Source organism: Armigeres subalbatus, unplaced genomic scaffold (assembly GCF_024139115.2).
Source record: "Armigeres subalbatus isolate Guangzhou_Male unplaced genomic scaffold, GZ_Asu_2 Contig1249, whole genome shotgun sequence".
NCBI lineage: Eukaryota > Metazoa > Arthropoda > Insecta > Diptera > Culicidae > Armigeres > Armigeres subalbatus.
Window position 1 is genome coordinate 64,999 of NW_026942011.1, and position 72,089 is coordinate 137,087.

Below are 72,089 nucleotides of genomic sequence, written 5' to 3' on the forward strand. Positions count from 1 at the left end.
ACGAGGCAAAACGCCCTATTGGGACTAACCTACAATGTACTACGCGTCTCCACGCACTTTCCATATCAGAATGCTGATTCGCCGACGCGTGGTACGTTGTTCCCTAATAGCTGCCAGCTAGAGGGCGTTTTGCCTCATGAGTTTTCCGGCAGCGAAATATCACCATTGTTTTTGAAATGTGAATATTATCAATATGATTGAGATTTTCTACAATTTTCAGATGGCATCAGTTAGCTATAGTGTTTAACTATTGCATGAGGTAAAAATACCGATGAAAATCGTTACAGCTAAGACAGTAGAAGCATAAGTACTAGAACGCTAGTGGCTCTGTACCGTGCGGGACCGAAATCCGTCCACCTCATGAGATATCAATAAATTAAAGGGGGTTAAAGGTAATTAACGTATAAATAGTTTATCTTATCTTGTTCAGATTCTTCATGGTAAGCTTGTCGGACAGAAATGGAAAGCAGGCTTTGAAATTAAAACAACAAAAATCAAAAACGAATCGCCACCCACCGAACGCGGAGTTTTTGCCGCCATTTTGTTTTCGTGTAGAGCATAATTGCACCAAAAGTAACTGTGTTTTAATTACATAAGATAAGCGGAATACAAATCGAATGGATCGTTTCTCAAGGTGCGTATCGAAATATTTACAGTGGTAGTTTAGTCAATCAGACTGTTTCAATTTAAATATTTAGGTAACAAATAGCTGTACGGATTTTGATACTTTGATTCGAAATTCGTCCACAGTGAACGGATTTTGAGTCAGGAGTAGTTGATTTTATTCATTATTTTATCATGTTTTTCGTAGTTTTCAATGAGTAAATGTTAACACTTCAAAAGTAGAAACCTTCATGCTTCTGTGTCAATGACAAACTTTTTATTTACATTCGATTCCTATTTTCTAATGACTTTTTCATATACTAAGGTGCTTAAGTGTACGGATTTCGATGCCCCACGGTAGTCATTTAAATTATTTTGCCAAATTATGCTTCAACAAGCTTCAATTGGCCATAATTTATGCATCATGTTGTAGTGCATGTTTTGTTTCATCACCAACTTCGGTTTGACACTTGTAGTACCGGTACTTTGGCTGTCAGGTCGAAGTAACCTAAATCAGAGTCTATTATATAGAGTTACGCAAAGAGGATCTTCTTACACTTATTCTGAATGATGCTCTTCTTATTCTGTTGCCAACTTGCACTTTTGTTCAACCCATCAAGTGACTTCACGGGAGCGTTCACTTCTAAAGCTTTTTAATTCGATAACCTAGTCACCCACAGAGTGCGAATAGGTGAGTTTCTTGTTGCTACTTTATTGGGGAATGAATTGCTGTATTTTGAAGCTGTTTCTAGATCAAATCTAATACATTTCAATTAATGCGTTTTAATTCGCCATAATAATCATTAGGCGATAACAATACTTCCGCCTCACCGACAAGCATTTGTTTACTTTGCTCGATAGGTAGACGGTTTGACAGTTCAATAGGTAGATTTGGCTTCACTCTTTGCGCAACTCTATATATAATAGACTCTGACCTAAATGTTAGTCACGCGAACAGGAACGACATTAGCAATCTTATACTTTTGAATCAACTGCTAAAACATTAAAGCAGCCTTTGCTCAGCTAGTGCATATTGCTCCTCCTTTCCCTACTACTAGTGGTGAGACGGATCGACGGATCCGCGCGCGAGTACGACAGCTTCATATTTTTTCTGTTTCGTTTTTTCTTGGTTCCGTGTGATTATTCGGACGGTGGAATCCATTTTTTTGGCTGGTTCAATCTTTGTTTAAAATGGTTCATTTTAACAGCTTATATTACAATTAACATGCCTCAGATGATTTGCGCATCACAAATTAAAAAAAAGAATAATAGTGGCCGAAGTGAACTTAGTGTAGCTGGGCCGATAAGTTTTCTCGTGCTATTCTGGATGCTATGGAGCAGTGATTGCGAACATTTCAAGAAGCATTTAGATATTGTACCACTCATAATGAAATCTAATCCTCCGCTCATTTTTAGTCGCAGCGAAAAATAAGCCCCAGATAGTCGCCTAAGGAAAACATACATCCAGAAAAAAGCTACTTTGATATTTTTGAAAATTTGGCTGCCATGTGGTGGATTATGACGGCGAATGCTTTGATAGCACGTGCTATTTGTGCTGCTGATAAATTTTACACGTCTATGAGAGCCTTGAGTAATGATCACGAAAGTTGTCATGCAAGGCACAACATCAAGTCTCATCAATGATTTTTTTTCACACCCAGAACAAGTCAGATAAAATAGGTTGCAGCAACTTCATTGTGATTTGCCACTAAATCTGGTCACATATTCTACTTCTTCTTCTTCTTCTTCTTCTATTGCTCTACATTCCAACTAGAACTAGGTCAGATCAGTATTCTATTAGCATTTCCTCAGTTACTAATTGAAAGCTTTTCTATGCCCGCCATTGCATGAGCATGTATCTTGTGTGGCAGTACAATTCGAAAACATCCTAGACCGGACCGAGACTCGCCATATCCGGCAATCCTACGCTTTTGCTCACAAGGCTACTGGAGACCCCCAAAAATCTGGTCACATATGAGTTGCAATAAGTCGTATAGAACAAGTATGCTGCTAGGGACAATGCTCCATTTCCGATTCCCAACAACACACTTGTCATAAACGAATTACTGTTATCTATGTACGACCAATACCAGTTAAATATGAGTTGCTGCAACCAAATCGGCCTGAACTGTGCTACTTGTTGAACTCGAGAATTTCTAAAGATTCCTGCTGGTTTGAGAAATTTATAAAAGTATGTATTCATTTCTTGCATGTAACCCAAGACTGATGATAGAACTGATGACTAATAGCTTTTTTTATCTTAAAAAAAATAGATTTACATTTTCTATTAAGAGCATAAATAGTAATTCATGGAGTTCATTTTGGAATGAGAAACTCTACGTTCATAATTTTGATTGTAGTCAATTTTTTTTTCCTCACAAGCTTTGCAAGCACTGTTATAGTGAACGTTTTTCAGATGCTCCAACACTATCTCGGCTCGGGATGCAGTTCAACTCCGAAAAACACAAATAAAAAATCGAAGCAAAAATGATAATTATTTAAAATCGTGATCTACTGAAAAAGAATCCTAAGAAATTTCTCGTTCCAATCGAACAAGTCATTGCCCCCTCTTTTCGGAGAGCCGTTTTACTGTCAACGGATGGATGGAGCCGGGTACGCACAATTCATGTGGACGAATGGAGGTCCCAAATATTTTCCTCTTTCGTATTTCCCACAGACTCATCCGAAGAAAAAAAAATCAAAATCTTCCGAACTTTATGGGTGCATGCCATCCCGTCTGATCCCCGATCAGCGGCGCATTCGCCGGCCGTTCTTCGACAGAGCAAGAAATATGCATCCACGAAGAAACGTGATAATACCGAGAAGCAATCGACAGGCAAAGTACGCATACCAACTTCGGCAACTGCTGCACCGCAAAAGGATGAAAAACCGCCCGGGCATAAATTATAAAATTGGCCCGAGAAGAAATAAATTCTTATTAATTTACTCTCTCGCACAGTCGAGCTGCAACCGTAATCCTTGGCGTTCAATAATTTCTGCCTTCTTCATATTTCTAAGGAAGCATGGGTCATTGGTCGTGCCAGTTTTCACCTCACCCGAAAAAAAAAGAAGCGAAAAAATGGTTAAAAAAAATTCTCATTCCCCGGGGGAAGAAAAGTGCGAAGATTGGACTCCTCCTTTTGACCGCATGAAAAATGCCATAAATTCATGCACGAGGAATTACTTTCCTCCTGGACGATAGAGCGCGCAGCTGGCCCGGTGCCATATAATGCCATTCGGCCCCGGTATGGGAATCGTAGTGGGTTGGTTGCAGTTGGAATTTTGGCTTTTTGGAGGTAATTATCCTGTTTTCGGGGGGATTTGTTCCCACAGTAGAGAGATATTGTTGCGAGAATTATTCATCGTTGCAAGATGTGCTCAGTTAACGATTCTAGTGTTTATTCTCATGGGTGCTAGCTCCTTCAATTGTCCAGCAAAGTAAATTGATCCGACAGGTGATACTTGTCTCACCTCCCTTTAAGCCAATTAAAACTAGCAAAAATGTGAGGAAAGGCAATTAGATGATAAATCTACTGTAAAAAGCCATGCGCATTCCAAATGTGCCACATGACTTCCAAACCACTGATACCGTTGACAGCCTTATGAAGCTGTAGGGGGAATTACGATCTGGCACCAACGATAACCTCAATTTTCCTCATCCAGTCAGATGACAGCTCCTTGGAGATATGGTTTAATAGATTTTTCTCCCATGTCAGGGTCCGGAGATCGCGTTGCGCAGTCCCCTGGCTCGCTTATCAATAAGCTTCCCTGGCGACAGGTTCCATACGGCGATAATCTTCCCTCGACTCGGTTCTTGGCTGGCTGGCGTTGTTCGATCGCTGTTGCTGCCTTACCCCCAGTTGGTCGGGAAAAGGGAATAAACCAAACAATGGCAAACGGCTTTCACCCAAGGGAACCCTTTGTGGACGGGGAGAGATGCATGTTCGATGAAGACGATGACGGTGTGACGGCGAATCGATTGGATTCAGCAAATAAAAATTCATTAGTAGCAATAAATTACGGCAAGTTGTTGGCGGCTTTGTCCGGCGACCTCGTTTGCAATAGGCCCCTGTGCTTCCCAAGATGACAACAAACGACGTCATCGGATCCTTTGCGGTGGCGAAGAGATGCGAGATGCGTTGTAGCCGGGCCAGGAGAGCCATTTATGACAACTTACTGCCGCATTTAGCAAATAGCTGTCGGTTTTGGTTGGACGTTTCAGTCAGCAGCAGAGACCATGCTTTGGACGCCAATGAGGTGGAAAATTTTAATGGGTTTACTTTGAATTGTGGCAACGAATTGATGCCATCCTTAGCGTATATTATGTATTAATTTGAAATCTCTAAAAAAAATACTTCAGTTTAATTTTCTTTCGCAAACACAAGGATTTTCCAATCACATTTCATTTCTTTGTAACGAATTTGAGGATTAATTGGAGCTATGAGATGAAGAGCTCCTGGTTTTCTTTACTTCATTCATTTATTTAGTTTACATCTAAACAGATAACATTGAATCAACAATTTGACGCCACAATACACGGTTCGAGGCCGCATCTCTCCATCCTCGAATGCGCCCCACGATTGCCAAGTCGTAATAAACCTGACGGAGCGGAAAGGAACACCATCTTTGCAGTTCAGGATTCTGGAAACATGCCCTGCCCATCGTACCCTTCCGGCTTTAACTACCTCCTGGATACTGGGCTCGCCGTATAGCTGAGCGAGCTCGTGGTTCATCCTTCGCCGCCGCACCCGTCTCTAGAATACTCCGAGTGCTTGCAAGTCCTCCTCGAACATTGTCCATGTCTTATTAGCATCTTATTAGCATCTTGTACATGACACATTTGGTGCGGTGGTGAATCTGTTTTGATCGCAGTTTCTTCTGGAGCCCGTAGTAGGTAGATCAATTAGTAATTCGCGTTCAACCATTTAGTAGTTTGTCAATAACGCATTCCAGAAGCTGAATTTCAAAATGTGTAGTATAGTGGTCTTCTAGTTTTTCTGTTGTTTGAATTGCACTAGTAACTATAGTTTCAGTAACTTAGATTAAATGATATTAAAATTTCAATCATTTAGTTCAAGTCTCTGCAACTAGCGCTATTACTCCGTTATCCATTGAATTCTAACAACGAACCATTAGGCAGAATTTTAGACAAACCTTGGCACTAGAAGTCCACCATACTACACATTTTGAAATTCAGCTTCTGGAATGAGTTATTGACAAACTACTAAATGGTCGAACGCGAATTACTAAATGATCGATAACATCCTTGCCTCTTCCTCCTGAACCTAGAAAACTATCCAGTGCAACACCGAAAACAGTGCCTCGGCACCGTGTTTAAATAGCTCTCCTTGTAGTTGGTCAACCCCGTTAATTAACAATGCATTGTTAATTTTCCAGTCGGCCAATGTCCTCCTGGATTTCCTGGAGATCCGCAGACGGAAAACGTATGGCCTTGCGCGTGCTTCCAGGTTCGCCACCATGTCGCCATCGTTCCCGTTTATGTCCTTACACATATCAGGCTGTGGCATGAGGCCCTTACGTGAACGGTTCAGCTTCTCATAGAACTTTCGTGCGGGCTTTTACCCTCAGCTTGCACATCCTTGCGTTAATTTGCTGCCACCCAATCATGCGTTGGCGCAGCTTGCCCAGCACTATGAAGTCGGTTCCCAGCTCGTTGGTGGTGCCACAGCTTTGGTGGAGGGTAACCGCTCGATGCTTGCTTTTCCACACTTCCTTTCTTGTGCAGCAGATTTCCTGCAGTGCCACGACGTCTAAGTTGCGGGGATGTAGTTCATCGTAGATTATCCTGTCTCAACCTGCAAAACCTACAGACTTGCAGTTCCAAGTTTCCAATCGTGATCCGTGATCCGACGTATAAAGCCTAGAACGTTGCCGATTGTATCGAGTCATATTATCTCTTATGTCGTTCGTAATGATTGGTTTCACAGGCGGCTTATTGGGCCTCCGCCAACCTTCTGTCTGCCAGGTCTGTTTAGTGTCCCATCCGACACTAGGACATATGCTTGGGCGCATTGAGCGGCACACGGTCGCTCTTGCAGAGCCTGATTGCGGATACATTCAGCTTTTTGTAGAATTTCGACAGAGCCCACGAGGTCTACAGGCACCACAACTCGCAGTTGGCCTGGAGAGGGATCGTCAAACCCTTTAATATAGTACTTGCAGTCCTCAAGGGGGCACCAGTACATTTTTTATATTGTGGACTAAAACGTGTCTACGTGGCGGTTAATTTTTCGTAGTTTTTCTATGTTCGTTTTAAAGCCTCCGTATTGTTCATGGTTTCTTACGAATAATTTTCTGATGATTCTATAAAAGACAATTGTCCTTATTGGCCACTTCCGAAACTTTATGGAGTGCCCCGAGGGAACCTGCACAAAGCCCTGAGCAAAGGCGTAGGATTGCCAATCCGGAGAAGGCGAATTCGATTCACGGTCCGGCCTAACATGTTTTCGGGTGGAAAACACTACCGGCTCCCGGGCATGTTGTATAATTGTACTTGCTACACAAAATACATACTCATGGAATTTGCGGGAACAGTAAACTTGGGCGAGAGATTGCATCATCATTCCTTTCTCCTCTACTACATTGACTTGCATGCTGTTTTGAAAGGCGTTAGTGTGACCTAAAAAATAAGCTGGTGCATGACCCGTTTTGGTCTAAAATCGGGAATGTCCATACCTCAAGGTTCCGCCGGCACACTATGTAATGCTCCGGAAGTGGCGAATGATTTCCCTCACACATTATCAGAAGTTTATTTATAAAAAAACATGAACAAACGAGCCGTCGCATGAAATTTGTTGGCCTCAATTTGGACACGCCGTACCCCGGGACACTCCGTGATAATCCGGAAGTGACCAGTAAGGTGAATTGTCCTTGATAGAATCATCAGAGAATGATTCGCGAAAAACCTTGAAAATAAGGCCAGCGCATGACATGTTTTGGCGCAAAAACAAAAATGTCCATTCCTACAGGTTCTGCCGGGGCACTGCCGGGGCAATGAGTTTTTCTGCACTTTTTAGAATTACCAGAAGTTTATTTGTGACAAACCATGAAGAATGAGTTGTCGCATGACTCACTTTGGTCTTAATAGGAAATTTTCCCTCATACAGGTCCCCCAGCTACTCCGTAATATTTCGGAAGTGGTCGATGAGGTCAATTGTCCTTTATAAGATCTTCAGATGATTATTCGTGAAAAACCATGAAGATAGAGCTATCGCATGACATGTTTTAGTGCAAAAATGAAAATGTCCATATCTACAGGTTCCACCGGGGCACTCCGTGGTGTTCCGGGAGTGGCCAATGAGTTGTTTTACACTTTACAGCCTTACCAGAACTTTATTTGTGAATATTCATGAAGATAGAGCTGTCGCATGATACGTGTGGTCTAAAGTAGGAAATGTCCTCTTCTACAGGTTCCCCCGGGGCACCATGTAATATTCTGGAAGGGGCCAGTGAGGTCAATCGTCCTTTATAGAATCACCAGAAGATTATTCATGAGAAATCATGAAGATAGAGCAGTCGCATGACTGTCAACAAATGGAAATATCCATTCCTGCAGGTCCCCCCGGGGCACTCCATGAGGGTCTGGAAGTGGCCAATGATATCTTACAAACTTTTCACAGTACCACATGACATGTTTTGGGTTAAAAACTCAAATGTCCTCTTCTACGGCTTCCCCGGGGGCATTTGGGGACATCCTGGAAACGCTTATAAGCACTTCAAAAAATCTAAGAAATCCCTGATGGAGCTGTATTTAGTATAGCTTTGTTTTTGGTAAAAGTTTGAGAAGAGTTCCATATAAAAAAAATAGTTTTCATCGAAATACCTCAAATGCCATATCGGGGGTACCCCAACGGAATCTGGAATAATTCCGGAACCATACGGAATCTGGACTGAATCACTCTAAGGGAATCGAAACTAGAATAAAAACTGGACCTTGTCTCAAAATTTCAGATTGATTGGTTAAATGCGAACAGAGTTATAATTTTTTCAATTTCAAAATTTGCCTTCTGGAAGAGCTTGGCTTTTTGGGTGTTAATGCACACTAAGCCTGCTCTATCCCAGTGTGGGGATGTAATGCCAATAAGAGGAAAATGAAGGCCGATACAAATATTTATAAACAATTTTGTCTCGCCCCCCCCTCAGATTTTTTTTGCCAAAAAAATGATACTTAGTAGCAGCTATGGGAAAACTCACTCACTCACACGAACCACGCAGATTTAAAATCCCTATCCATCACCGAGCACACGATTGCAAAATGAATGCTACTCAACCCAACAGCGAACCAACAAACGATTCATACCTACTGAGTGCCTCCCCAGCAGGAATAAGTGAAACCAAAGATAGTGCGAAAAGAAATCGAGAGATGAGGATAAACCGATGTGTAGTGAGTGCAGCAGAAAACACTGAGTTGGACTCAGAAGATTGATTCAATTTAGACTCAATGATTCGTTTTGTGGGCGGAATCTTTCTGCCGAATCCTCACTCACCACTCAATTGCGATTTCATTCGTTTACGAACCGAATGTAAACAAATACTCGGCTATGCATCATTTGCTATCTGTGGGAAAGATTCGGTGATGAATTTTGTCTGTTTGTTTTTGGCACGATTCGTTACTAACTGAAGCCAAACGGTAGACAATCGAAATCGAAAATATTGGAAGGGCTCGTGTACGTTTGTTTAATTTGCGATTGTGTGTAGAGGTGAGTGAAAGATTAACGCTAAATGAACCGATTTTTCCCATACCTGCTTAGTAGATTGAGAGTTCGACTGCTAATGTTTGAGTATTTTTGTGGTTGTTGGCTTTTCAGTCTGTGGGTTTTTTAGAACAACCGTTTAAGATCTGTCCCAACGTTCCGGCAAATTGTTGTTGCCTTCATCAGGGGAAAAATCATGAATGTAGTTCTACGTCTAACGTGCTAAGGAGATTGTCTTTTTTAAAGTTGGTAGATGGTTCGTGTAATATGTTTCATAAATTGAACTTGAATTCATATTCTAGAATTAATTTTGTTTTGCACTATTATGGATGGAGTTACTTTCAGCTGATGTTAAATTATTTTTTGAAAAAAAAAACATAAATTCCTCCTATTGGATCAATGTTGCTTCAATGAATTTGTATAAAATTTAATTTCCCAACGCGCTGAAAAGAAAAAAACCCCCTTACATACTTTAAATTAAACTTTCGATTACTTTGGTTTTTACCTTAAATAAGACTTTTGATTACATTTGTCATAAGATTCTTCTTCTTCTTCTTATTGGCATTACATCCCCACACTGGGACAGAGCCGCCTCGCAGCTTAGTGTTCATTAAGCACTTCCACAGCTATTAACTGCGAGGTTTCTAAGCCAGATTACCATTTTTGCATTCGTATATCATGAGGCTAACACGATGATACTTTTATGCCCAGGGTAGTCGAGACAATTTCCAATCCGAAAATGGCCTAGACCGGCACCGGGAATCGAACCCAGCCACCCTCAGCATGGTCTTGTTTTGTAGCCGCGCGTCTTACCGCACGGCTAAGGAGATTACAGTTCCCATTAAACCATGAACAATGCTTGAGCTTGAGCTTGATTGACTGCTCGTAGTTGCTATTCCATTATGACCAGATCAGCTGTTCTTGCACAGAGAACCAACAAATGTTTGCTTGGGACTAGCACACATCTTCAATGTACAAGTACTGGTGATCTCATTTGTTAGGTCACACTGGCGCCTGCCACGTTAGAATGCAAGTCAATGTAGGGAAGGGGAAGGAAATAATGATGCAATCACTCGCCCACTGCAAGCCGAATATACCTCTGCACTTTCCACGAGTTCATGCGGAATTTGTTGGAATTTTTTGGGTTAGGTTCGAGGGGCAGATGTCCGTCTTGGTTAACGAGCTGCTAATGTGACAGATAGGAGAAAGCAACTGATAGAATTTCTTATTACATGTAGGAGGAAACGAGATTTTCCCGTTCGTTTCGCAACCATGAACAATGACGCCAATTTTTTTTTTCAATTTGGATTGAAATATCGGATGTAATAAACTTTATATTCGCGAATTTAAATATTTGAGTTTAAGAAAATCAGGAATAATAAGAAAATCGTTCCAGCAACCCGTGCCGTCCTTTTCACCATAATGTAGATGAACAAAAAAATTGAGTTGGGGTGTGTTTCATCTCCCAGCAAATAAATACTTTAACTATGAAAAAGGTAGAATGTTTGCTTATTCATTTGTTTATGCCAATACAAACAGGCAAGTGAATCTAGGTTGAAAAAAATAAGTGCAGAATAATCAAAAGTAATTTTCGTTTACCTTTATAATTATTCACCAATACCAAAATTCTTGAATTATTCAATACAATAACTTGAATATGGCTCCGTTATGGTCGAAACTATTGAGCCTTCCAAATAAAATATTGTTGTAGATATGCTCTTCATTTTCAAAATATATTTGATTTTGAATAGTGTATGCAAACAAAGAACTGAGGTCGTAGTATCATATTAACCATAAAAATAATGTTCGTTCGTTAAAAAAATAATTTGGTAAATCGTTTTGATAGAAAAATTATACACCTGAGGTTTTTGGACGCAAAGCACAATATAAGCTAAGTTTTCAATCGATGTATTAATATTCAATCAAAATCTGTGGTTGCGAACCTAGCGCCCGAGCAACACAAGACAGACTCAAATGGTTATTGTGACTAAGTCTGGTCACATATGAGTTGCAGTAATCTATGTGCAACATATTTGCTGCTAGGGCGGAAAAAAAGTTTTCACAAAGAAATCTACCGTGCAAATTCATATTTCGGACGCTTAACCTTTGTTAACCCTTGGCCGGATGGGTACCCGGGTACCTTTTGTAGAAAAAAAGAGAAGCATTCAATGATGAAAATGATGACAATTTGATGATTGTTATTGCTTCCCGTGTCACCTTAACTGAAATTTTTATTAAGGAGGGGTGAAGGGAGGGGTTCCGACATTTTTTAACCCTTTAAATGGCCGGCAGGGTACCCGGGTACCCACGAAACTAAAATGCTTTTATCTTAGGAAATTTTTAACCGTTTTCAACCATTTTGAGCTCATTACATTCAGAATTTTGTCCTTTATCGCAATGTTTTAGGATTGGACTGGTCCGGTCCCTCGAATTACCGGGAAACCCGGATTTCTAGGGACATGTCCTGCATAGATTATACTGATTGTGGATTTCGATAGGTAATCAGCAATATGAGTATTGTATTTTGTAGCTGCGATTTTTTTATAAATCTAGACCAACATTTGAAAAGGGCGTAACAGCCAAAATTTAAAATTCCTGATTCCTCGTCTACATACAAAGCTATATACATAGACGAAGAGCGGGAAAGAATAAATTTTGACTGTTACGCCCTTTTCAAATGTTGGTCTAAAAATGTATTGTTGGCGTAATGCCATTTCCGGAAATCCGTCCTAGAAGCTATTACTTGTTGTAGCATTATGAGAGTAAAATCATTGCATGAACAACGCATTGACCACGATTGGTCATCAAGAGGAACTGAAGGACCGGAACACCTGGAGTAAAGATAAATTTTTGAAAATTGTCCTGGAATACAGTGGTTTGTTATGAATGTGAGAGCAAAACTCAGCTAAATGGTCCTCCGGGAAATCGAACATTCAGAGAAAAGTGCCAATTTTTAAATTCATCCTCGTAAACCGTACTGTTGCACAAAACGATTTATGCATCAAAATGAGAGTAATATCATTGCAAGAACCAAACGTTAACCCTGGGAGGCCACTAAGTGCTGCTCCAGAAGCTTCGGAATAGCCGAAAAGGTAATTAATTCTAGAAACTCGCACTAGAAAGCTGCGACTTTTTTTCGTAGCAGTGTGTGATCAAAATCAATTCGAGGATCATTCACTGACACTGTGTGTCCGCAAATATACTATATTAACAATATGATTCACTCTCACGAAATTTTGGCGACACCACATGTGGCGCCAACTCGCGTCCAAAAGGATCGATACACACGTAAATCGAACTACCCAAAATATGACGATCGTTTCACACACACTTCAAAATGTCATCATGAAAAAAAATAGGGATGCTTGATGTTTTTTTTGCAAACTTAATCGATTATGTTTAATCGAATGCCAACGGAAAATCAATTGTTGTAGCAGAAGTGTGGTAGGCATATTTTTGTGGAGATGTATAATAAATTTGATATAGATCGTATCCGGCGGGACCATGCCGGTGCACCATATCGAAATTGACGCACGCTGAAGCAGTTGGAGAGCTATACGAGGTTGCTGTGGAAGTTAACATTCTTCTAGCATTGTACCTACTCGCTCTCTGTTTCACACACCATGTTGCTGTTTGCTCATTTGACTTCAACACTTTTATCAAATGTACTAGGGTAAAATGCCCAATAGTGGACCCCCTAGTAGCGGAATTTTGCTCTTTCTGTCATACGGCTTAGAAATTTTCAAAATATTAACTCTGCTTGATATCCAACAACAAGCTATGCATCCCCTCTTCACGATACATACATAAAACACTCAAATGCACGTCGTTATTCGTTGAAATTAACATTTTAAAGTATAACTAAATTCGGCCTATAGTAGACCCCCTGGGGGTCCATAATAGGAAATTGCTTTCATGTTTCGTTTCGGGACGTTCTTCTTCCCTATTATGGACCCCCCAAAATACTCCTATAATGGACACTTTCGTGTTCATTTTTTATAAAATTGTAAAAAATCATCTAATTTAACTTTCCATAGCATTTCCAACGCATGTAATCAAATCATAGGACTGTAAGGTAGGTTCTCCCGGTAGAATTTCATAGCAAAATGTTGACATTGTGCAGTAATAATGCAAAAATGGCCCGAAAAATGGTCCACTATTGGTTGGGGGTCCACTATTGGTCACTTTACCCTATTGTCGCGCTAATCTTTTTCTAGAATGCTGCGGCGGTCTTACACTCACAGGCTCGACTGCGAAGGTAAACGTCAAGATAGCCGCCGTGTTAAAAGATAGGCAGAATTTTCCCGCTCAAAACAAAACCACGTGCTTTTTGCGAAATGACAACAGTATTCGATTGTATTAGTGAGAGGCAACCGGAGTCACTGAGTACATGGAGAGTGTTTATCATGGCAAGTGCATACAGTGGGTGAGATTTTCATTGACAATGTTGCGACAGGAAGCCGCTGTATTCTATTTTATCTCGAGATGCATAATATATTAACAATATAATTCACTCTCACGAAATTCTGGCGACCCCACATGTGGCGCCAACTCGCGTCCAAAAAGTTCGATACACGTTATAATAAAACTACCCAAAATATGACGATCGTTATACACACACACTTTCGGAGCCGAATTTATTGAATTCAACATTTGGCTAGCAAACATTACCGCTAGGCAATGGTTAAACTCACTGGTATTTTTGAACAGCAAGGAAGTGACCTGATCAATTTACTTATGTTTTGTTACACTTTTTGAATTTAAATGTAAATTAACAAAATTCGTAGAGATTTATAGATTTATGATTTATAATATATAGATGCATAAGAGTTTACAAAATGATTGTTTGAGCTCGAAAAACGATGGAATTCCGACATTCAAGACTTTGAAATAGATTTTTGAAAACGTGACGATTTTTATCACATTTCAAGGATGATATGATCAAAATATTTTACCTACTTGTGAGATGAGCATTAGGGTGGTTAAAAAAAATGATTTTGCTTCACAGTGCTCATCTGATTCTTTACCATGTTCTGAGTGTCCTATGAAAAATTGATCTCATTTGGATTAAAACAGATTTAGCACAAGCCGTTTCAAGTTTGCATGCAAATTAGTATGGGGAAAATTATTTTTTAATTGTACTGGTAATGACGCTTCCCCATCAAGCGCAGGTTTAAAGAAAACCTACATAGCTAAAAGGAATACTCAACAGCTTTCACTCAGTGTAAACCGCATCTCAATTAATCGTTCCAATAATTCATGATTAGGCAATGTTTTCACCACGTAAAACACTTTTTGGTAGTTGATTTGCATTATAAATATATTAGGGAGAAATATCAATATGTTCAAGGGAGATCAGGGATATTGCTGTTACAATTATTTTAAATTGAATGCTCAAAACTACATTATTTTGAGAGTGCGTGGTGTTAATTTTTTTTTCAAAGCTTGTTTTTGACAGCTACGGCAGTCAAATTCCCTTTTTTTTCCCTAAATACTCTTATAATAGGATTATAGTGGTTATCTAGAGAGGGCCACTTGGCCATATTTTACACTTATAGTCGTCATCGGGAAGTTGTCGTGTAATATTTTACTATTGTTTTATTATTAGATCTTATAAATTGATCTCGAAAACCATCCCTAGAACGAAATAAAACTTGTAATGTTGCTTGGGATATCACCGCATGGCTAAGGAAGGCTTTTATAGTAGATTATTGTTTAGCATGATCAATCGTTTTGAATAATTTTATGACACCAGTTAAACTTATTCATTCGCATAACAAGTTTCAATTTTGGGTATATATGTAAAAAATATATCGAACCAGTGCATAATCTCCATCCAAGCGTTTTTCAGCTATTTTCAGAGGAATACATACATTTATCGAATTTGGCTTCGTTATGCTCTTTGACGCTTGAGCTTCAATAAACAAGTTATTTAGTTATGAAAACTCATATGTGAATATGTACGTTATGTGGAAGATATTGATTTGAAAAATGTATTGGAGGTAACCACTTTCCCTTCGATGGGACTCGAACCCATGACCCTACAGTACGCTAGACTGGTGCTTTAACCAACTAAGCTACGAAGGACCTCCATCGGCCTTCGCAACCTAGCGGCTACTGAACGAGCTCGAGATTCCCAAATTGGACGCATAGTCAAATCACTCGCAATCCATTTATCAAGCCAATACTTCCACATGTGTATTGTACACGTCCACATTAGAGGAGCGTGAGTATTTAGAATGTCTGGCGGCTATACACATTCTTCATCAGCAACGGTACTGATCAAGTGAGGTTGTGTAAGCTATTTGCCAGTCGGTCGTCAAGCTCAGACCTGACCGCATTGCGTAGGCAAGAGCACGCAACTCAAGTTCAGTTCAATCAAAGGTAATTGCCTATTTCCGGGGATTAAACCACCCGACTTGGACGTTAATTTACAATGTTATGAAAACTCATATGTGAATATGTACGTTATGTGGAAGATATTGATTTGAAAATGTATTGAGGTAACCACTTTCCTGTGATGGGACTCAAACACATGACCCTCAGTACGCTAGACTGGTGCGTTTAACTAACTAAGCTACGAAGGACCTCCATCGGCCTTCGCAACCTAGCGGCTACTGAACGAGCTCGAGATTCCCAAATTGGACGCATAGTCAAATCACTCGCAATCCATTTATCAAGCCAATACTTCCACATGTGTATTGTACACGTCCACATTAGAGGAGCGTGAGTATTTAGAATGTCTGGCGGCTATACACATTCTTCATCAGCAACGGTACTGATCAAGTGAGGTTGTGTAAGCTATTTGCCAGTCGGTCGTCAAGCTCAGACCTGACCGCATTGCGTAGGCAAGAGCACGCACTTGTCAGTTCAATCAGACGTTACTGCATGGAAACATTGTTAGATTGTGGCATATTTAATCTGTTCAGTTCAATCAAAGGTAATTGCCTATTTCCGGGGATCTAATGTGGACGTGTACAATACACATGTGGAAGTATTGGCTTGATAAATGGATTGCGAGTGATTTGACTATGCGTCCAATTTGGGAATCTCGAGCTCGTTCAGTAGCCGCTAGGTTGCGAAGGCCGATGGAGGTCCTTCGTAGCTTAGTTGGTTAAAGCACCAGTCTAGCGTACTGTAGGGTCATGGGTTCGAGTCCCATCGAAGGGAAAGTGGTTACCTCCAATACATTTTTCAAATCAATATCTTCCACATAACGTACATATTCACATATGAGTTTTCATAACATTGTAAATTAACGTCCAAGTCGGGTGGTTTAATCCCCGGAAATAGGCAATTACCTTTGATTGAACTGAACTTGAGTTGCGTGCTCTTGCCTAAGCAATGCGGTCGGGTCTGAGCTTGACGACCGACTGGCAAATAGCTTACACAACCTCACTTGATCAGTACAGTTGCTGATGAAGAATGTGTATAGCCGCCAGACATTCTAAATACTCACGCTCCTTTAATGTGGACGTGTATTATACACATGTGGAAGTATTGGCTTGAAAAATGGATTGCGAGTGGTTTGACTATGTGTCCAATTTGGGAATCTCGAGCTCGTTCAGTAGCCTCTAGGTTGCGAAGGCCGACGGAGGTCCTTCGTAGCTCCGGTCTAGCGTACTGTAGGGTCATGGGTTCGAGCCCCATCGAAGGGAAAGTGGTTACCTCCAATACATTTTCCAAATCAATATCTTCCACATAACGTACATATTCACATATGAGTTTTCATAACATTGTAAATTAACGTCCAAGTCGGGCGGTTTAATCCAAGGAAATAGGCAATTACCTTTGATTGAACTGAACTTGAGTTGCGTGCTCTTGCCTACGCAATGCGGTCGGGTCTGAGCTTGACGACCGACTGGCAAATAGCTTACACAACCTCACTCTGATCAGTACCGTTGCTGATGAAGAATGTGTATAGCCGCCAGACATTCTAAATACTCACGCTCCTCTAATGTGGACGTGTACAATACACATGTGGAAGTATTGGCTTGATAAATGGATTGCGAGTGATTTGACTATGCGTCCAATTTGGGGAATCTCGAGCTCGTTCAGTAGCTGCTAGGTTGCGAAGGCCGATGGAGGTCCTTCGTAGCTTAGTTGGTTAAAGCACCAGTCTAGCGTACTGTAGGGTCATGGGTTCGAGTCCCATCGAAGGGAAAGTGGTTACCTCCAATACATTTTTCAAATCAATATCTTCCACATAACGTACATATTCACATATGAGTTTTCATAACATTGTAAATTAACGTCCAAGTCGGGTGGTTTAATCCCCGGAAATAGGCAATTACCTTTGATTGAACTGAACTTGAGTTGCGTGCTCTTGCCTTACGCAATGCGGTCGGGTCTGAGCTTGACGACCGACTGGCTTACACAACCACACTTGATCAGTACCGTTGCTGATGAAGAATGTGTATAGCCGCCAGACATTCTAAATACTCACGCTCCTCTAATGTGGACGTGTACAATACACATGTGGAAGCATTGGCTTGATAAATGGATTGCGAGTGATTTGACTATGCGTCCAATTTGGGAATCTCGAGCTCGTTCAGTAGCCGCTAGGTTGCGAAGGCCGATGGAGGTCCTTCGTAGCTTAGTTGGTTAAAGCACCAGTCTATCGTACTGTAGGGTCATGGGTTCGAGTCCCATCGAAGGGAAAGTGGTTACCTCCAATACATTTTTCAAATCAATATCTTCCACATAACGTACATATTCACATATGAGTTTTCATAACATTGTAAATTAACGTCCAAGTCGGGTGGTTTAATCCCCGGAAATAGGCAATTACCTTTGATTGAACTGAAGTTATTTAGACTATAACTTGGTAATAATCGATTCCTCCTTATTTTTTTTATATGATGATGATTGGAAGAAAAAAATCGAGGAAACTCATTTAGCAGTGACGTGGTAAATAATTGACTGTTTTACAACTAAAAGGTTTTTTTTTTAATAGTCACGAAATGAAAGCTTAAAGGGTCAAACACAATGAATACGTTTGCGTGCGTTTTGACAGTTTTCCCATGGGAAAACTGTCAAAACGCACGCAAACGTATCCATTGTGTTTGGCCCATAAGAGCTATATTTTCACGTAGTGAAAGTATTAGCGACGCTCATTTTTTTTTGACACACACCGCGTTGAATTATCTTGATTTTATGAAATCAATGATGATTTCTTTTCAAATTAACTCGCATGCATAATCCCATTTTTGAGAATTCCCAAATTGTTATCAATTTGTGAATATGATTTGACAGAGAGAAACAAACTTTTGTGAACAAATTGCCCGATATGAGAGTCTGATATAAATACAATTCAAATATAATTAAGTTTGTGGTACAATCTGTCTATATAAAAATGAGTTTGCATTTCCTTTGAGTCAATATAACTCACGAACGGGTTGACCGATTTGTACGGGTTTCTCATTAATCGATTCGTCTTGAGGACTGCTGTGTTATAAAATATCACTAAATTTTGAGGAGAAAGTTGAGAAATTCTGAAAATACAATTTTGATGCGAGTTGTAAGGAAACCCAATACGATCGCGCTGAAAATGATCTAAGAGTGCGGCGCTGAATGAACTCAACAATTGACAGTAAGAATGCAAAATATAGTCAACTCTGTAAATCTCGATGTTCTATATCTCGATATCTCTCCCTATGTCGATGTTTTCCTCGGTCCCTTCAATCTACATACATTTTAGCTTTCTACATCTCGATAACTTCCCTTTCTTGAAATCTTTCTATCCCGATGTGTTGCAATCGTATTTTGTTCTGGATTCAGTCTCCTTATGTCGATATGTTCAAATTTTTAGGCTACTAGACCATATTTGGACGATAACAATACAGATTAACAATAAACAATGATATTTGTTTTGTTGTCGTTTTTCATAGCAACAAGCTGTTTTGGATCTAGTAGGGGAAAGTGGGGTAAGATGGCCATATGGGGCAAGACAGCCAACGTTAATTATGCCTTAAGTGAGCATTATATTCACATTATTATTACAAGGGATGGTTCACAATAATGTAAAAGGGCTATACAACTTTAAAATGCACTTTGACAACCTCACTTGTTTTTGTAATATTGATTTGAAGATGGTTTAGTTGAAATTCGAATTTTCTTATAATTTTCTAGTTACACAATTTAACAATTGAAGCCTAAATTACTCATTTTTCAGGACAAATTGATATTTACCGAAGCTTTTATATAACTATAGCCTATATACAATAATAATTTGAGGAGATTCACAGTAATTAGGTTCGATAGGATATAAATCTTTGGATATACGTCGGCCTGGGGCGGTATTGCCAACTGTATAGGAACAAGGTCATCTCCAGGATTAAGAGTCGCCTAACCCTTAAATGCATTTAAAAAATGATCAAAATAGTTTCTGCGTGAATCAGAGATGATTTAAAACAAAGGATATGGTTTTAACAGTAAAAATTAGTTTTAGGCAAATTCTGATATTGTCGTAGTGCCAGTTGTCAAGAAATCAACATGAAATACGCCATTTTTTAACGAAGCATCATTTGAACATAATCCATAGAAGTGCAAGAAATGTGTCCCCTATTCTAAATAAATTTAGCACACTTTTGATATAGTTTTTGGTCCATGCTCGTCTTGCCCCGAGGGGGTGGTCATATTGCCCCATATGGTAAATATAGGCATCATAAAAACACCTTTTTTAAAACCAGTTTATAAGATACTGAAACGTTATTAATCAGTGTTTATTGATACTTATGTCAAAGACGGGTCATAATAAAGGTGTTTCATGGACAAATCAGCAGAATTTGAAGGAGTGTCACTATTTTACAATGGTTACCGCTTAGGATGGCCATCTTGCCCCACTTTCCCCTACCCATTTAAATTTTCCTTCCATTCCTCGATCTCTTCCTATCTCGAAGGTCCCTTCAATATCGAGATGTGGAGAGCGACTGTAGTATAATCCCGAGCAAGGTCGGGTACGTTCAACTTTTTTTTTTTTTTGTGTGTCTTTATTAAAGAGACTTTCAGCCCGAGGCTGGCTCGTCTCCGGCACGTTCAACTAGTTTTTCTTGCGAAAGTATCGAAAAATAATCTATTAAATCCCAAAAAATATTTGATATTGGATACGAAATCGAGAAAGCACAATAAAATAGGCGTAATTAAGTTTAGCCGAAATATCTCACCGTAATGCTACGTTTTGAAAGGGCAAGTGAATTGAACAACTTAGATAAATGCAATTTACTTGCCAAGAGTTGAACATGTTCAGCTTACTGTCCGTTCAAGTCAGTTGAGCGAAGGTGTTTGGACGCGTTTAATCCAAGCGACTTGTTCAATTCACTTTCCATGTCTAAATGTAACAAAATAATCATACCCATTATGATAAGTGCAACATAACAAAACGCAATCGGATGAGTGTCATCTTCATGGCTTTCCACTCAAGATACATATTCATCAATTCATCCAATCAATGGTGGGCAGCAAAAAGTTTTCAATTCATAATAAGTTGAAACGCAGGTGTTAAGTTCCAGTAGGAATTTAGGACACCGAAGAGGAAGAAGAATGATGCATTGGAATAATATCGATAATATTCATGAAGAATTAATCAAATTTCTTGCTGAAGATAATGATTGAAATGTTTACAGTGGAACAATCATTTTAATGTTTGCGGAACCGTTTTCACAGTTTGAACGATTGAAGCAAAGGTGTAGTTTGTCTGCTTTGCACTGCTTCATCGAAATATTTACAGTAGTGTTTGCATTTAACAAAGTCGATATTCCGGTAATCGATTTATTGAAAAATGCATGGACATCCCCACACTGTAAAATGTCATCGAACAACTGTATGACTACTCACCGGAAGATGGCAGGAGGGTTTTCCAGCACAAGCTAGAAAAAAACATGTTTAGATTCCTCTTTGCTCGCTAGATGATGTTGTTATCACCGGCAAATTGTTCGCCATTTCGTTGTATGGGAAAACTCGAAGTGAACCATATTGTTAATATAATATATTTGGTGTCCGTTAGGTGAGCATCCGGAAGCTTCGGAACTTTTGAAGATGGGCCAATTTTTTAAGTCGTCCTAGAAAGTTGAGAGTTTTTAGAAATCGCTGGTTGAGAAATGTGAGAGCATAATTGTTGCAATCTAAACGGATATCCACAAGGTGGTCCTTCTGATGTTCTAGAAAATCCAAAGGAGTGGCCAATCGTTCAAATACATCTAATAATGCTGCGATTTTCAATACATCGTTCGTTCACTTCACAAGTGGTGGAATAAAATGGGATAGTACGAAATCGTTTTATGACAAGTTCCATACATTCCACTAGAAGCTCTAAATAACATATGACTGACGTATTGTAGAGCTCCATAATTGTCAATCATGGGTGATGTTCCTCCAGTTTTCATAAACGTTTAGGGTTCCCAGGTCCGATTCCACCGCGTGCGTTGAAGTCGCTGGCCTCTATCCGGGTCTCTGGCTTTCCGGTCCGCCTCTTTTTACGTCCTTATGAATCAGAGCAAATTTCGTTTATTCGAGAAAGCTCCTATTCGCAGCAGCAATACGTCTTTTCACTTCACACGAAACGTCATTGTCACATGTCACAAGTATTCAAAGATAAACAAATTCTTCAACAACTTCCCCACTAGCACTACTTTAGCACTAACACCAATAGGTCTACCTTAATCTTTACCCGCGACCATGTACTCCGTCTTGGTAGAATCGATAGTTTAGCCTAACCTCGCCGGCTCCCTTTTCATTAGGGCAAAAGCCTCCACTACTATCCTGCGATCGTAACCAATGTATTCAATTGTTGCATTGCACGTATCATCGTAATCAGCTTCGCCGGAGAAGCATGTTCAGACATTATCTGCCACAGCTAATTTCTTTTAATTGAACCGTACGCTGCTTTGAAATCAATAAACAGATGGTGAGTCTGCAAGTTGTACTCCCGAAATTCATAACGGATCATCTTCAGGCTAAACATCTAATCCGTCCGTGAAGGCCGCTTCACGGCCAGACAAGTAGATTTTGAAACTGGAACAACGAAACTGATTAGACTAGCCGGTTTCTTCATCTACTGCGCCCCCTCAGTTATAGATTTTTTTCACACAGGTTATCAGTTGATTCAGATTGCAATAAAAAAATTAAAAATTGAACGCTTTTTCGGATGTTCTGGAACTTCCGAAGGTCCACATGGTGGCAAGCCGGAATCAATTAGTGGTCCTTGCATTGATTTTGCGCTCAAAATATGAAAAAAAAAAGATTAATGAAGATAATATTATAAGACGAATGTTCGAAATAGGTCTCTCTCCTTATTGTTTTTTTACTTTGTTTCAAAAAATGGTTCAAGATTACAAAACTGTTGAAAACAAAATGTAAGAAATGACGATTGCTTCGGGAATTATGGTATTTCAGGAGGACTTCTTGGTGGCCACTCGGGATCAATTAATGATATTCGCAATCTCGCGCTTACAATCATAGGGGCGTATGTGTATTAATCGATTTATCTTCGATGATGTTTTCTTTTTATCAATGTAGTGAATTGCGGTAGTTTGCCGAAGGTTCATGGTTGTAATGAAGGATGATTGCATCTTCCACCTGAAGCAAATATAAAATCGATGAAGAGAAATCGATCAATACAGTTACGCCACTATGATTCTAAACGCGAGCAAATACTCTGCTTCTATACTGCTATTACAAACGATTTTCGAAAGTTTCTAGAACGAACTGCAATAATTGACCACTGCTCTGGATGTCCCTGCACTTCTGGAGCACCATTTGGGGACCACCAGGTAGCCCTTGCATTAATTTTGCTCTCACAACAAATGACGAATTTCAAGAATTGACCACTGCTCCGGATGATCCGGAGCTTCCCAAGGATAACTTAGTGTCCACCTGGAGTCAATTAGTGGCCCTGGACATTACTTTACAACGGATTGTTTATAAAAAAGGCGCAAATTTCTAGAACAAACTTTCGTAGTATCAGATAGAGGCCACCTAGGATCGAAGAGTAGTGCATGTATTGGTTTTGATGTGACAATGTTAAAACAAACGGTTTATGAAAAGTCACATCTGTCTAGAAGAATTTCTGGAATCGATCATATCATTGAGTGTCGGGAATCTTATGGTGGGTCTCCTGCTGGTCACTCGGCGTCAATGAGTGGTCCTTGCATTGATTTTGCACTTACATTGCTAGAAAAATTGATTTAAAACAAAATGCTGCTTTGAAAATGTTTATGAACACTCTTGACTCCTCAGGGAACCTATTCCGGAATTGGCAATCCGGGGTGAACTTGTTTGACGAACCCAAATAGATAGAAATAAACACTTGAGACAATTTCAAGAAGTTTGACACCCATATTGTTGGGGTTCCAATGAGAAATGTTTTTGGCCAACCCCGGGCTCCCGGGGAACCTGTTCCAGAATGACCGCTCCAGAGTCAACTTGTCTGGTGAACCAAGGAGCATGAAGGACATGCGCAAGAGTTAATTTCAAGAAGTTTGATACCCATATTGTTGATGTTCCATTGAAAAGTGTTCATGGCTACCTATGACCCCTCGAGGAACCTGTTCTGGAATGGCCAATCGAAAGTCTGCACTTCTGATGAACCCAAATCAATAAAAATCAATCTACTGATGAAATTTCAAGAAGTTTGATACCCATATTGCTGATTAGCTACCGAAATCCACAATCAGTATCATTTTTGCAGGACATGTTCTGGACAAATCTGGATTTTCCAGGAATCGAATTGACCAGATCGGTTGATCCTGATAACATCTTGATAGAAGAGAAAATTCTGAATCGTTGTTGATTGTTGAAATTGTTGAAATCGGTTGTAAATTTCCAGAGATATAAGCATTTTAGTTTCGTGGGTACCCGGGTACCCTGCCGGCCTGTTAAGGGTGTTTTTTTGCCGGCCACACAACGGTTAAGGGCTTTGTGAGATTGACACGGGCTAATCACACAAAGTATTAACTAATTACTTTTGAACACAACCAAATTCAAAACGTAAGGGTCACAACATATGAATGTCGGTTTAATATTCAGTTTTCTCAGTCTAGAACATTCACTATAACTGGAAACTTGAGACTCCTGTTGAAATCTAACTTCGGACACTTGCATAAACTGATTCACTTTTCGGATATTCTAAACTCGAACTTCGGACTGCTAATCAACGGACTGCGATAAAACCGGGAGATAAAGTTTTAATTTTTCTCCACAATCTGTCATGTACGACATTTAAATAAACAATCGTTTTAATCAGTACATTCAAAGTTAATTGCCTATATGCCGGGTATTAAGCCACCCGGAGTGGACATTAATTACTATGTCTGAAACTTGATTATGCATATGTACAACATGTGATAGATTTAGTTCGGAAAAGGTATTGGAGGGTAACCGCCCCTTCGGTGGGGTTTGATCCCACGACCCCAGTTCGCATGACAGGTGCTTTCCCTACTAAGCTACGAAGGACCTCCGTCGTCCACTGCAGCTTAGCGGGTACTGATGAAACCAAATTCCCAGCACCAGGTACCAGCCGATCTCTCGCAATACATTTTCAGAACTAACTCTCTCAAATGTATTTTTGTACACATCATGTCAACCAAGTAGGATGAGTATTTAGTATTGTCCGGCTCCTACACACTTGCTTCATCAGCAACGGCGCTCAATGAAGTAGGGTTGTGTGAGGTTGTGCCAGTTTGGTCGTCAGATCCCAACACGACCACACAAGCGAAGAGAGATCGCCACTCGAGATCAGTACATTCAAAGTTAATTGCCTATATGCCGGGTATTAAGCCACCCGGAGTGGACATTAATTACTATGTCTGAAACTTGATTATGCATATGTACAACATGTGATAGATTTAGTTCGGAAAAGGTATTGAGCGCCGTTGCTGATGAAGCAAGTGTGTAGGAGCCGGACAATACTAAATACTCATCCTACTTGGTTGACATGATGTGTACAAAAATACATTTGAGAGAGTTAGTTCTGAAAATGTATTGCGAGAGATCGGCTGGTACCTGGTGCTGGGAATTTGGTTTCATCAGTACCCGCTAAGCTGCGGTGGACGACGGAGGTCCTTCGTAGCTTAGTAGGGAAAGCACCTGTCATGCGAACTGGGGTCGTGGGATCAAACCCCACCGAAGGGGCGGTTACCCTCCAATACCTTTTCCGAACTAAATCTATCACATGTTGTACATATGCATAATCAAGTTTCAGACATAGTAATCGTTTTAAAATAACATGGCTAACTATGGTTGAAGTGAGTTAATATTGAATTTAAACATGCTGTATTTTGAATGAGCTCAATAACACATTTCAATAGAAAAATTTCAAAAATACTCCCATATAAATTCTGGTATCCAAAGTTTGAATGCATCTGAAATATAAGTTTGCACGATAATTTGGCGCCAAAATTCAATCCGGCTGCCTCCATTTTTATTATCGCAAATTGAGGACACATTTTTCCTCTTTTCAACGATATGCTGATTTCAAAGATAGATTGAGAAATGTTGGAGTTATGACAGATTTTGGTGAGTCAAGAGTTGATAAAAATCAAGGGGCCATAGAAGTGATTTCGCGTATAATGAACGAGGGGTCCATCTTTCTGAAGAATTTAACTCGGATCCTTAATATACTCGCCGAAAGCTTTCGAATGAATTGAGGCATTATTAAGAACCCCATGCAAATAGTGGCCAGAGAATTACTCAGTTCCCTAAATCCGTTTTTGTTCCAGTCCTTGACATTCTCGGTGTTGTCGAAGAAGAATCAAACTATTCCAAGACTCCATGACCAGCGCTTACATGCAAACAAGAGCCTTTTAGCAAGATTTCGAATTGAAAGACCTCTTCCTTCGACACCATTTTCCATTAAGTACTTGTAATACTAATAAATAAAATATTTTCTGCTAGCACAGACATACGTTCATCACTCTTCGAAATATTTTTCTCTTTGATGAGGAATTTCAAAAGTTAAACGTTTTTTAGGGATTCCAGATTTTGTCGCGAACAAGCCTTATTCTTTTTATTCCACATTCTTTTTATTCGTTCATTTTCTTCTTTCTTTATTCTCCCCCTTCCCATCTTCCTTATTTTTTTTTCTTTTTTGTTTCTCTACCCTTCTGTCTTCTTTCTTTGTGCTTCTTCCCTCTTCATTCTATCGTCTTTCGAGCCTTCTTCCCTATTCTTTCTCTTCGTTTTTTTCGCTGTCTTTCTTCTTCTTTCTGGCTTACATCTCGCCGCTCACTTCTCACTTTTCAACATCACGATCTCACTACTCAATTATCATTTCTGACCTCTCACTTCATGCTCCTAATTTCCTCACTAGGACTTACTTCCTACTTCTCACTTCGCAACTATCACATCGCACTTCTCACCTCTCACTTCCCACTACTCACTTCTTACTTGTTACTGAAAACATCTCACTACCACTATCTCACTCTCTTCCATTTCTCAGTACTAACTTAAAACCTGCTCTATACTCACTTCGAACATCCCATTCTTCACTTCACTATTTTAGCTATTCGGCAAACGACACTCGGACAAATGGCGTTCGGTCATCCAAATGGCATTCGACAATATGCTCCAAAACCGTATTTCTACATGTTCTGAAAAGTATTTGATAATTTGTAAATCAAATAAATAAATGTGTTCCTTTTCTCCAAACCTCCTTTACTCAATGCTTCTTTTACATCGAGTAAGGAAGAGTTCGCTATTTCAAAGCGCAAAAAAACAATTTTTTCATACGCACCAACTCAGTTCAACGGATTGATATAAAAAAACCAAATGCTTCACTCTTGGTAAATATTGCATTAGAATCTGAGAATTAGAATTATTTATCACTTGACAGTCTCTCTTTGCTCATCGCCATTGTCCTGGCCAACTACCTTATTAACGGCCATAAATTGTCCCATTCCAGTGATAAATCCACACCGACAACAGGCGACAAGCTGTCCTCAAATTAACTTCTCTCATTGAATCCGCATCCAATCGCACCATTTATCATCTCCATTTGTCGAATCATCAGCCCCAATAATCATCGCTCCTCGCGTAGGTACCTCCGCACATATACATAGCTCCGTGCTGGGTGTGCACCTGTTGCATAAATGTATCGACTTCCATTGTTTTCCGGACAATTTCCGATGATCTATTGCCTTGCTTTCAACAGTCGGAGCCCAAGTGGTTCAAAAACCTCTTACCTAGGAGGACGCACTGGAGGAGGAGTAAACTGCGATCTCTTATCAACTCGCTTTGGCGTGGCATGGCGGCTCGGCATCGCGAGCTACAGCAGTGAGCAACCCATTGAAATGTCATGTTGGCTTTGAAAAACAGCACTGGAGCGGTCTATAACCCACCTGAGCAATCGGAATGCACTCTACGGTGCACTAATAAATTCATTAAATTACATTTCTGGTCTCTGGATCGCGTAATGGGCTGCTTGCTGTCTTCCTGTCGTCCTTCAGGAACTCTACCGATTCATGGTCGCGTTTCTTTTCTGGAATGTGCCCTGGCTCAACTTTAAGCTTTGCGAAAACAACATTTCAAACATTCTGAAATTCTCTAAATATTTGGTTCCAATTTTGATAGCATTGTATATGGTTCTAACATAATGAAATTGACCTGAAAGCTCTACTAAACTACAGCTGATCTCGTAACTTTTGGGATCAACTAAGCTTTCGATTCACAAAATACGATTTTATTTTTATTTCTGTTATATACTACAGGTAGAAAACACCCTACGAAATCAGTTAGGTTTAGCTCGCGATGGATAAATCACGCGATTAGCGAATCACGCGAGTTGGGGTTGCCGGTGGGGTTGCCAACATCCTGGATGATATCCATGAAAAGTGTTTCCAATACTAAGCCCCTGTCTGCCTTTTCTTTCCGTCCAAATCATGCCATCAATTAGATGTACGTTCAATTAAAAATGCATCCATCATAAAGTTAATCCACCGTGAAATAATTGTTCCCTTCCGTCTCCTTCATCGTTCATAATTCAGCGAACATCGACCGACCATATTCTCGGTCTATGAGGGCTAGATAAAAGGAAGGAAAGTCAACTGACCGAAAAGCCATTTCTCACCATCATTGCACGCTCGATGTGATCCATACTTGGCATACCGATCGCTCATGCCAAGACCAAGGCGCATATAGCAGCCTACTTAGAACGTTTGTTATGTTCGACTGTCAGAGCCGCTTCAATAACAAAAAATAACCACCACCATCGGATACGCTGCGACTTTCCGCGAGGTCGTCGTCGTCGTCACCGTGCGTCGTCCTGGTTTCCTTCCATCATCAGCTGGCAAGCAGCTAAAGGCCGCTCGGCGGGCAACTGCACTGATGGATGTCGACCAATTCCCAATGCCTTTACCCTAATGGAGTACCATCCATCGCCGCATCGCATCGACTGACGACCGGCTGGAATGTTGATGGTTCTGTGCAATTAGGAAGTATGTCGATAATAATGCATGAAATTGCCGGGTGCCACGAACATGGCAGGTAAGCCGTGTAATGTATGGGGAAATGCTTTCGACTGAGGCTGTGCTGGTTCACGCAAAACGGCAGCTGCAGTTAGATTTCTTAGAACAGCATCGATTAGAGCGCTTCGCCAGTGATGAAAGGTTATATCTATTTGCGACGATTTATGGGGAAAGGTTGTTGTTAAATTACGAGAAAATGGTTGGTTTTGAAAGGATCATAGGTACTTGTTTTGGTGTAGTTTTTTTTACTTGATCAACTAAGTAGTACTGAACTATACTTTCACTTAAAAACAAATTAAATCTTTAAAGAAACATCCAAGAGTAAAGTTCAATATATGACGAAGGTGCTGTGTAGTAAGTGGGTGAAAAAATCGTATACCTAGTTCAAGTTCATTGAATCATAAAATTTGAATATGCCTGAACCTTCTTACTTAGATGGGTTCTGTCAGCTCTCGCCTTAACCTCCCAGTTAACACAAAAGCGTATATCATGCATCTTAAGATGCTAAAGTGGAGGCGATATACGTACATATTGTATGGGGAAGCACCTATGGACTCCACTTTAGCATCTTGTGTGACATCATATACGATCTTGTGTTGACTGGGCTGTTCCCAAGTTAGATTAAGGTCGACTTCTTAAATATATTTCTTTATTAAGTCTGCGCCACCATGAGCCTCTGGGTCTGCCTCTACTGCGATGTCCCACTGGTTTCCTCTAATGTATGTTTAAAGATTTCGTTTCTGTCCATACGAAAGGTGTGGCCGACCCAGCTCCACTTCCGATCCCGAAATTCAGTTGCTATCGGCTTCTGGTGACAACGACGATGGAGCTCGTTGTTTGAGATTCAGTTGTGAGGCCACCAGGCCCGAATTATGTACCGCAGGCATCTGTTGATAAACACCTTTTAAAGAGACGTCTAACTACTCACTTTCTCACTCCCCATTTCTCACTTTGCAAATGACATGTTCGGTCAAATGTCCTATTCGTTGCTCGAGTCAGCGATTCAGGTGGTCATTTGGGTCTGTCTGAGTAGCTGACCAGTCGCGTTTTTCGGGGAAGGGTCGTAATGCCACTAGGCCAAACAAACCGGTTTTGAAACAGTTCGTCGAATGTCATTTAGTCTAATTGACATTTAGTCGATTGGACATTAGGTCGAATGAACATTTAGTCGAAAGGACATTTGGCCGAATGAACATTAGGTCGAGTGAATATTTAGTCGAAAGGGAATTTTACCAAATGGAAATTCAGTCGAATGTAATACGAAATCTAATGAAGATTTTTCACCTGAGCAAATGTAAACTTCTGGAGACCCTGGTGGATTATAGAAAAAATTAAAAACCTACAAAAATAGCAAAATATTGGGTACTGATGGTAAAATACCCTCTATTCTATTTTTCGGCACAAGCTCAAAAATCAATGATATCAATGTTCAGGGAATCAATTTTGACAAAGCTTTGTTTTTGTCGGAGATAATAATGACAAAGATCCGAATTTTTTCCGTCAGCAACAAACAGGAAGACAATATTGTTGCAAACTTTTCATCCCGTTATTTTGCATTATCTCTACAGCAAATCTCGGTTTTAAGCTATTATAGCTTCTACATTCATGGAACTATCCGAGAATCTAACTATGATTACAAATTTAGCATCGTATTCTCGGAATTATCAGAGCATGCAAGCCAAATGATTCTTCTCATATTGTGTTTGGGTTGTGACAAAGGCTTGTTGCGAGGCGCGTTTGTCAGTAACAAACTTTGTTGACGACAAAGGGTATATTGTTGGGCGTTGCTCGAATATTGATTCCCTGTCAATGTTATTTTTCCAATACTTCCTTGTAGTCAGCTTTGGAACATTTCGTTGATTGATGTTTAGTCAAATGACATTTCGTCGTCGAAAGGACGTTTAGTCGAACGGACATTTGGTTGAATGTAAATGGTTTTCTTATTCTTTTCAATGATATTTATACAATATGATTTAAGTATAAAATTCACTTTCTACCATAATTTGTTAATTCTTTTGACCAAATGTTCATTCGACCAAATGTACAATTATGCTTCATGTTAATAAAATTTGATTTCGACTAAATGTCCATTCGACGTAGTGTCCTTTCGACCAAATGTCAATCTACGAAATGGCTTTCGACGAATTGGTATAAATTCGAACAAACCATTAAGCCGAAACCCATCTGGCAGAAAGTCATTTGGCCGAATAGGATATTTGGCCGAATAGGCAATTTGACCGAATAGGACATTTGACCGAACATGTCATTTGAAAAGTGAGAAATGAGGAGTGAGAAGTGAGTAGTGAGACGTATCGCTTCTCACTCCTCATTTATCATTTCTCACTGTAAAAAGTGAGAAGTGCGAAGTGTGTAGTGAGTGAGACTCACTTTGCGCTTCTCAAGTTTATCCAGTGAGAGGTGAGAAATGAGACGTGAGACGTCTCATGTATCACTTTTCACGCCTCATTTCTTACTTTTCAAATGACCTATTCGGCCAAATGTCCTGCTCGGCCAAATGATCTGTTCGGCCAAACGTCCCATTTTTCTACCAAGTGTCCTATTCGGAAAAATGACTTATTCGGCCAAATGTCCTATTTTGTCTACCATATGTCCAATTCGGCTAAATCACCTATTCGGCCAAATGGCTCATTCGGCCAAATGTCATATTCGGCAAAATATCCTATTCGGCTCAATCCCCTATTCGGCCAAATGGCTCATTCGGCTAAATGTCCTATTCGGCCAAACGACTTTGGTGTCTAATAGTCTGTTCTGCGCAGTCGTATTTCGCCGATGATCAGACGCGAGATTGGCGCTACATTTCTTACATCAAGAAGCCTCCGTTTCCCCGGGAGGAGCGATCTCCCGATCACCATGTTGTTGTTACCACATAATTCTGCGACAATGGCGTCCCATGATGCGCTCATGGTTCGAGTTGTCAGATCCGATCTTCGCATTGACGATATCACCCTTCGGTATTCTATCTACGAAGGTAGCTGTGTAGATTGTAGAAGTTCCCTTCGTCTTGCAAATCGGCAGCATCGGTTGCCGCATAATATCAATTCTGAATGATTTTATTCTGCCAAACTTTGTCTCAAATGCGGAACACGCATAGTAAAAATTGTCTCAAATTCCGAACACCACCTTAAAAGCACTAAAATTCAAAATGTCAATGGTATCTCATTGTTCGACAATTATAATGTCCTTGATCTACATGCCTGCCGAGAATATTTGCTTATTTATGCAATAAAAACGAAATGTTTCAGGTAAATCTCCATGTGACGAGTGTTCGGAATATGAGTCTGTTCAAGATTTTAGTCAAAACGGTAGTAGGGTTTCGGACCCGAGTTCTAAGTCTGGCAACGATTATTCTCTCATTTATAGGTTCTCATATCATAAGCACATAGTGTCCCGAGTAGCACACATGTTGTAAGTTAGTTATCGCAACTGATATGTGACCGAATTTGGTTACATTTATGTTGCTACAACCAAATCTGTTCAGAATATGCTACTAGGGGTGCCTGGGTTCCCTTTCTACCGGGATGGGGCTCCCATCTCAGATATACTTTTTGGAAAAAAGAATTTCACATTCAGATACTTGATGCCAGAACAGACGCTGTTGGAGCCGCGTCTCCTTGGTGAACAGACGCTCGATCAGTCGGGTCAATTTCGTTTAATGTCCCACCCGACACCAGGACTACCCTAGCAGCACAATCCAGACCGAATTGGTTGCAGTAGCTTAAATGTGACTGAATTCGGTTGTATAAGGGTCACAGTAACTTTTATGCAACATGTGTGCTACTCGGGTAGGCTATTTCGCTTCGAAAAGTCACACAGTCGCTTTGATAGGGCTTGCTTGCGAATACTTGCAGATTCATCCCAGATGCCCGGCTGAACTGATTCTTTGACCGAAAAGGTCGTATGGCAGAATAGTTCATTTGGTCTGAATTGTCGTTTGGCCGAAAGGGCTATTTGGCCGAAAATATCATTTGTCTTGACATTATTGACATTGTTTGCCATAATACCCGTTAAGCAAATGACATTTTCGGCCAAATGGCGCTTTCTGCAAAACGACCGTTTCGGTCTAATGTCTTTTTTTGGCTAAATTAAAATGTAATAAATTACATTTTTGACCAAACCTGGATCTGGTGCGGGACAAGGAGACGTCCAAGGAGATTCCGAGAAGCATTGAAGCCGTAAACGCCAAGAAGTCTGTCTCGTCGCAGACGTTGGCCAGGAAGCAACTTGCAAAGCTGCAAATGACCGGAGGTTCGTCCGTGAAAGATTACCTGAAGACCTTCGAAGAATTGATCCGGCAGCTGAAACTGGCCGGAGAGAAGTTTGAAGACTGCACTGGAAAATTTGGGTGAGGAAAGTTTGAAGCTGTTTGCAGGCGGAGGATCGCAAGAAAATCGACATGGATTTGGATTTGGATGGCAGCGAGATGTACACAGGGGTTGGATGGCAGCGAGATGTGGGGTTTGAGTAAAATGCCTTCAGCGTGTGTTAATAGTTTCACACATCAGCGTGTCAATCGGCAAGCAGCAAGCCATGACTTTTCCGCATCCAGTCTGACCTCCGCGGCGTGCACACACATCCACGGAGAGTCGCTGTTATAACTTTGTTCCGGCCATTTAGGGTCGCAAATTTTGGCGATCCTGCCAGTCCATTTTTTGGATCCTGTAGCTGATTTCATGAGGTGAGTTGAATTGTGACGAGTGATATTCCAGTTTTCAAAATCACAAGACGCGTCTTGAAGACCGTCGGAAAATGGTTTGTGGTTTGCTAAATCACAAGACTCGTCTCGAAGACCGTCGGAAAATGGTTTGTGGTTTGCTAAATCACAAGACGCGTCTCGAAGACCGTCGGAAAATGGTTTGTGGTTTGCTAAATCACAAGACGCGTCTCGAAGACCGTCGAAAAATAATTTGTGGTTTGCTAAATCACAAGACGCGTCTCGAAGACCGTCGGAAAATGGTTTGTGGTTGCTAAATCACATGATGAGTCTCGAAGACTGTCGGAAAATGGTTTGTGGTTTGCTAAATCACAAGACGCGTCTCGGACCGTCGGAAAATGGTTTGTGGTTGCTAAATCACAAGACGCGTCTCGAAGACCGTCGGAAAATGGTTTGTGGTTGCTAAATCACAAGACGCGTCTCGAAGACCGTTTGAAAATGGTTTGTGATTTGCTTAATCACAAGACGCGTCTCGAAGACCGTCGGAAAATGGTTTGTGGTTTGCTAAATCACAAGACGCGTCTCGAAGACCGTCGGAAAATGGTTTGTGGTTTGCAAAATCACAAGACGCGTCTCGAAGACCGTTTGAAAATGGTTTGTGGTTTGCTTAATCACAAGACGCGTCTCGAAGACCGTCGGAAAATGGTTTGTGGTTTGCTAAATCACAAGACGCGTCTCGAAGACCGTCGGAAAATGGTTTGTGGTTGCTAAATCACAAGACGCATCTCGAAGACCGTCGGAAAATGGTTTGCGGTTGCTAAATCACAAGACGCGTCTCGAAGACCGTCGGAAAATGCTTTGGGGTTTGCTAAATCACAAGACGCGCCTTGAAGACCGTCGGAAAATGGTTTGTGGTTTGCTAAATCACAAGACGCGTTTCGAAGACCGCCGGAAAATGGTTTGTGGTTTGCTAAATCACAAGACGCGTCTCGAAGACCGTCGGAAAATAGTTTGTGGTTTGCTAAATCACAAGACGCGTCTCGAAGACCGTCGGAAAATGGTTTGTGGTTTGCTAAATCACAAGACGCGTCTCGAAGACCGTCGGAAAATGGTTTGTGGTTTGCTAAATCACAAGACGCGTCTCGAAGACCGTCGGAAAATGGTTTGTGGTTTGCTAAATCACAAGACGCGTCTCGAAGACCGTCGGAAAATGGTTTGTGGTTGCTAAATCACAAGACGCATCTCGAAGCCGGCGGAAAATGGTTTGTGGTTGCTAAATCACAAGACGCGTCTCGAAGACCGTCGGAAAATGGTTTGTGGTTTGCTAAATCACAAGACGCGTCTCGAAGACCGTTTGAAAATGGTTTGTGATTTGCTTAATCACAAGACGCGTCTCGAAGACCGTCGGAAAATGGTTTGTGATTTGCTAAATCACAAGACGCGTCTCGAAGACCGTCGGAAAATGGTTTGTGGTTGCTAAATCACAAGACGCGTCTCGAAGACCGTCGGAAAATGGTTTGCGGTTGCTAAATCACAAGACGCGTCTCGAAGACCGTCGGAAAATGCTTTGGGGTTTGCTAAATCACAAGACGCGTCTCGAAGACCGTCGGAAAATGGTTTGTGGTTTGCTAAATCACAAGACGCGTCTCGAAGACCGTCGGAAAATGGTTTGTGGTTTGCTAAATCACAAGACGCGTCTCGAAGACCGTCGGAAAATGGTTTGTGGTTGCTAAATCACAAGACGCGTCTCGAAGACCGTCGGAAAATGGTTTGTGGTTTGCTAAATCACAAGACGCGTCTCTAAGACCGTCGGAAAATAATTTGTGGTTTGCTAAATCACAAGACGCGTCTCGAAGACCGTCGGAAAATGGTTTGGGGTTGCTAAATCACAAGACGCATCTCGAAAACCTCGGAAAATGGTTTGCGGTTGCTAAATCACAAGACGCGTCTCGAAGACCGTCGGAAAATGGTTTGTGGTTGCTAAATCACAAGACGCATCTCGAAGACCGTCGGAAAATGGTTTGCGGTTGCTAAATCACAAGACGCATCTCGAAGACCGTCGGAAAATGGTTTGTGGTTGCTAAATCACAATACGCGTCTCGAAGACCGTCGGAAAATGGTTTGTGGTTTGCTAAATCACAAGACGCGTCTCGAAGACCGTAGGGAAATGGTTTGTGGTTTGCTAAATCACAAGACGCGTCTCGAAGACCGTCGGAAAATGGTTTGTGGTTTGCTAAATCACAAGACGCGTCTCGAAGACCGTCGGAAAATGGTTTGTGGTTTGCTAAATCACAAGACGCGTCTCGAAGACCGTCGGAAAATGGTTTGTGGTTTGCTAAATCACAAGACGCGTCTCGAAGACCGTCGGAAAATGGTTTGTGGTTTGCTAAATCACAAGACGCGTCTCGAAGACCGTCGGAAAATGGTTTGTGGTTTGCTAAATCACAAGACGCGTCTCGAAGACCGTCGGAAAATGATTTGTGGTTTGCTAAATCACAAGACGCGTCTCGAAGACCGTCGGAAAATAATTTGTGGTTTGCAAAATCACAAGACGCGTCTCGAAGACCGTTTGAAAATGGTTTGTGATTTGCTAAATCACAAGACGCGTCTCGAAGACCGTCGGAAAATGGTTTGTGGTTTGCTAAATCACAAGACGCGTCTCGAAGACCGTCGGAAAATGGTTTGTGGTTTGCTAAATCACAAGACGCGTCTCGAAGACCGTAGGGAAATGGTTTGTGGTTTGCTAAATCACAAGACGCGTCTCGAAGACCGTCGGAAAATGGTTTGTGGTTTGCTAAATCACAAGACGCGTCTCGAAGACCGTCGGAAAATGGTTTGTGGTTTGCTAAATCACAAGACGCGTCTCGAAGACCGTCGGAAAATGGTTTGTGGTTTGCTAAATCACAAGACGCGTCTCGAAGACCGTCGGAAAATGGTTTGTGGTTTGCTAAATCACAAGACGCGTCTCGAAGACCGTCGGAAAATGGTTTGTGGTTTGCTAAATCACAAGACGCGTCTCGAAGACCGTCGGAAAATGATTTGTGGTTTGCTAAATCACAAGACGCGTCTCGAAGACCGTCGGAAAATAATTTGTGGTTTGCAAAATCACAAGACGCGTCTCGAAGACCGTTTGAAAATGGTTTGTGATTTGCTAAATCACAAGACGCGTCTCGAAGACCGTCGGAAAATGGTTTGTGGTTTGCTAAATCACAAGACGCGTCTCTAAGACCGTCGGAAAATAATTTGTGGTTTGCTAAATCACAAGACGCGTCTCGAAGACCGTCGAAAAATGTTTTGTGGCTTGCTAAATCACAAGACGCGTCTCGAAGACCGTCGGAAAATGGTTTGTGGTTGCTAAATCACAAGACGCGTCTCGAAGACCGTCGGAAAATGGTTTGTGGTTTGCTAAATCACAAGACGCGTCTCGAAGACCGTCGGAAAATGGTTTGTGGTTTGCTAAATCACAAGACGCATTTCGAAGACCGTCGGAAAATAATTTGTGGTTTGCTAAATCACAAGACGCGTCTCGAAGACCGTCGGAAAATAGTTTGTGGTTTACTAAATCACAAGAAGAGTCTCGAAGACCGTCGGAAAATGGTTTGTGGTTTGCTAAATCACAAGACGCGTCTAGAAGACCGTCGGAAAATGGTTTGTGGTTTGCTAAATCACAAGACGCGACTCGAAGACAGTCGGAAAATGGTTTGTGGTTTGCTAAATCACAAGACGCGTCTCGAAGACCGTCGGAAAATGGTTTGTGGTTTGCTAAATCACAAGACGCGTCTTGAAGACCGTCGGAAAATGGTTTGTGGTTTGCTAAATCACAAGACGCGACTCGAAGACCGTCGGAAAATAGTTTGTGGTTTGCTAAGTCACAAGACGCGTCTCGAAGACCGTCGGAAAATGGTTTGCTAAATCACAAGACGCGTCTCGAAGACCGTCGGAAAATGGTTTGTGGTTTGCTAAATCACAAGACGCGTCTCGAAGACCGTCGAAAAATGGTTTGTGACTTGCTAAATCACAAGACGCGTCTCGAAGACCGTCGGAAAATGGTTTGTAGTTTGCTAAATCACAAGACGCGTCTCGAAGACCGTCGGAAAATAGTTTGTGGTTTGCTAAATCACAAGACGCGTCTCGAAGACCGTCGGAAAATAGTTTGTGGTTTGCTAAATCATAAGACAGTCGTAAAATGGTTTGTGGTTTGCTAAATCACAAGACGCGTCTCGAAGACCGTCGGAAAATGGTTTGTGGTTTGCTAAATCACAAGACGCGTCTCGAAGACCGTCGGAAAATGGTTTGTGGTTTGCTAAATCACAAGACGAGTCTCGAAGACCGTCGGAAAATGGTTTGTGGTTTGCTAAATCACAAGACGCGTCTCGAAGACCGTCGGAAAATGGTTTGTGGTTGCTAAATCACAAGACGCGTCTCGAAGACCGTCGGAAAATGGTTTGTGGTTTGCTAAATCACAAGACGCGTCTCGAAGACCGTCGGAAAATGGTTTGTGGTTTGCTAAGACACAAGACGCGTCTTGAAAACCGTCGGAAAATAATTTGTGGTTTGCTAAATAACAAGACGCGTCTCGAAGACCGTCGGAAAATGGTTTGTGGTTTGCTAAATCACAAGACGCGTCTCGAAGACCATCGGAAAACAGTTTGTGGTGGCGCGTCTTAAAGACCGCTGGAAAATGGTTTGGAAGATCGTAAGAAATTGGTTGTGGTTTGCAAAATTACAATGCGCGTCTGGAAGATCGATGGAAATGGTTTGTGATTTAGAAAACTATTAGGCGTGTTTGAATGATGGCCGAAAAAATGTATTGTAGTTTATGAAACTACAAGGTGCGTAGAAAATTTCAAAGTCCTGCGAGCATTGATTTTGATTAAAACAAATTTAGTTTGCCAACAAATGCCTTCAGCGCGTGATAATATTAACAGATTCACACATCAGCGTGTCAATCGGCAAGCAGCAAGCCAGGACTTTTCCTCCTCTAGTCAGACCTCCGCGGCATGCACACACATCCACGCAGAGTCGCTGTTATAACTTCATTCCGGCCATTTAGGGCCACACACTATGGACCCGACCTGGCATATGCTATGCCGTTGGACACCTGGAGCGCTTCCAAGTTCAACCCGGTGAACCCCACTGGCAAGCGTTGAAGTGAGTGGAAAGTTGCGTAAAGGGAAAGAAGAACCTGCAGCTTCTATACGACCGAAACGACGATGCTGAAGCGCTGTCCGGGTACGCAATCGCCGACTGGGCATTAAATGCTGAGGATAGAAAATCCGTTAGCGGCCACGTCTGCTAGCTTCTTGGTAACACCGTGTCCTGTAGATCTCGATCAGATTTAAGTGCCACTGCCTCCAAAGGGTTGTGGCTGGACGGAATCCTCGAGGACTTGGATTAAATTTCAAGAGTACTAATTACCTTCTTGGAGATTTCAGGTCTCCTTAGCAACCTAAGTTTTCTTTAAATAAACAAGCGTGCAGGATTTTTCATTCGTATTCAAACCTCCACTCAAGCTTGTTAAATAAATTATTTTTCCGCTGCTAATTTCTGCTGTATCGCTTAATTCCAACCATTAAGAATAACAGTGGGGGCCCTCCTTAGCCGTGTGGTAAAACGCGCGGCTACAAAGCAAGACCATGCTGAGGGTGGCTGGGTTCGATTCCCGGTGCCGGTCTAGGCAATTTTCGGATTGGAAATTGTCTCGACTTCCCTGGGCATAAAAGTATCATCGTGTTAGCCTCATGATATACGAATGCAAAAATGGTAACTTGGCTTAGAAACCTCGCAGTTAATAACTGTGGAAGTGCTTAATAAACACTAAGCTGCGAGGCGGCTCTGTCCCAGTGTGGGGATGTAATGCCAATAAGAAGAAGAAGAGAAGAAAAACAGTGGTCAATGTTTTTTTTTGCTAATTCTAAGCTACAAGAAATACTTTAGAAATAAGAGACATGAATTCAAAACAGAAGAAACAAAAATATCATGGGAAATCAAACTTAAATATAGAAATAACAAATAAAATAACAAAAACAATAAATAAGAAATACACCAAGCCCTGGATGGATTTTTCTTTGTGGTTTGTAGCTAACAAATCCAGTTCCTTTTCCCAAAGAGCAATTCTTGTTTCCACACAAAACCCACAATCTCCATTATGCCAAGCGGGTAGGGTGAATTATTCAAATTGAATCATAATTTAGAAATAGGCAAAATCACGAACTTGCATCCTCTCTTTATTGAATTGCAAACTGCAACCGCGCTTATTTTCAATTTGGAGCAACTCGCAAAGTACATTATGAGTTCCTACCGATGATCGTGAGAGCAGCAGCCCGAGTGGTCTCCCCTGATTGAATATTCAGCAGATGCTAATCTTGGCTACACAGTGAATTAGTAATGAAGCTGATGAAACAACCGAAGCGATGAATTATGATCAATGTTTGCACAGAGGAGTTCAGTTCGATGCTCGGAGTTCTCAGCTTCCACCAGTCCAGTGTAGCTGCATCATCGCTTCGGGGATCATCCAGCTTCAAGCTGACAACTCGGCGCGCACAAATATGACAACATATTTACACAAACATCGATGATGAAATTGGCCTGAAGCGAAAGCCTAGGCCTAATGGACAGATTCGCATTCTTGGGGCTTACTGTCAGCACGCATCAACGCAGAACGAGATCTACGACAAGTTGCCGAAGGAACGCGGCCCATTTCCTTTGGCATTGCTTTGCGTTTTCGAATCAGTTTACTTGCGCGCAAAAAGCGATAAGCCATTTATATCGAGTTTGTAAGATTCGTTCTAATGGATTTCGCAATGAGTGATGAGTTGATGTGGACAGACAGACTTGCACTCGCTCCGGGACTGATTCGATCAGGAATCTATAAACACAATATCATAAGAGTATTAAAACTGCTCCCACGACTTCGAGCAAGCCGCACGCTGGATAAAGCCATCAGTTGCGAACTGGATCGATATCAATAATATTTAATATTCAATGTTTGTTTCTGCTTTTTCTCTTCCGGGCTGATGCCTGTCCGTGTCAGCACCATCATCATTTTTTTCAGCATCGTTGATTTTCTCGTTTTGATCGGTGCCTCAACGTTATCCCGATTAGCTAGCTGCTGCATGATCTGCGAAATCGACTTGCATCTTAACACGATTGCCATTGGGGAAGGTCAGTTGAGCATTAACAACAAAGTTGAATCTTTCATTCCCACTTAGCAGGATTCGTCGCCATGCAGCACATATTAAGGTTTATCGAAAGAAAACTGAAAAATAAGAAAACCTCCTCTCAGAACTAGGGAAAAGACAACCTCGTTTTACTAACAACTAACACGTTGCGCGTGAATCTGAAACCCACGATCGAAAACGCGTCGAAAAATGGAATAGACTCGGTTTCAATTAAAACTTCCATCATCGTTGTCGTATAAGTTGCCGTAAATGTTGTTGCAGGTCGTGGCACGATCTGTTCACACCTTTCATAAGCAATGAGCCGTGGTTTAGAAGAGGCTGGGAAGCTGCTCTTGCATGGGTGTCAATTTGGGAGCGAAATCGTGTTAAACGGTCCCTCTGTTTGTTTCAAATTGTTCGGGTTAGAAACTGTTTAGAGGATATTGTGAGAAATGGGTTAGTTGCTAGCAGAAAAAAAAACCTCTGATAAATCCACCCAGTGGCTAAAATATGGTTTCTAGCGCATTTACTTGATAGTTCCTTTATCCTTTACTGTAGCGACCCATTTTTCCAGAATTTTTTTTTCTTCAATCTACTCTTACTTGGTCAAATATCCACCGATTTTGATGCTTCTGGTATCGATGGATCAAATTCATATAGTTTTTGTTCCCGGAATATGGAGATTGTCCGTAACATGGTTCCGGAGATATTCCGGATTCCGTTGGGGCAATAGATTTTTTTCGCACGGGAAAAAATCCTTTTTTCTGCAATTTAATGATTGTAAAATATATATTCTTCGACAGATATTATAATACATAATGCAGACCTCATAGATTCCTTGTGATTGTAATGCCACTTTGGAAGTACCTGGTGCCTGGTTCCCTGGGGGAAGTGGCCACTTATTGATCCGAATCAAATAACGCCATGCGACGTATCAAACTTCATGATTTCACAATACCAATTCATTGCTGGCAATTTCGTGTATTTTTTGTTTGTGTCCATCTGGCCATGTCCCCGGATCAGGTGCCCTGGGGGAAGTGGCCACTTATTGATCCGAATCAAACAACGCCATGCGACGTATCAAACTTCGTGATTTCACGATACCAATTCATTGGTGACAATTTCGTGTATTTTCTGTCTGTGTCCATCTGACCATATCTCCGGGTCAGGTGCCCTGGGGGAAGTGGCCACTTTTTGATCCGAATCAAACAACGCCATGCGATGTATCAAACTTCATGATTTCACAATACCAATTCATTGCTGGCAATTGCCAGCGTACGAGGAGCGGTGTCGCATACTGGGGCAGCCCTGGTTCAAACATGGAATAAACCTCTCAGTCATTGGAATAATTAAATTGACCATGTCTTGAGCGAAGTTTCAATATACATCAATGCCAACATTTTGGTCAATAGTCACAATTTTTAGCGATAAATACATATAAGTCCCATATGCCAAATTGGCCAAACAGCGTTTTTAAAGTGTGATTTCTTCAGAGAAGTTGCTTATCAGTTAATTTCGATGAACCTTGCTAAAAATATCAAATTTCCAGAGCCTACTGTGATGATTTATTTGCTTATTTTGAAAAGAAAGACCAAAAAATGAAATTTGATCAGTAATTGTACTTTTACCTTTTACCTTCCATTGGCCCTGACGAAAGCAAGAAAACAAAATGGGGGCCGGGTGATGTTTTTTTATTTCGTCGGGCTAGGGATATAGGACATCATTTTTAAGATGCTTAAATAAAATAGAGCTAATAAACTATAGAGGACGATTGTCGCTGCGGTTCCCTTTGTTATCGTCCCCAAACATGTTGGGTACCTATCTGTCAAAACGTTCCGATTTTTCCTTTGTTGACATTTAGTGCCCTATCCTCGCCAGCAAAAGATGTTTCGCCAGTGACGACAGCGACAAGCGTCCTCTATAGTTTATTACCTCTATTTTAAATAAGCATCTTAAAAATGACGTCCTATACCCGGGCAGAAGCCATGAACAGAATAACAAAACATGATATGGACTTGATTGATATAAGAGATAAAAGAACAGGCAACTATATCAAAAATTTGCACCGAAATATCATTTAAATATCAAGATATGCTATGGATAAGAACAAACTAATGGCACTTGATATCGATCACTTATTACAAATAACATATCTTGATATCATCATGATATTTTAGTGCAAAATATTGATATTGTCGTCTGATCTTTTATCTCTTATATCAATCATGTCCATATCTTATTTTGCTATCTTATCAACATTTGATATTATTGAGCTATTTTCGTCTACTCGGGTATCCCTAGCCGGATGAAATAAAAAAACATCACCCGGCCCCCATAGACTAACGAAAAATGAACTTCCCCAAGAAATTATGACGTTTGAGCGGGTCGCATAATGAACGCAAAATGAACTTTTGTTCGAGAAGACGACCCGCTCAAATGTCAAAATCAATCAGGTGAGTGAATTTGATGAACTCCTGCACAGGTCTATTTTGTTTTCTCGCTTTCGTCAGGGCCAATGGAAGAAAGCTGTCTGTATTATATGATCTTACAGTCACATTTAATCCGGGAGTTAGAAAGTGCTAGCTCTATTGCAGCGCCTGTAACCCGTTTCAGATTGCCTGGTATTTCATGACCAGTCCAAAGTCACTTTTGCTTACAATAAGCCTCGCCTGTTTATGCTACCATTATCAATTGGATAATGAACCCATAAACAAACTTCCGGATTATCTAATCCAGCGCGTATTTGGTTTAGAAATCAAAATTATATTACAACTTTTTTACTCGTCAAAATAGTAGTAAAATCATATTGAAAAGATCTCACCAAATTATCCAGTTGCGTAGAGTTGAGCATTCGTTGCGAGCCATTAGCTGTAAATAATCTTGGTGGGATTATGTGATCGATAGTTATGGTCAATACAAACTAATACTAATACTCATTTTCTCCTAACAATTTGTGGTGGATGTTCATAAAAAAAAGAGTAGTACTGAATAGACGTTTGCGCCGTTGAAGGTTTGAAATCTATCACGTCGCTAATCTATAAATTTCCAAACCGATTAAAATTTGTTGAAGTCAGCAGAATTTTCCTTGGAAATTCCGAAGAACCAGAGGAATTTCCGTTGAATTTCCTGAGTGATATTTGCGGAACATCACATTGAAATTTCGGAAAGCCTTCTGTTCGAACGGTCGGATAGAAATGAAACCTTTTTTGGTAATCAGCCCAAAGGATGATCAAACTGTAAAGTTTAATTACAGTTTGAAATTTAGTTTTTTGTCTTACAAATCTTTACCGTTACTTTAAAAAATGCTTTACTTACAATTTTAAGTTTATTTTCCTAGGCTTCCTTTCTCACTTCACCTTCCTGTTTTGCTTTGATGTTTCCCTCTTTTCTTCAAGAAGTGTGTCGAATGTTCGTCCTTCTATTATGTGGATTGTTCAGAAATGATTGAGCACCACTGTACTGTCTTGCACCCGTATTGCTCGTATTGCGTGATGTGATCGTATGACCAGATTTATGCAACTTTCTATACGATAAATTCTTCAATCTACACTCTTCCTCAACTTTTCATTTATCCATAAATATTATTCACTTTCAACTTCTAACTTTTGTTTATGTTCCTGTTAAATCTACTTTTACTTTTTGCTCACCTTTTTCTTCCTCCTCTGTCTGTCAACTGTCACCCAACACGGAAAAAATGAAGAACCTATTTTGTTAGCCAAACGTTGATCGTGACTTGGCTGCGTACATGCAGTGTCGCCAGAACATTCCCCGGCCCGTAACTCTGCTCCGGAGGCTATTTCCGGCTCAGGGTTACTTCCTCTTACTTGCATCACGGCCAGATTCGCTCCGGCTTGCTTGTACGTTTCGGTACTGGTTCGTATCCACGTTTGTCGGCCATTACCATATCCGGAAAATAAGGGTTCTTTCGCCAATCCCTGGACACAGCAATTCCCATTGGAATTATCCTCAACATAAGCCACTTTTTCTGCTTGCGGTGATCTCGAGCCGCCGAAGGATTTTGATTTCGGTTTCAGCTTTTCCGATTTATTAATATAGCTTTCCTTTCGGTCTCCGTCCATCTCCGGGTTTCTCCGCTTCCTTTCTTCCAGACCATAGATTGTCCAACCGATTTTCGAGCGCACGGCAATCGGTTCATTCGACTTACCCATGCGTGACTCCAATGGTGCAAATAAATATAGGTTGTCCAATCCTAATAGAATAGTTGGCATTCTCATCGAAAACTCTTTCATCTGCATGTCCGCCAGCATTCCATCACTTCTGGATACCGCACATTTTGCTTCGGCAGCTGTAGTGCAGACAACGTTCTAGTGATGGTCATAGGAAATCTCCGGTTGGAACCTCTTACAGACAGCAACATTCACATTTCTCGATTCGTTTTCGAAACGGTTGATATTTCCTGTCCACGTTACCATGAGTGGCTCAGGAGTACCATCTGCCTTCAGTCGTTTGGCCACGGCCTCATCCACTAGCGTAGCAGATGATCCTTCGTCCAGAAATGCGACGGTGTCAAATTGACGCTTTCCTGCATATAGCGTTACCGGTATCGTACGAAAAATTACCGAATGGCCGGACTTAACTTTCTGCAGCTGTACCGACTCTTCTACTCGATGCAGAAGAGAATGGTGATTTCCTCGACATCCGTTCACCATACACCGCGTGGTCGAATAGTACTGACCATTGGCGTGTTTTGTCAAGCAGTCCTCGCAAATGTTTTGCCTCTCGATCTCTCTCAGCTTGTGCATAATACTCATTGCCTTGAATTTCTCACAAGTTCTAATCAGGTGATCCGTTCTTCTACAAATCCAACAATTTAGTCGCCATGACTCATTTGCGGATTCATCGCTCTGTTCCTGTTCATACTCGTGCATATGAACAAACTCTTTCCTGCGGTTTTCTCGCAAAGATCTCGAGTAGTTGTTTGCTGAGAGCAAAGAAAATTCTGCTACTTCTGAAACGTCGTAAACTAATTCGTTCATGAAATTTGTGAACATTCTCAGTGGGCTGTTTTGTTTTCCTCGCTTATATCGAACCCAATCCAACTTAAAGCTTGGCGGTAGCTTGTCAACTAGCTCCTGCACTAGCATCGAATTATTCTGGTGGTCACCGACTCCTACAGCTTCTAGATGATCACAGAAATGCTTCACCGTGATCCCGAAATTAATGAGAGTCTCTAGCCGATCACTTCTTGGGGTAGGAGCGTTTCTTACTTTGTTCAGCAGTGTCTTCAGCAACTTCTGCGGTCTTCCGAATAGATTTTGAAGATCAATAATCACATCCGGAACAGAATAATGAAACCGTTTTTGGTAATCAACCCAAAGGATGATCAAACTGTAAAGTTTAATTAAATTTGAAATTTAGTTTTTTGTCTTACAAATCTTTACCGTTACTATAAAAAAATGCTTTACTTACAATTTTAAGTTTATTTTCCTATGGTTCCTTTCTCACTTCACCTTCCTGTTTTGCTCTGATGTTTCCCTCTTTTCTTCAAGCAGTGTGTCGAATGTTCGTTCTTCTATTATGTGGATTGTTCAGAAATGATTGTGCACCACTGTACTGTCTTGCACCCGTATTGCTGAGGGTATGCGTGATGTGATCGTATGATCAGATTTATGCTTAACTTTCTATACGATACTTTCTTCAATCTACACTCTTCCTCAACTTTTCATTTATCCATGAATTTATTCACTTTCAACTTCTAACTTTTGTTTATGTTCCTGTTATATCTACATTTAATTTTTGCTCACCTTTTTCCTCCTCCTCTGTCTGTCAACTGTCACCCAACACGGAAAAATTGAAGAACCTATTTTGTTAGCCAAACGTTGGCGTCGTGACTTTGCTGCGTACATGCAATGTCGCCAGAACACCTTCCGAAAAAATAAGAAAAACTTTCAGTGGAAATTTCGAAGAATGTTCGGTTGAAATCCAAAATAGTTTTCCTTGAAATTTCGAAAATACTCCCGTTGAATTCCCGTAAAAATTTTGATGAATTCTCCATGGAAATTCTAAAGAATTTTTCGCTGAAATGAGAAATTGTGGTGAACTCAATTTTTTGAACCGAGAAGCGTCGCTTGGCCATTTGTTATTTAACCTACGGTAACAAGGGTGATAGTTCAACCGTCTAATACGAGTTTAGTACTCTCTCTTTAATTGACTCCATGGATCGACATTTCGGCCCAATTGCCCTTTCTGTCAAACGACCATATTGACCAATTGGCATTTTCGGCCGAATGTTCTATTTGGCCAAACGAATTTTTCGGCAAACGATTTATTAGGCCAAATGATCTGTTAGGGCAAACGACCGTATGACGCTTTCAGCCAATGGTATTGTGTTAGTGGTATTCAAACAATTGGATTTTTACCGAATAACATTCGGTCAGATGAGGGGGGAACCGTTTGGCCTAAAATTGTTTGGTAGAATATTTCATTGGACCGTACAACATGAATCTGGCCAAAATGTCATTTCACCGAAAATGGCTTTAAGCCGAAATCGTCTTCCAGCATCAATAACATTCTGCTGAAATGGACAGACAGTTGAAATTGTCATTCGGCCGAACTGGTCCTTAGGTCGAAAAAGTCGTTTGGCCGAAAAGGTCATTTGGTTAAAACGGTCGTTAGGGAGAAAGGACTATTCTACCAAAAATTATCGAATAGATCATTTTGCAAAACAATACTTCTAGCCGAAATGGTCTTTTAGCAGGAGGGACAGTATGGCTGGTATTGGCTGAAAGGGACAAACCGCGGAAAATATCATTCGGTCGAGCTGGTCCTTCGTTCGGCCGATTTAGTCGAAATGGTCGTTAGGTACAAACAGCCATATGACCGGAAATGTCATTTTGCCGACCGGGTCGACATTTTAATTCATTCAGCAAATGACTTTTACTGCCGTATGACCCATTCGGCCAAATGACATTTTCGATTATTTCGGCCACAAGTCATTTTTGACCACATGACCTAATAAGCCAAACGACTTTTTAGGATAACTAACTTTTTCTGACAAATTGTGAGTTCGATCGTATATCCCTTTTGACCAAAATAACATTGTTCGCCAAGCCGTTTACGACCTAATGCCCCAATCAGCCAAATATGCAATTCGGCAAAATTGAATTCGGAAATTTCTGCTTAAGGCCTCTTACGGTGTCATTCAGAATGGCTACCCTGCGGCTCACCAACACAATCTTACAATTACCCACCTCCTCACTGCGAATAGCACCGATCACATTAGTTTTATTATAAAAAACCAAACCTGACCACCATTTCACAAGAAAAAGTATCAGAACTAAGTTTGAACCTAAACCTACTTATTGTCAAAATAATCGAACCATTTAGTGCACATTTGGCGTCGATTCAATGAAAATAAAACTATGTGAAAAAATTTCCTCTTCCCACCTTCCCACGTCGTCGGTTGCTCGTCGTCGGCAGCGTCGTATGCAAGCAGTCATTGATCATTACCTATCGCAGCAGGCAGTGATGTCAACATAAAATTCTGTGAAATCATAGTGAAAACATGTAAAATATCGAAAAAATAATAAATCTCTCTCCAACCTGTTATCTATTAATGTCATAATTATATCTTCATTATTCTACTTTGGAACGTCTTGAAAAATTAAAAAGAAAACGCAGTAAATTTCAATTATGCTATTGGTGTGTTTGAATAGCTGGCAACAATGTCACGATATGTGAACATAAACAGCTAGCATCATGAAAAAATAAAACATAAATATCAACGTAAATCAAAGCTAATCTGTTGATTTTCGGACACATTTCGTTAGTTTATGTCATAGTTAAACCGTATTGAGTAATCCTGCGTACAACTCAGACTGAAATCGTTCACATTAATGCAATGTTTACGGTAGTCGGATGTTAACAAAACAAGTTGTTATTTTTGTCTGCCTTGTAGATTGGTAGGTGTTGGTAGTCAAGTTTCTCACGACTACTAATCTTAAGTTGATGATTTTTATGGTACAACCACAAAGAGATTGGAGTGCCACCGCAAGTCACCTTAACGTCTTCTTCTTCTTCTTATTGGCATTACATCCCCACACTGGGACAGAGCCGCCTCGCAGCTTAGTGTTCATTAAGCACTTCCACAGTTCCACAGCCTAGACCGGCACCGGGAATCGAACTCAGCCACCCTCAGCATGGTCTTGCTTTGTAGCCGCGCGTCTTACCGCACGGTTACGGAGGGCCCCTTGCTTAACGTGTCATGCTGAACTATTTTCCGTTGAAATCCAAAGATTTTCTTGCTAAACTCCATATTTTGCACATTTTTTTTAACTTATTCGAATTTTGGCTTTCTCAGTCTGTTGAATTAAAAACGATTAATTGTATACGTTCCCGACGTTTCGGCCGATTGGTTTTGGCCTTTCTCAAGGGTCGTAAGGTCTATCGTCTATCGTTAGATGCGGTTCTCCACGTATACAATTAATCGTTCTTAATTCGATAGACTGAAAAAGCCAAAATTTGAATAAGTCAAGCAAATCCAGTCGGTAACGCCATTACATTTTTTTAATTTCCTAAGAATATTTGTTCCAAATATTTCTTGTGGAAACTCTGAAGAAATTCTAATAAAAAATTCCGCCAAAAATTTATTATATTTTTTTGAGAATTTCCAAACATTCCCATTTGAAAACTAGTTGAGCCGGCAGACGTTGTGGTGTCCTGCTTAGCAAGCGAAAAAGTGCGTTGTGAACTGCCCATGAGAATATTCATACAAATCTTAATTTTAGTTTTCACGATTTACTCGTAATTTTCGCACTAGGAAACATCATATAAACCCGTCACAAACTCTAACGACCATATCTGCTGAAGGAATGAAGAAAATCCATCCAGCCGGTTTCGTGTTATACGGATACGAACACAGACCATTTCATTTTTATAGATGGAAAGGTAGAAGAAGATAAATTCGAAACATTTTTTTTTTGTTTTAGAACATGTTTGTATGATTTTCTATACTTAGGTATAATGTCAAAGAAATAAAATAAGACTATTACAAATATTTAATTTAAGTTATGTTCTACTGGTCTCCGAAAGGTCAAGGGTAAGCAAAAAATAAATATTTAAAAGGGAAAAATCAATAAAACTCCAATAAAACTATGACGAGTTCTGTAGTCTAGTGGCTATCGCTTCTGCCTTATAGCCAGGAGGTCGTGGGTTCAATCCTAGAATAGTCCTTTACCCAATTTGTATTTCTATCTTAGCTCTTTCTGTGTTCTACGATCTATCTGAACGATTACTTCTCTTACTTTTCACACTAACAATCTCCAACACCTCCCTTGGAACTTATGAGTCGTAGAGTTCTCTGAATCTTTCTTAAGTAGGTGTCCAACTAACCATCCTACCTGTTCCTCAGTATTCGCAAGGACGTGGCCTACAGTGCCATGCTTCCATCTAAGAGATAATGATAAGTCCCAAATCAGTATTCGTGGTAACGGATGAAAATTATGCTTCTCTCATATAATAGTCAATGCTTGTACCCACCTACAAATTTGTGCGATATGCTCAGTGATAGTGCTAAGTTTACTAGATTTTTCCGACAAAATTAGAAAGATGAGAACATTGAGTACAGTGCTGATTTGGTAAATCAGACAAAATAAGTTTTGGAAAAGGATCGGTTTGAGTACTGTAAGTTGAAGTCAAGATTTCTAAAACAAGCGAAAGTGTATCATATTATATGCAGCTGAGTAGAGAAAACCATTCCAACATGTTCTAAAACAAGCCCCGGAAATCAACATTAAAACACCACCAGCTCCCATTCGCCAGCCAGCTACCGTGCTGGATCATAAATTATCTGCCACACGTGGTCCGATTTCAATTGACACTGAATGATTTTCCTCGTTCGTTTCCAGCTGCCAGGAAAAGTGCCATAAATCAGACTGCCACCACTGACAGACGGTGTCGTTTGCCTTTTAGTCGCTTGATCTAAGTACCTGCCTTCTTCATAGGTGCCTCCGAACGCCACGGATTCAGCAGGTGCAGGTGCCCGACGCTAGAGAACCGCCATTGAAGAGGAGGGCTCTATATATCGATCGCCTTTCCATTGAACAAAACTGATGAGCGGCTCTTGTTCTCTGTCGCCTCTGCCTCCGGGCGGTGGGTTGCCGGCTCGGTGGTTGTTGAGATGGTTCCCATTCTCTGTGGGTTAATGGTTCGCTCTTGTTGTTCCCTTCGAGCTGCAAATAAGAGGAAATCTGTGGGTTTTATTCGCACTCGATTGCAACAACGGCTTCTCGTGTCGCCGCCGACGACGCCGTACTCAAGTTGGCGTTTCGCGAGATAATTTATTGCGCCCGGTTCTTCGGGAATTGTTTCTTCAAACGTAACCATTCCGCAATCGAAAAAAAAAAGAATGCACCAATCGAATGGAACAGATCGTGGCACTTGTTTTGCCACTCACAGCTTGAGTCGGGAATCAGAAAATCAAAACGACAACCATCCGTTGATTGATTCGCAACTTCCCGCGCGTCAGCCAGCAGCCCGAATTCGAGGCTAATTTGAATAGTTCCCGGGGTCTCCTGGGTTCTTCGCAGGTTCTGGCGATATCAGATCAGCGGCTGTTGTCGACGTTCTGCCGGTCGCAGCGCGGGGCAATTATTTTCGTCATTTCCCCTGGCGCACTATGGGGAAATCCGCGTGAGAGATGGCTAAACATATTTTTCTCTAAGCACGTTTCCAGATAATCCAGCAATGATCTTCTTCTTCTTCTTATTGGCATTACATCCCCACACTGGGACAGAGCCGCCTCGCAGCTTAGTGTTCATTAAGTACTTCCACAGTTATTAACCGCGAGGTTTCTAAGCCAGGTTACCATTTTTGCATTCGTATATCATGAGGCTAACACGATGATACTTTTATGCCCAGGGAAGTCGAGACAATTTCCAAACCTAAAATTGCCTAGACCGGCACCGGGAATCGAACCCAGCCACCCTCAGCATGGTCTTGCTTTGTAGTCGCGCGTCTTACCGCACGGCTAAGGAGGACCCACAGCAATGATCTATTGTAGTGATATTGGCGGAAATGAGGTCAATATTTTTTAATTCTAGATGCAATACTCTATGACACAACTTGGCGAATTTGATGACGGGTGTAACTAAATGTCATGACTATACGAGTTTTGCAATTGTTTATGTCCCCGTTTCCTTGCTCTTAGCACCAGCGAGTGATCAAAGTGAAAGTAATCATGATACTTTGAGTCCGTTGCAACAAGTTGGATTCCCATCACTCATCGTTACTCCACTTCAAACACTTCTAGCATTCGGTCTTACGCGGTTTGGGATTCAGAATTATAATGAGAACTAAGAAATCATGAGTAATGGCTTACTGATGGGAAATTTCATCCTAACACTTATAATATTTCAATCGACGCAAAAATAAAAATAAGATTGAAATCGTTGAGGAATGAAAAAAAACTATTGAATACCCCATTTAAAAACGTGTTGTAGCATTTACTTTTCCAGGAATAACATTTTGAAGCAGCTTTCGAGAACAGTTTCTATGGCCACCTTTCTCCACCAACTGGAACCATTGTACGGCGGCGGGAGCAGATCCTCGGGGAGATTCACATTCACAAACTGCTCGTTTCGTTCGTGTTATCAGCAGTGCAGCATCTTGCAGCTCATTGCTCTTTTTATTAGTACAACTGAAGGATGCCATTTCGGTTCGGGTGCCGAGGGTCGCCATGGATTCCGATTCCGATGCGGATAATCAAGATAATGGATAAAAATAAAAATAATAGATTGTCATTTCGGCTGAAATGAGATAAATTATCGCAGATTTTTTTTTCAGGCAGATTCGCTTGAGGCGCTGACGTGGAACCTGTTCTAAGAGCGCGCGTGGATGAGGGGTGGTCAGTCCGATGAACTGAGCCGAGGAATACCAATGAGGAATATTTTCGACTCGTTGCATTTTTATACCGTACTGGTCCAATTAATTATGGTTCCTCAACAATGTATTTAGCGAATGAAACCGAAGACGACTGCGGCGAACAGGTGCCTACTCCACGGTAGCAGGTTGATTTGAAAGTTGGAGATCGATATCAGTTCGGGTTCATAATCTCTGCAGCGGTGGAAAATGTATTGCTTCTAAAACTTGGACGATGTTTCGTTTATCCGTAGTATGAATCACTTCGATTCAGCTCTACGGAATGCTAAGGAAATGAAACTTTCATTGGAAATGCAGGTTATCTAAAACCAGCCTTCCATGAATTTTAACATTAATCAAAACATTATCGTGTGATATGTCTGAAATGATAGGTTTCCAAGAATTCGAATAGAGTTTGTTCTGTTCACCACATGCCTTAAGGTACGATTCTGAAATGTTGCCTTACTGTGGTTATTGAATTGCTAAGGAAAAATTAGGTCGGACTAATGATGTTTTATTGATTGGTTACAACTCCGGGAATCATTAAATTCTCGCTTAACTTTTCAAAAGGACCTAAGTAACATTTTTTTCATGAATTAATTTGAATAGCGCAATCAACAGAACAACATGAAAGCTTTTGATTGCAGAACTCAAATTAATTAATGAAAAAAATGTTACTTAGGACCTTTTGAAAAGTTAAGCGAGAATTATTCAAAAATAGCAATAGGTTGGTTTGTGACTTCACAACAATTCACAATTTCTCGAAATTGTGTATAATGGATGATATATGCAGTTTCTCAAACAAATGATTCAAAAATTTCACTCAACATTGTGTGACCCTAAATGGACGGAACGAAATAATATAGCAGCGGCGCTCCGCGGATGTGTGTGCACGCCACGGATATCTGACAAGAAGAGGCCGAGTCACGGCTTGCTGCTCGCCAAGCCCGTGCTAAGCTATCGATTTTACCGTAGCCAAACCCAACACCAACACAAAATAACGTATGTCAAAATTGGTCATCAAACACAAACCTGGAGTAAAGCTTTAAGATCTACATGCGTAACTAAAGATAATTCTATGCATCACATAGGGCATGTATCATATTTGAAACAGTCCGATAGATCGTTGGTTACTCATGCAGACCTTAAGATCTTACTGCATGAATTTCTTGAATGCGTGCGTGATACATGTTCCGTGAATAGAAAATAGTTATTTGGCTCCGTAATGCACAAGGTCACATGCGCCCACCAAATAAATCACATGCGCCCACCAAAAAAAATCAACTTGTTACACGACAATTTAACAAAAAAAAACATTTCATAAGCTTCCATTTGAGTGGAAACGAAAATAGGACTTTTCATTAATTGATACTTGATTCTTCTATCAGTTTCACTGCTGTTTTTTACATTTTTAGGCTGGCGCCTTTTAGCTTCGGGGTAGCGCGTTTCAACCCGCATGGTTGTTTGGAATTCAAAATAAAATCGTTTTCTCGGAATATAATAGGTTCTTTGTCCAAATTTTTATTCCATATTATGGATGGTAACCCGAGCAGAGTCCGCTATCAAAAGATTATCAAAATGATAACAAATTAAGTTTTTGATATCACAACTATAACATATTTTGATATAGAATTGCAGAGTACTCTAGCAAATATCATATTTTGATATTATTTTGCTAACTGAAAATAATAATAGAGTCCGTATTCTAAAAATTGCATGAAAACATATTTGAGGCCGTACACGTATTACATGACATCTACGGTACGGTACGTTCCCTGAATATCTACGGTACTCCAAACCATTCTTGAGTTTATATCTTGAAGGTCTACAAGATCAACAGAGAGATTCAAATGTTCCCGAGCTCGTGTGTTAGTTGGAGAAGCTCCATGAGACATCATTACACTAGTAAATACAATTCACAACATTCCTCCAAACCATTCTTGAGTTCAGATATTGGAGGTCTACAAGACCAGCAGAGTGATTCATAGGCCTTAGAGCTTGTTTGTTAGTTGGAGAAACCTTATGGAAAATCATTGCATCATTATATGAACATCACAGTATTCCCAAAACAATTACGGACCTCTAGATTAATCTTCAGTGTGAAGCTTGAAGGTAAACAAAAGCAGCAGAGTGATGCACAGTTTCTCAAACTTGCTTGTTAGTGGAAATAGCTCCAATGGACATCATTACATAGTACGTGATAGCAAAAATTTTTTTTATTATGATCACGAACTTCGCATTCTCATTTTTTCGCTCATGTATCGTCTATTGTGTTTTTGAATGAAACTTGATCTTGCACGGCGTCTCTTGATGATCGTTGCTATTCTATTATTGGAGTCCAAGCTATAGAATTAGAGTAAGAATTATATGTAATGGCTGAAACATTTAGCTAAAGAAAACTATCTTTCAGTTCTAATGCAACCATTTGGTGTGATTCTGCGTGATTTTCAACAGAAGGTGCTTTAGCAATACTTTCATTTTAGTTATGAAATTATAAAATACAATCAAATTCGAATCAAAACGTTAAATTCTGGTGTACCGGCTGAAAACATGCGGCACTTGGAGTTAACTTTTTGGAAGCAGTGTACCAAAGGGTTTCCAATAGGCGTAGGATTACTAATCCGGAGATGGCGAGTTCGATTCTCGATCCGGTCTAGTTGTTTTCGGGTTGGAAACATTCTCGACTCCCTGGGCATAGTGTATCCATTGTACTTGCCGCACGAGATACATACTCATGCAATGGCGAGCATAACAAAGCTTTCAATTAATAACTGAGGAAATGCTAATAGATTTCTAATTTTGAAAGCCAAGTTCCACTTGGAATGTAGAGCCAAGGAAGAAGAAGTACTGAAAGGTATCATTAGCTAAGTTTCTCAATAATAAACTTCTTCATCGAAAAAACAACTTGCTTTGTAGTCATCAGGCCCCAACTTCTGCCAAAAACGCAGAAGTTGTAAGTTCAATCCCAGACTCGTTCCATTACTCCTAATTTGTATTTTTCCATATATTTCTCATCTTCTAGCAATCGCTAATTTGAATATTTCCATATATGCCAATCGCTAGAACTGGAGATGGACATTCATACCGTTACCATCTTTTATCCTATACTAGTTGTAGCGGGTAACTGTTAGAATTCGAAATAAGCGAAAAAGTTCGTTTCTGTATCCAATTAGGATACCCCACCCTTTCATTACTATCACATTGGCAACCCGTTGAACAAGACAAACATCTGCCATAGAACCTAACCCCCCAGATTCCAATAAAATGCCGCATGAACTCGTGGAGAATGCAAAGGTGTTCTCGGCTTGCAGTGGGCGAGTGATTGCATAATTAATTTCTGCTCATCCCAAGCTCATGCTCAATAAACTCTTTTATTGAAAACATATTTGATAGGCGTACTGGTAACTAGTAAGTGTTATCAAATATTTTTTCGTGAGATGTTCCTTTTTTTAATGTTAGGGGGTCATTCACAAAGTTCGTCACATACTTACGGGAGGAGGGGGGTCTGAGCAGCGTAACGATAAATACAAAAAAAACAAGAGGTTCAATACAAAAAGTTTGTATTTGTAGAAGGGGAGAGGGGGTTGAAAGTGTTTTTTTTGTGCGACGTTGGCAGCGGCGGGTAGTAAACCAACCACTGCTGGTGATTCATTAGTTCGACAGTCAGTCGTATTGCGGATAAACAGCTGTGCAGTCAAAATGGAAACTAGTGACCGGAAACGCAAAACATTACCGTTGGAAGAATCAATAGTGGATTCGACGGAGGAAGATACGGACGAAGAAGATCTGAATGATAGTTTTTCTGAATCAGATGATACTAGCTCCGAGGCAGAGGAAATTGATATATGTGATGCAGATCATGCTTCGTAAGATATGCAAAAAGCCTTTATGGTGGGACTTGGCATGACTTTTTTATTTTACTTACAGTGCAGCCGAAGAGGTGGACGAAGACATTGAGAAATTTGACACGTCCTCGTGGAGTTCATCCTTCAAAAACTTCAGTCCCCTAAGAAAACTTCCGGTGGATAGAGAAATTATGATTTCGAATGAAGTTGATAAGAACGCCTCTGAGCTCGATGTTCTGATGGCATTTCTTCCGCAAAAGTTTTGGGATGTTATAACCGCACATACAAACGAGAGACGTGATATTTTCTCGAAGAATAAGGGTAAGAAAAAATCATCGGCCGCAAGAACTACAAACAGTATTCGGTATATGCCTTGTAACCTGTTACAACAACCTTCCGCACATTAAAATGTATTGGTCCAAGAAACCTTCTTTTGGTAATGACCTAATCAAAAGCGCAATGGCTCGAGATCGGTTTCAATGCATTTTTTCGAAACTTTACTTCAATTCACCGGAGAAACCGGAAGGCGTCAGTAAGCTGTTTTATCTTGAAAAAGTGTTGCCAATGTTCAATTCATCATTTCAAAGAATGCGATCTAACAGTGTTCACCAGTCCATCGATGAAATGATGGTGAAATTCCTTGGTCGTTTATCTTTCAAACAATACCAGCCTCTGAAGCCCATTAAGCGTGGAGTAAAGCTTTGGGATCGCTCCGATGCGTTAACTGGCTATGTGTACGAGGTCCAGGTTTATTGTGGAAAAGATACAACAACGAAATCAGAGGGTACACTGGGGGAGAGGATTGTGCAAGGACTGCTGAAGTCCATTCCGAGGGATGAAGTCGACTCCATTTGTTTGTGCTTCGGTAAATTCTTTACATCACTCGAACTGCTACGAAAGATGCCATGCTGCGGCGTGGGAACTATCCAGAAAAACCGTAAGAATTTGCCAAAACTTAACACTAAGCTGGATAAATATAGTTCCGAGTTCCAGCACACAGCGGATAAGATTACGCTTTGTGGTTGGCAGGACACGAAAGATGTGCTCGTAGTCAGCAATTGCCACTCAAGCAACATTACAACCGTGAAGCGTACTTCTAAAACCGGTACAAAAAATGATGTCAGTTGTCCTGAAGCGATATCATTCTATAATAAGTACATGGGAGGAGTCGATCATGCCGGTCAAATGGTTACACTATACGATTTTGATCGAAAAACAAATAAGTGGTGGCGTCGTGTGCTTTTCAAGCTTTTCTTGATTGCAGTTTTTAACTCTTTTGTTGTTTCCTAAAAGTTGAAAGGAAACGATAAGCTCTCCTTTATCGATTTTCTTGTTCCATTAGCAGAACAACTAATTGCAAAAGGAACCGAAGGAGTCGAAATGCAACGAGGAAGACCATCGAAGAGGAAGTCACTGGGTAAAGATCATCTTATTATCTTGCGTCAGTTGTACAGCAAAAGGTTTCGACCTCAAGACTGATACACGCTGTATAGCTTGCGATCAGCACTCATGCAAGAATTGCTTCTATTCTTACCACGTGCACATGTAATGCAATAAAATATAACATTGAAACGTTTATGTTTTCAACACTCATCCTAGTTATTTGTTATGCTTATTTTTGAGAAATGATGTGAATATGAATTTATTATATAGATCTTTCTGAACTCGATGGCAATTTGGAGTGTCGTGGATGTTCCATTAATTCTGTAATGTGTCTATAATCTTGTAATGAAGTTCGGTGGACCTATTCCAATTCATAAAAATAGTGAGTACATCGTAGATCTTCCTGTTGATCGATTTGAACATTAAGTAATGAACTCAAAGACAATTCGAAGTGTCGTAGATGCTCAACGAATTATGTAATGTGTCTATAATGGTGTAATGAGGTCCCGTGCAGCTTTTACAACTAATAAAAGTAGTAAGAACATCATAGATATTCTTGTTGATCGGTTTGAATATTAGGATCTGAACTTAAAGACAGTTTGGAGTGTCATAGATGTTGAACGAATTCTGTAGTGTGTCTATAATGGTGTAACGAAGTCCCGTGGAGATATTACAACTCATAAAAATAGCGAGGACTTCGCAGATCTTCCTGTTGATCTATTTGAATACTAGTATCTGAATTCAAAGACTGTTTGGAGTTTCGTAGATGTTGAACGAATTGTGCAGTGTGTCTATAATGGTGTAACGAAGACTCGGGGAGCTATTCCAACTTGTAAACATTGTGAGGACATCGTAGATCTTCCTGTTGATCGATTTCAACATTAAGAACTGAACTCAAAGACAGTTCGGAATGACATAGATGTTCAACGAATTCTGTAATGTGTCTATAATCGTAGAATGAAGTCCCGTGGAGCTATTCCAACTCATAAAAATAGTGGGAACATCGTAGATCTTCTTGCTGATCGATTTGAATATTAAGATCTGAATTCAAGAACTGTTTGGAGTGTCGAAGATACTGAAATAGATTTGGGAAGTCGCTGAAAAGGCGAAGGATTTTATCATAACGCATTATAGATTCGAACATTCAACCAGAATATGGTGAAGCATGTTTTTTATTCCCAAGAACATCGAAATCAAAACTCAAGGATATTTTGGATGCTCTAGGTCATCCTAGTGCCCATATCCTGACATGTTCAATATTTTTCCTAGGTGGAACAGTCAATTTTGAACATTTTTGCTGAAGAAAGCGAAGCTCTATCTCTTAAACCTGATTTTTGACAGCTGATTTTCGTCTTGGGTCATTGCTGATTCAGCAACTTACAGAGGCAGGAGTGTAACTGTCACAGGGCTACCCCAAATGGCATAATGCCATTTGGCATAAGTCCGTTTGGCATAACGAGTTGAATAGCCAGGGGTCATTTGGCATAAAGACTATTTGGCATAATAAAGAAAAATAGTCATAATGATTTTAGAGCCATTTGGCATAAAAATTTAATTTTGATTTCCTTATTTTGATATCATCTCAAATAAATTAAAACAAAATAGGAACTGAATTAGATATTTTTCTGGTATCAAGACTTATAGAAAATAACTAAATAAAAACTAATCTAGTTTATAAATCTTGATATCGCATAATATGTGTTCGATCAAACGAGTAACTAAATAAGATATCAGTATTTTGATATCACTATATGATCCATGAATCAAAATAATATCAAATTGAAGTATTTTTTTTACAATGTTATAAAAACTGTGCGGTATATAAGAGTCTTCTCCATTCGGCTCGGTCCATGGCTACACGTCGCCAACCACGCAGTCTACGGAGGGTCCGCAAGTCATCTTCCACCTGATCGATCCACCTTGCCCGCTGTGCACCTTGCCTTCTTGTGCCCGTCGGATCGTTGCCGAGAACCATTTTAACCGGGTTACTGTCCGACATTCTGGCTACGTGCCAGGCCCACCGCAGTCGTTCGATTATCGCGATATGAACGATGGATGGTTCTCCCAGCAGCTCATGCAACTCGTGTCGCCTCCTCCACGTACCGTCCGCCATCTGCACCCCACCATAGATGGTACGCAGCACTTTCCTTTCGAAAACTCCGAGTGCGCGTTGGTCCTCCACGAGCATCGTCCAGGTCTCGTGTCCGTAGAGGACTACCGGTCTAATAAGCGTTTTGTAGATTGTCAGTTTGGTACGGCGGCGAACTCTATTCGATCGGAGCGTCTTGCGGAGTCCAAAGTATGTACGATTTCCAGCCACTATACGTCTCCGAATTTCTCTGCTGGTATCATTTTCGGCAGTCACCAGTGAGCCCAAGTACACAAATTCTTCTACCACCTCGATTTCGTCACCACCGATGCCAACTCGCGGTGGGAGGCTCACATTTTCTTCTCTTGAACCTCTTCCTATCATGTACTTCGTCTTCGACGTGTTGATGACTAGTCCGATCCGCTTGGCTTCCCTTTTCAGTCTGATGTAGGCTTCCTCCATCTTCTCAAAGTTACGTGCCATAATATCTATGTCGTCGGCGAAGCCAAATAGCTGGACGGACTTATTGAAAATTGTACCACTCGTGTTAATCCCTGCTTTCCGTATTACCCCTTCCAAAGCGATATTGAATAGCAGACACGAAAGACCATCACCTTGCCGTAACCCTCTGCGGGTTTCGAAGGGACTCGAGAATGAAGATATGTACGTTATGTGGAAGATATTGATTTGGAAAATGTATTGGTGGTTTTGCTCGATATGTATAGTCAATATCATAATGAAAACTCATTATGTAAACCGTAGAAAAAATGCCCGATATCAAAAAAAGTTTTTTTTGTTTTTCTTGATATAAAAAATCGTTATCACTTTGTTTATTTGGATACAACATTTAGTTCTTAACTTTTGATGTGATTACTATTACCTCGACCACAGGGTCACCAAAATTTGGTATTGCAAGTGAAAGTATCAAAATATCAAAATAAGTTTTCAGTTTGTTTTCATTCTCTGCTCGAGAAGTTACATTAGTGGTTAACACATTAGAAGTACATACTTTCGATTGTTAATAATTCAAATATTTCTTTAGGGAGCGCATGTTGACCGTCCTTCTCCTATATTCCGAGAAAACGATTTTATTTTATAGGTCTGCATTTTCGTGCAAATTGAAACGCGCCACTCTGAGGCCAAAACGCGTCAGCCTAAAAATGTAAAACAAACTGCAGTGAAACTGACAGAGGAATCAAGTATCAATTAATGTAAAGTCGTTTCCACTCAAATGAAAGCTTATGAACTGGATTTTTGTTGTTGTGAAATTGTCGTGTAACAAGTTGACATACAAGTGCATACAAGATATGTTTATTCCCTAATTTATTTTGTGGAATAAGGCCTATATGCGGATTTTTTCAAACATGGCACTGGCACATGCCCTTTATAATGCATAGAATAGAATGTGTTTACAACATAGGTTATTGGTCGTCCAAGAATTGCCGGGAGATAGGCACTTATGTCTTCCCGGGCAACCATGTAATGTAGTCTAATGACTTATTCTATTTTTCACATTAAAAAGGGCATGTATAATATTTATTGAGTCCAATTGAGCTTTACTTACGCGTGTAGGTCTTAAGGCATAACTTCGGGTATTTCTTGAATTACCGAGAATCTCTTACTTTGGATCTTTTTTTCTACATATCCAAAGAACATGTACCATAATCAAAATACTTCGAGTGATCTATATATTTACGTGTAGATATTAAAGCCACACTCCAGGGATTTCTTGGATGACTGAGAACCTCTGCCGTTGATATATTCTATTCTACACATCCAAAAGGACATATACCATATTTAAAAAAAAAAAAATTATTGATCTTTCGTAATGCGTGGCCTTACTCCAGTGATTCCTTGGATGATCAAAAATCTATGCTGAAAAAAAAATCTTTTCTGAGCATTCTCCACACCTTTCACTTCTCTCCATTCTTCCTTCTCTTACTGCTTGCTTATCTCTTCTCATTCTTTCTTGCCGTTTCTTCCATTTCTCTTCTTATTTCCCATATCGCAAATTTTAGTTTACAATTCTCGATTGATTGTAAGCTACTGAGTGCTTTTCAGGGGAAATTCTCGATTTCTACTTCTCACTTGTTGTTTCTCATTTCTCACTTTCCATCACTCATAACTTCTCACTCATCACTTTTCGCTTTTATTATCTAACTTTTCAATCCTTGTTTACTTTTTAAATAATAATTATTTACAAATAAGGTACCCCGGGGCAAGCGGGACCTAAAAAAACGCTAGTTCAGCAATATTGTTATCGCAAACTCAGAAAGCATGAAATTTCAAAACATGACATTAACGACGGATATATCATTATAAGCAGTGGCGCCGGAAGTGGGTGGGACAAGTAGGACATGTCCTACGCATAACAATACCTGGGTAGGACAGTCGAAGCATTGTCCTACCCATGATTATGGTAAGAACATACCATATGGATAACTAAAAGATCTAATACTGTCAATACTATTTAAACTTCTAGATCTGTATGTTGTAGAGTTTCTCAGAGGTAGGTAGTCGTAGAGGTTTCCAGCGACTTCCAGACTTCCTTTCTATAAGGCAGAAGCGGTAGTCACTAGACTGCTGAGCTCAACTCCAGAAGTTGAGAAACTAGACAAGGATATGAGAAAATAATTGCAGAAATATGCGAATATGAAGCAGTTTATGATGATTGTAGCACATCTCGATGTCTGGTAGCAGGCCTATGAGAAGAAGAATTCTGAAACCTTTTAAGAGTTTATTGGAATCCGTAGGATTCACACAAATATACCTACGTTTGTAAGAAATCTTAGAAGTTAGAAAAACAATAGTCTGAAATTCAGAGTAACATTGTTCTTGAGATTTCTGAAAACCCGTAAATAGTACTAAACGCCCTGAAAGATTCTTGGACGATGATAAGCTTTACTGCTAGATCGTAGTGAAATTTCTGAAGATTTCTAAAGGTTCGAATTCCTCGAAGTTAATGATAATTGCTTGAACTTAAATAATATGTTATAAAATTTAAAGGAATCATAGGAAGTTTTATAACTTATCTGAAGATGTCCGAAAAAATCTCTTGAAAACCGAGAGGATCTTCAGAAAGTCGCTGAAATTCCATAAAAGTATTCTATAGATTTGATGATCCAATCTTTGTCCTACCCACGTCTCGGAACGTGGCCGCGCCTCTGATTATAAGCTTCGGTTGTTGAAGTGCCCAAGTATCACCAAGCATTACAATACTGCACATATATCAATCACAAATCGGCATGCTAATATGCTAATTGCATTAGATCAGTTTTAATGATGTGTAGTTGCATTTATTTATCAACTGTCAGACAATGATACTCTAGCATTACGAATGCAGCGATGCATTATTGATGCTTTATTTCAACATGTCAAAGTAATGAACCATTAATTCGATCTTATAATTGCCCTTTTCCACTTTAAGTCAACTTTTGGGGTTGTGTTTTTTACACGCATAATAGCTTCATGGTTACTTGGGTGTAGACGTGTTAGAAGCCATTTATTTAATTACAAAAAATATTGGCAGTGACAGAAATAATTTTTTTCAAACGGGGCAAGTGGGATATATTCTGTTTTATACTGTCGAACGAAGCTAATTTAAGGAATGTAGATATAATAATATTTTTTCTGGGTCGTAGTATTTTCAGTTCATGGATTGGTTAAATATTTTAAATATTTTGCTTGTTACTAAATCTTGCTATGTTATGACTGTTATATAAGTTCGGGAAAAAAATCCTAATATTTATGTAGGGGAACTAAGTTTAAAATGCGCCAGTGAGCTGATAAAAGCCATTATTGCATTTTCGATCTAGGGTCAGTTGGGTGAATGTCGTTTGACCGAAAGGGTCATTTGGCCAATATGCCGTTTGGCCGAATAGTTGAAATACGTTTCCTTATTAAGTGAGCAGTGAGTAGAGCGTAGTGAGAAGTAAGAAGGGTTTGTAGTGGGAAGCAAGAAGTGAGAAGTGAAAGCCGTTTTGATTATCCTCAGACGGAGAAAGCCACATCCATAAACAACTTTAATTCCTGAAGAATAAATAAAGAATAAAGAAGAAAGAAGAAGGAAGAATGAAAAAGGAAGAAGGAAGGATGAAGAAGGCAGAAGGAAGAAAGAAGAAACAAGAATCAAGGAAGAAGAAGGAGGAAGAAAAAATGAACAAGGAAGAACGAAGAAAGAACAGAGAAGAAGAAAGAAGGAATAAAGAAGAAGAAAGAAGGAAGAAAGAAGAAGAAAGAAGGAAGAAGAATGTAGAAAGATGGAAGTAGGGATAAGCACAAAGAAAGGAAGAAGGAATTAAGGAAGAAGCAAGAAGAAGGAAGAAAGAAGAATGAATAAGGAAGAAAGAAGAAGGAAGAAGGAAGGAGGAAGAAGGATGAAAGAAGAAGAAAGAAGGAGGAAGGGAGAAGGGAGAAAGAAGATGGAAGGAAGGAAGGAGGAAGGAAAAAGGAAGAAAGAAGAGGGGAAGAAGAAGAATGAAGTAAGAAAAAGAAGATATATTTATTTTACACATTTATTTATTTATTTTATTTTCTTATGTCCATCGGATCTTTAAGTCTACATGGACAACTCCTTATAAAAATACACTTGATCTTCTTAAGGTCACTCCTGACGGAATCCAAGTTTCAAAGTGCTCGCGTTTTCTGGGGCACACCACTCGATACGGAAGCAACGCACAACTGTCATTTTTATTTTTTCACGCATGCTGCGACGCAGCAAAGCTAAATCAACAAAAATGACAGTTATGCACCGCCTCCGTATCGAGTGGTGTGCCCCCGAAAACGCGAGCACTTTGAAACTTGGATCCCGTCAGGAGTGACCTTAATCTATCGGAAAAACGACTGGATGGCTCATTGAACTCGAAGAGGTCTTCCACTAAGGTGAACGTTCTTATGCAAGCGTCTATCGGTTCGTTATATCCGAATGAAGTCTTGTGGAAACTGGGATATATGGAAGAAGGAAGATGGCAGAAGGAAAAAAGCAAACAGAAGGAAGAAGGAAGAAGAAGGAAAGAAGAAGAAGAAGAAGATGGAAGAAGGAAGAAGGAAGGAGGAAGGAGGAAGAAGGAAGAAGGAAGAAGGAAGAAGGAAGAAGGAAGAAGGAAGAAGGAAGAAGGAAGAAGGAAGAAGGAAGAAGGAAGAAGGAAGAAGGAAGAAGGAAGAAGGAAGAAGGAAGATGGAAGAAGGAAGAAGGAAGAAGGAAGAAGGAAGAAGGAAGAAGGAATAATGAAGATGAAAGATGGATGAAAGAAGAAAGAAGATGAATGAAGGAATAAGCAGGAAGGAAGAAGAACGAAGAAATGAAGAATGAATAAAGGAAGAGGAAGAAGGACGACCAGCCTTTTAACCAGGAAAATGTGGTGCCAGGCCGTTTGATCGGATTTTAACCTTAGATTACGAATAGTTTACTGATTATAGATCGACTGTACGTTTTAATTTCATTTATTGAACGGCTACTCAGTCTTGCACTTATTTCAACTAGTTTTTTTATTTACCCGACGTTTCGACACGGGGATTGTGTCATTTTCAAGGGGAACTTTTATTTAATGAGTACTATAATTATCCTAATTTTAGAAAAAAATAGTTAATTGAACTTACAATATTTTTGTTGTTTGTCGTCGTATGTTTAGTCTAACTTGCACCGTCTGTTTGTATAATTGTCCGTACATGCTGTGAATTGATGATTTAATTTAATTTGTGTGAAAAATTTGTTTTGGATATTTTGGAAAATTTGTTTAAATTCTTACACTTCAGAAGCACTGTTATCAATTTTCATTTTGGCTGGTTGGGTGGGTTGCTGACATGATGGTTGGCTTTGTGTAACTGCTGATGGTTCGGGTTCTTGTGTTTTGCTGGTGTACAGATGTAATAGCCGGTTTATTAGTTGCTCTGAAGATGGCTATGAATTATTTTGGTGATCTATGCTATGGATTTGTTGTTTGTGAGCGAACACACTCTGTGTATGAAATTATTCGCTACGTTAATTTTGTGTTTTGGTTGATGAAACGACGTGTAGTTCATTCGTTCAGCATTCGTTCTGAAGCAATTTGTTTGGCGTACCATTCCGTTGTTAGGATTTGATCTGGTTTGCGGATGACGGTCATATCCAAGAAGTCGTCCGTTTTCCTCAATTGAAGAGTGAACTGCAATCTTGGTTCGATATTGTTGCAAGTGTTCAGGATCAGTTGTCCAGAGTCCCGTGGAATCGTCATAAAGATGTCATCTACGTATTTTTTGAAAATAGTAGTCTCGAAAGGTAGAGAACTCATAGCTTTGCTGATGACTGAATCCAATACGATATCCGCCGCGATTGGCGAAAGTGGGCTGCCCATTGCTGTTCCATACGTTTGCTTGTAGTACTAAATTAAATCATTAAATTAAATCATCAATTCACAGCATGTACGGACAATTAGACAAACAGACGTTGCAAGTTAGACTAAAAATACGACGACAAACAACAAAAATATTGTCAGTTCAATAGACTATTATTTATAAAATTAGGACAATTAGAGTATTCATTAAATTACAGTTCCCCTTGAAAAAGACACAATCTCCGTGCCGAAAAGTCGGGTAAATAAAAAACTCGTTGTAATAAGTGCAAGACTGAGTAGCCGTTCAATAAATGAAATTACGAATAGTGAAGATTAAGAAATGAGCAGTGAGTAATGAGAAGCAGGAAAAGAGAAGTGAGAAGTGAAAAGTGGAAAAACAAAAGTGTGCTAAGAACTGAGAAAAGAAAACTTTTCTTTCTCCCTTCGTCCTTCTTCTTCTTTCTTTAATCCTTCTTCATTTCCTCGTCCTTCTTCTTTCTTCCTTCCTTCTTCTTCCTTCATTCATATTTATTTTTCCTTCGTCCTTCTTCCTGCTTCCTTCTTCCTTATGTCTTCTTGCTTCTTCCATTTTACTTCTTCAAAAAAAAAATCAAATTTCTTCTCATTGCTTTGTTTTTGATGGAATACCCATTAGGGGCCAATGAAAATGACATTTTTGAATTTCAAAAAACGACATTGCTCACAAGTTTCATTACCCCAAAATATGACCCCATGCGAAATTTAAGCTAAATCGGACATGGTTTAGGAGTGCCTAAAATTCATTAACGATTTGAAATTTTACCCAAGAACATTTTCCCAAGGAAAAGTCGAAAATCGATTTTTTGTTTTTGATGCCAAATGACTTAAAAATGAATGAAAGGTCGAGATCTGATGTTATTTAAAAAAAGTGAAATTATAGACACTTCCGAAGGGTCAAAAATGAAAAAAAAAACCATTTTTTTTCTTAGAACATTTTTGGGACTTTTGGGAATTTTTATAAACGATGAAATTTTTTTTTCATAGAATTTTAACACCGGATGATACGCAAACGTTTTCGTAGCCAAAAATATCCCCCTATGCAAAATTTGAGCTAAATCGGACATGATTTAGGGGTGCTCAAAAATAATCAAAACTTTATCTATTTTCTCACAAGGGGGAAATATTTTTTTTTGTTTTTTGAAGCCAAGGAAAAAAAATGCATGAAACTTTTTTTGAAAAAAATCGACTGTTTTGGGATTTTGAAAAAAAAATCTTATGGCGAAAACAATTTTTCATCGAATTTAAAAACCGGACGTAACGCAAACACTTCCAAAAAACCCTAAAATATGCCCCTATGCAAAATTTGAGCTTCATCGGACATGATTTAGGAGTGCTCAAAATCTTCCTATCAAAACTTTTAATTTTTTGTAACTTTGAAAACTTCATTTGATCAGATCAGAAGAAATTCATCAAAGTTTGAAAAATTTTAGCCATGAAAATTTTTCCAAGGGGAAACCAAAGGAAAAGTCGAAAATCGATTTTTCATTTTGATTCCAAATGACTTAAAAATGCATGAAACGTCGAAAGCTGATCTTATTTAAAAAAAAAAACAAGATTAATCCACCTAGCGTTGGTGGTGCCTTTCTCGCATTTAGTTAAGACACCAACCTTATATGGGGTTTATATGGTCCGATGTATCATTTTCTTCATAACTTTTAAACGCAATGACCGATTGTTATCAAATTCAATAGTGATCAACAAGGCTCTGTCCCCTGTCGAATAAAACTTGTTGCGAGAAAATCGGACAAGGATTACTATACGAAAAGTTGTCTAATGTTTTTTATTGCTTTTTGTGCACACACATACACACACACATACACACATACATACACACGGACAGACAGACATGTGCTCAGTTTTTCGAGCTGAGTCGATTGGTATATAACACTATGGGTCTCAGATGCTTCTATAAAAAGTTCGTTTTCGGAGTGAAATGATAGCCTTTCGGTACAACTTTGTTGTACGAGAAAGGCAAAAAATGAAAAAAAAAAAAAATCTCTTAGAACATTTTTGGGACTTGAAATTTTTTTTCAGGTGATGAAAATTTTACGATGGCTTCAGTTGATGCGTCGTGCTTTATATATCCTGTTAAATGCAACTTATCCTTAAATTTCGCTTGAAAAACAATGAAAACAATGATTTTTTTTTGCCAAAATAAATTTTTACCGCCATCAAAGGAACAGTGTACAAATTAGTGGTGCAAGCAATATTTGGTCGTTGTTGATGTTAAATGACATCAATCTTATTTTTGTTAGCAAATTTATTAGTTTATCTATTGGCTAAGATATTAAAACTGTAATTTTCCCATAATTATCAATTTTAAAAAAATATTTTCTTTTGTGGATCTACTAATACCTCCACTATTGGTACCGTTACCCTATTTATCAATAATTCATCATATCACCATATGGTTAATTTATTTTTTTCAAAATACCTACAATATTTCGAGACAATAATTTCACTATAATATTATGTATTTCTTCTATGCATATTAGGGTGGTTCAAAAAATCGATTTTGCTCCACAGTGCTCATCTGATTCTTTACCATGTTCTGAGTGTCGTCTGAAAATTTGAGCTCATTTGGAAATTTATGTTTTCATTATACTATTATACAGGTTAAAAGCAAACCTACATAGCTAAAAGGAATACTCAACAGCTTTCACCCAACGAAAACCGCATGTTGATTAATCGTCCCAATAATTAGTAATCGATTTTAAGACAGGTTGCGAATCTTTAGTCATGATCGTTAAACTTCTTTGAGGGCATCACTGAAATGTGCAGTGCAACATAGTTGTCTGAATTTGTGTGTGCTATCTTTCGCGCCACGAGCAGCAATGTTGCCTGTTGATGAGTTATGCAATTAGCTCCAGAAAACCGCGGTATATATTAAATTCGATTACTAATTATTGGGGTGATTGAACAACATGCGATTTTCGTTGGGTGAAAGCTGTTGAGTATTCCTTTTAGCTATGCAGGTTTTCTTTTAACCTGCGCTTGATGGGGAAGCTTCATTAACAGTATAATGAAAAAATAAATTTCCCCATACTAATTTGCATGCAAACTTGAAACGGCTTGTGCTAAATCAGTTTTAATCCAAGTTAGCTCAAATTTTCAGAGGACACTCAGAACATGGTAAAGAATCAGATGAGCGCTGTGGAGCAAAATCAATTTTTTGAACCACCCTATTGCATATTCTACCACCAGTTATGCTTACTGCTTAATATTAGGGTAAGAATGGGGTGGGGGTGGGGTGTGTGGTAGTAAGCCTTATCTAAGCAAGTAATGCTTTAATGAGTTGACTGTAACAGTTGTTTTGGGTATTTTTACCTCATGCAACAGTCAAGCAATATAGCTAGAAGTTGATGCCATCTTAAAATTGTAGAAAATCTCAATCGTATTGATAATATTTACATTTTAAAAAAGTGGTGATATTTCTTTGCACAGTTACTTTCAATTACCGAAGTCGGTAAAATTGTAGTGACTTTCTGAACAGCTGACTAAAGACGGTAAAAGTTTCAACTACAGAAAACTCGGTAAACCGAAACTTTTCTTAAATTGTCAAAAAGTACCGATCAAGTCAGCATTTATTATTTTATTACTGATACGTTCGGTAAACTTTTTGATTGCTGAGTTTTTCAGAATATCAAAATTAGGAAAAAAATCAATTAAAGTACACCGGGGCAAGTAAAAACGGTTGTTGTTTTTTTTCCAAAGTTGAACTTTGAAGAGCTATAAAAAATTACCCATTGATAAATTTTAATTGATCGGATTTTCCTGTATGTCTCCAAGTAAAACGAGTTTGAAAAATTCAACAGCAAATTACTTAAGTCGGAGAAAACTGGCATCAGACTTTTATACATACAAATTCCAGTAAACCACATATCGTACAAAAACCTGCAAATAAAATCGCATTTACACCCTCCAATAATCAAAATAACCAACCTGATTATTTTCGAATAAAGTTTTATTGAACTCATCATACACGAAAGTTGTTATTGTAATGAAAACTAATCGTATTTGATAAAAACTCGAACAACTTATTATTATTTGCAGCTTCTCATATCCGTGCGCAGTGTTCTGCCGAATCATTATCAGACGATAATGATTGACATTTTCATGTGAAAACTTTTCACCTGAAAACAGTAGGCGAGTTGTCGCCGGCGACAACTTCTCAAATTTTGTACTCAAACAATAATAAACACAGAACTTTCAAACATTAAATAAGTTACTAATATCAGCCAATTGTCAACAGTCGCGTTATATCTTCTATTTGGCGTTATGGTTTCATGGTAGCAAGGAAAAATACTTCAAAATGTAACGGTAAATGCTTCAAATCAAGATACGATTTTCAAACGATTCCTAATCGCTTGCGAGTTTTTATCACTTGAAATTTGGGGTCTTTGGGGCGTTTTGTGGTCTTGTCTAATGTGAAATACATTCGTCAATTTCGCAAACTGTTTTTCAATGAGGAGGAAATATTGTTTTGTATCTAAATATTAGAGGTGATTGGGCCATTATTCAAGATAAAGATTGTCAAGATATCAATGTTTTAACTCCAAGGCAATTAGGGTAATATTTTGTATTGCTTTGCTAAACATTTGACGCAAAATGACTCTATCCAAATCGGTATCATTAAATACATCTTTGTCCAAGAAGTTGCATCGAAAATATCGTGTTGCTGTAACTCACTGACTTGTGTGTTTGTAGCCATAGCTACTCGGATACAACAGTGTGAAATTAATTTTCTTTTTTCCCGCCTTTGTTTTGCAGGTGGTTGCAGTGTTCGACCTCTTTTGTGCTGATGAGTAGCACTGTTTAGTTTGTTTCTCTCTGTTTTCCTCGCGAATCGACTACACGAATAGGCGGTGCAACTCCCATAGATGAACGTCATGTAGGTCACTATTCTGTGATTGGGGTGGAACCCCGGGGAGGGAGGGGGTGCGTAATTGGGAACTTGAAGATTTATTGGTTTAGGTATACCGCGTGCTTAAAGATGCTTAAGGAAATCCATTGGCTTCTAATGAACTAACGAACATCTATTGGACCCCGAATGATGTTTTCAATACCCTGCTTGGGATTCTTCCGCCTCGTGTGGTCAACTTCTCTGCACACAAGAGCCGAGGGAGCTAGCGAGATTGGCATCGTTCATGAGGGCTCGGAGTTTCGGCGGGCGATTAACAGCAACTGGCAGGCTGATGATTAAATATTTATCCATAATAAACGACCCAACATCGTTCACAATGTTGAACAACAAAACTATCGTTAAGCTGCCCCGATTTAAATGGATCGAGGCCTACCACTAGCGAGGTATTTAGTATGTATGCAAATCGAGTTGCGTTAGGGTTTCGTAAATGAGCCGGGGCATGATTTAGAGCGCTTACCGTGGCTCCGTGATCGATCCAAGAAGGGGCCAATTTAGAGATGCTATCGACACTCACCTGCGAATGGAAACGAGATAAAGATGGAAAATTAATAACCGGGTGGATTTCAGAAAATGTTAATCAAACGATTTTTTCTAGTCCTAACCACGGTCAATGGTATTTATGTGTCTCAAGATGAATCTAATACTTTGCGAGAGGACAGCTTGCGAGGTTTGCAAACATGTATCAACGGTTCCCCATCTGAGGAATGTCACCCCTTGCAGCGTAGTGCAACCTCGACGGGGTCGTGAGCAGACACTAATTATCGAACCTCAAAATCTCAGTCTTATGTCACCACCTCCTTCCGAACCGATAGACCGCCGCCGTAGGCCCTAAAATACCAGAACCTAGAGAGCCGTGAAGAGATTCCTAAGGGGTTCTGGTTAGGTAATGCGCAGAAATTCTTGGGACTGGAAAAAAATATCACGTCACCCATAAGTATGTCCCCCTTTCGAGCGGCACACTCACACACCCCTTCTCGATTTGAGCGCGGAGACTGGAAATCAGATTAAGTCAAAT

The 72,089-nt window shown here is 40.0% G+C and overlaps 1 non-coding gene across 1 annotated transcript; it reads left to right on the forward strand.

Moving 5' to 3' along the window:
• Positions 1–17,902: 17,902 nt before the first annotated feature.
• On the forward strand, positions 17,903–17,978 carry Trnad-auc (transfer RNA aspartic acid (anticodon AUC)). The gene has a single exon. It is a non-coding gene; the product is annotated as a tRNA-Asp (tRNA).
• The last annotated feature ends 54,111 nt before the right edge of the window (positions 17,979–72,089 follow it).